This window comes from Pinus tabuliformis, chromosome 4_1, assembly GCF_031772625.1.
Source record: "Pinus tabuliformis cultivar Carrire ecotype Pingquan chromosome 4_1, CPIR1, whole genome shotgun sequence".
Classification (NCBI taxonomy): domain Eukaryota; kingdom Viridiplantae; phylum Streptophyta; class Pinopsida; order Pinales; family Pinaceae; genus Pinus; species Pinus tabuliformis.
Window position 1 is genome coordinate 256,491,862 of NC_142303.1, and position 72,089 is coordinate 256,563,950.

Genomic DNA, 72,089 nt, shown 5'->3' on the forward strand with positions numbered 1-72,089 from the left:
AACTCTTTTATCCTAATTTGAAGGATTTATGTTTGATGAATATGCAATAGTTTTCGAACTTGAACTAGTTTCAGAAGTTTTACCTGGCGTAACCATAATGGTTATCCTCCTTTCATCACCTGAATCTGAACCGAGATCTTGCTGGACTGCTGCAATGGCCTTCTTTTCATCCTTCTCCTTAAGGAACTTTTTGGGCTTAAGTTCTGGATGAAGTTTCCAACACTTAGATTCATCATGACTGATTCTCTGGAAATGAGAACAAGTAGGTCTTTCCTTCTGAACGATCGTTGATTTCTTTCTCTTCGAAATGTTCTTCCCCTTACTATCATTGGAATATTTGATTTCCAACTCTTTGGATGACTACGATGAAAACTTGAATGGTCTGCTACCTGATTCAATATGTATGGCCTAAACACACACTTCATCAAAATCATCAGGATTAAACATCAATAAAGTATGTTTCAAATATGAATGTAAAATGTTGATGTATTTTAACAAAGTTTCACGTGTATCCAATGAAATACCAAGCGCCAAGGCTTTCTTTCTGAATTCCTGAGTAAACTCCTGAACACTTTTCCCTTTACCTTGCCTCAGATGCTACCAATCAATAATAACTTGCTACATGTATCCTAAAGGATAGAATTGTTTCCTAAGAGCTTTTAAAAACTTAGACCATGAAGATGTGAATTTTCCTTTATGCTTTACATCTATCTGAGTTTTACTTTCCCACCAAATTAAATCTATTCCCCCCATTCTAAGTGTAGCTAACTGAATTTTAGTTTTATCGCTAGAAATGTTCTGAATGCGACAATACACTTCTAACTGCTCAGTCCAGTTATCTATCTTTTCAGGATTCATTTCGCCATCATAAATAGGTAACTAAAATTTCACATCAAGTTTCAAAAGAGATGTTTTCTTAGGTTTCTTTTCTATTTCAGATTCTGCACTGGAAGAAGAAGAAGAAGATGATGATGATGGAGATGATGGAGGTGAAGGAGGTTTATCAGCCTTGTCTTTACCTTTGTCCTTCTTCGCTGGCTTTGAAGAAGAAGCTGCATCTCTTGCCTTCTTGTCTTCATACAGTTCTCCCAACATCTATTGCATAGTCAAGAATGCTTGTTGAAATTGTTCATCACTCATCTTAGTACCTGCGTCAGATCCTGTCATGGTCGATTTATGAACGACTCATCGCTTTCCAATCTCTGGATCGATCTGCTCAAGGATTCCTTCTCCTTGTTGTGACTTTGACCTGGTTAACATTCAATGGAAAATTTTACAAATGCAACCTACTCTGATACCAAATTATATGATCTGAAATGATCATTTATTAAAAACTGATGTAGAATTGATTAGCCATTTCAGAATTGAATGTTAGCTGAAAGTGTAGAAATCGAGGAAAACTGCTTGAGAAGAAGACTTTACGATAGTTGATTAAACATAATATAGATGCATAACAGAAGAGAAAATAGTAAAAACACAATGATACCAGACAACAAAGTTTGTTATGGAGTTCATCCTTGATGGACTTCGTCTCTAGGTCCGCTTTCAAGATGGGCGACCACTTTATTAGGATTAAAATAGCAGAGGCTGATTACAGAGAGATTTGATCAGAATGAATATACACACAGGCACTTCTAATCATTGTCAAAAGGAAGCTCTCTAAACCATATTTCCAACACCTATCACGGTTCCCAAATCCAACTTCAAATGCTCCTGTTACACTAAAAACAAAAACTTCCTATGACCTCTAGAATCTGCAAACAAAAGTCAAAACCACTCTCCTCCTGATCAATGAAGGAAATCTACCTTTTAAAGGCCTGCAAGTACATCAAAAGCACCTTGGCTAAGTTCGAGGTGAATTTGGTTGCTTTTGGATGGGTTTGAGCCTTGGTCTAGTTGTTTAATGACACCTAGGCTAGGTTGCATGGTCCCCGAATTAGTTTAATGTTTTAATAAAACTTCAACAAAACCCAAAAAATACCATAGGATAAGCCTGAAACCGTTTGTAGTTAGCTAACCAGGCAGAGGAGGTTCTGCGATTGCATGTGACTAGCCGTGATCTAACCACATGCTACCACCTCCGTGGTCTTCCCCGGCGGTTTTGGCATTCATCGGACTAACTGCCCACATGTGACAACTATCCAGCGGTTCCGAAGTTCTAGCAGTTACCACCTAACCTCTGCGGTTCCAAAGACCCCAACGGTTTAACGAATGCCACATTCACATGTTAGACCTCTGATGTGGTTAGGATTTCATTTGATGTTAATTCGACGGTTCTAGCACAACATGTTCACATGACATGTCCTCCTCCAATGCAGTTAGCCTACCTATGTGGTCAAAGGTCTGTGTATGTTATTTTATAATGTTTGTTTGTAGTTACATTTAGGCCGAGGGTTGTTTAGAGTTAGGTTTCATGACTTAGGCATATGTTTAACACTTTAGCAATGTTTGAATAAGGTACGATAGGTTAGATTAGGACTTAGGCATATGTTTTTAATACCATGATTTGTAATGTATTGACATAGTTTGAGAACTTAGGTAATGGTTCTAGCATAGGTTTTAGGGTTTATTTGTTTTTAACTTAGATTTATGTGTTAGGTATTATAGACTTTTACACAACTTAGAAAAACCCTTTTACAAACACATTTTTTGCAATGTGACAAAAAATCATATGCATATCGTCGACACTAGTTACCTTTGCGACGACAACCGTTTGTCAACATCCAAAAGGCGGAAGACAAACACATTGCCCAATCTTGGCAGAACTATCAATGAACACAAGTTGAAAGCCAGGTACCAAACTTTCTCATTGAACGCCATGACAACCATAAACATTACCTGAACAATCTGATCCATAACCAAACACTGTCAAAACTAAACTGAATGTTGACGACGACACGGGACACTAACGATGACACTGAACTCTGACGATGACCTATGTAACTGATCTGATGAGATCCTCCTGGATCACACATTGAAACACCCTAGCACATGGCACATCTTGGTATGTTGCCTTGCCACTCTAGCACAATGTTGCATGAAGCGGGGACGAAATGGGGATGTTTTTTGGAAACGGGGACGCGGGAGCGTCATTTTCCAAAAATCTAGGAAGCGAAGTGTCTCAGAAGCGTCTACTATATATATATATATATATATATATATTGCATTTATATTAAAAAACCATCCAAAATACCAAATTAGTTGTAGAAGACATGAAAACATGCATATTTTTCCATAAATCAAGATAGATATGACATCCATTGTACATCAATGATTAATTATTCCAGCATCAACCATCTACAATCTAGATTCCTCTTCTCTTGTCTAGTCTTTGCCTCTACTTCAATTTTATAGGGATTTTAGTCAACATTGCCTAATTTTGATCAAACAACTTAATCTAAGCCTTATAATATGGTAGAGAAAGCTTAACATGCGTGATCAATGATTTTGACTTGAGTGAAGGGTTAAGCTAAATAATTTTGTATTGATTCAATTTGTTTATAAAAATGTCAACATTTCAAAAAATTCATGTAAGAAACATCATTAACATTAAAAAAAAACTAAATAGATACAAGAATAGGTTATGCATTGTGGATGGTTCCACGTCTTGACAATACTATTTTTTTCTCTCTAACCAGAATTATGATGTGACCAAAATCACGAAAGGTGTGTGCAGCTAAAAGATAGGATAATGAGGGCAATAGGAGGTAAACTCCATTCCCCTTCACCTTTGTCGAGACCTCTAGATGCACTTATAATCTATAACCCTCCTTTTACTTAACACATAATTTTGTTCTATTTTCACATCCTTTACATACCATCCCTCTAGGGGCATCCTCATAGGAAGAAATTGTGGTTGAAATATTACAACAAAAAAATGGGGCACATAATCTCTTTATAGGGTTTCAAGGGAGTAATATTGGAAAATAACCATCTTATCCCTTGTAGCCATTAAGACATTCTCAACACATAAATGAAATGAAAAATTGATAACTAGACCGAAAGATAGATCTCAAAGTTGAAGGCCAAACCCAAATAGAAAGAATCACACCATTGATTAAGCATTGATATTGAGTTTTGGTAAAATCAAGGACCTATTTTCAAGATCTTGACCTTGTTTTTAGCATTCTCAAATGGAAGGTTTAAAACCCACATTAAAAATGGGAGATTTGCACCTTAGTCTTTGCAACCTTTGTCCAAGACAAATTTATCTAATAGACTAGCTTGGATATGTTAGGTCTTGATTTCTAGAGTACCCAATCAATGTTTTTAAGGCAAACTCCCTAGCTCCAACTAAAATTTAGTCCTATTGAAAAAAAAACTTGAAAAATCCAGCTATTTGGAGACATTTTTCCTTCTTTTTAATTGATTTACAACAAACAAACCTCAGTGCCTTTGCTTTCTTATCTTTCTCTTCCAATTTCCATTTTTTTTTATTAATCATTATCATAAATGCTTTATATAAGTAAACATTGTAATCATTAACTTATATAACTTATAGAGTATATTTACCCTTAACAATAGTGATGGCCCGCATTATCCCACCCAAACCTAAAGAACTTCACTATCGGTTCTTTCCAAATCTTGCCTGGTGTTGTTCCCAAATTCAAGAGATGCGTGATAATTGCTTTTCTAAAAGGGAGGTTGGTTGAAAGGATTGTATGGGCGCACAAAAGAGGAGGAAAACAACATTGAATCACGTTATCTAGGCACTTGGTGCAGGTTCAATTCGTGTCTGCAATGGTATCACATTACAAGATTTCTTGTGGCTCAAATAAACCTGAAGTTGAGTAAAGTAAGTTGAGAGAGCATGCCCGAGGCATTTATGTGCCCCTTGTTCCCCAATTCTGCCATGCATTTGGTTGAACAACGCTTTCTTGGCCGAGTCAAGCAATGAGGAGAGGACCCGGTGGAATGATAGCGGAAGCTTTCATTTTCTTTTCAAGTGAAGATAAAAGCTGGTGCATTCTCCAGTGAATTGGTCTTTAATGGTTGGCTAGTGAGGTACTAACCCATGCAAGTACCCAATGCTCTACTCTAATATGGTTCTAATTTTCTCTTCAAAACACATTTTGCAAACTCTTACAACTCTGGGGTTCTTTGTCGAATTAGTGTAACTCAGGGCGAGCTGGTCAATATTATTATTATTTTTATTTCGGGATGGTGCGAAACGTACATGGTTATTCTGATGCCTTAATTTGAAATCAACCATTACCTTGTGATTTTGCGTGTTGAATTCTAGTGCCTTCATTTGAAATCATCCATTACCTTCCGATTTTGCATGTGCATAATGTCTGATTATGAGTAGGTTTTTCATTTCTTTCATTTTCTTCAAGTTTTATGTTATGTGGGGTCATTGATTTCATGGAACCTCCTCTGGAGCATACTTTCAACAACAGAAAACACAAACCCCTCCACCTCTGCAACAATCTAGGACTCCTAACCTAAGGACCTCTCTTTCCTTCACATCATATGAAGCTTGTGGATCGGCATACCTACGAGGGCCTAGTGAGATCTAGATCTACATCTAGGTCCTTCGTTTCTCCACTTGGGTGTTCATTTATGACCTCCAAAGAGGTACCCAAGCGAAGATCCACCTCCTGATGCAGAATGCACCTTTGTAGAGGGTCGGTTAGTAACTAAATTTCCTCTCTGCCTTGAAAGTCCCAAGTTGCTTCCATAATGTATGGATACTAGTTCCTAGCTTCACGATATCCCACCTTGCACAACAAGCATATGGCCCTCTACTTTGTGCTTCTTAGTGAATACTTGCGATGGATTTATGGCCCATGGCCTGTAAGTTTCTTCGCAATGGATGTATGGCCTCTCAGCCTTGTCTTTCTACCTACACGAGGTATGGCTATGTTTTTGGCGACCCCGAGACTTCGATCTCCAAATAATCAAGCCGATTTTTGGCCTCCCATTGGTGATTTAAGATAATCAGTTAGCTAACTCTATGGTGGATTGAATACACAATGGCACACCTTTGTAGAGGGTCGGTCAGTAATGAAATTGTTGTTGTTTTTCCCATCAACCCTCTAATAATTGTTCATTTTTCTGCTCGCCTGTACTTCAGGTTGTACAATAGCAGGAGGAGGAGGTTGAGCCACATTGGGAGCCACCACCACGTGTGGGGTGGGCTTTGTTTTCTTAGTAGACTTTGTGGGTGGTGGCGCATCCGAACCAAAAAAATACCCAAGAGAATTCTGCACCCCTCCACTCCTCACACCACTCTCCATGACTGACTGAAAACTGTCTCACTGTTTCAGATCCAAGAAACTAAAAATGGCACCTCTGCAATTTCTAGAAGATCTAGAAGAGGAGCTTTAGGCGATCCTTGAAGGCACAGGAGGTCTTCAACACATGGTAGAATTTTCCCTTTTGCAAAAGCTTGTGTAAGGCAGGAGTGATCTTACACCTATGTTAATGTCGAGGGCACACAGTTCAGCTAGAAGTATTTGTTGCTATAAAAAAAGGGATTCAAAGCATCTAGACATCAGTGTCACTCAAATGGTCCTCATTGAGATCTTTTCCTACAAACGATGTAGAAATATAACATTTTAGAGTCAAATTCCTATGGATGATTGTAACTGTGAAATTTGTCACACCAAAAACGGATTTTGTAGCCCAATGTGCGTTATTTGCAGTAAATTTGACTTTGAAGTGTATACTCATCGATGGGTGGGCTGTGATACTTGTTCCCACTAGCCACACACAAATTGTGTAATCTGTGTCAGACACATAAGCATAGGTACCAATCTTTTAACTATTTTTGGGGAAGGAGATAAGAGTTTGCAAATCCTGTAGGTTTTTTACTTGGTTTTATTTCTGGTTTTTTTTAAGTTTCTTTTGGAGAAGAGAGTTAAGCTTAGTGTCATTGACCTGGTGGATATGAAATATATCCAATTGGGACTAAAAATTATGCATTATGAGTTTCTTAAATTCCATGGTATTTAGTATGAATCTTATTTGCTGAATTTACAATTTTAGAAACAGTTGAAAAACATTGAAAGTTGAAAAACATTGAAAATTGAAATGATGTTGAAAGATTACATATATTTGTTTTATAAAGTTTGATAATTTTTTCAGTCTCTGTGTCAGATAATTTTAAGTTTGTCATATTCTATCTAGATGAACATTTAAACAAATTCCAGTACTTCCAACGTGTTAATAAATTCTAATACTGTCAATATGCCTCCTTCTTGCGATATATATAGTCATTTAAAATAGGTGTTGATTCCTTTTAATATGCATATCAGGATGTTATATGTTGACTTATTGACTGTTCTAGATATGGGAGCATGGTACAGGGTCCTCTGAAATGCTTTTCAGGTGTAGGGCCTGTAAGAGGAAATCAGAACTATTAGGGTGGGTGAAGGATGTGTTTCAGCACTATGCCCCTAATTGAGATAGGAAAGCTGTAATGTTCCCAGCTGAAATTTTCCCAATTTGCATTTAAAATTTCTGAGTTTTTACTCAGTTTCAATGAGTCTTTTAGTGAACTATTTTGTCAACACTTAGTGATTAAATTGATGTAGGTGTCCTTTTTAGCTTGCAATCAATTTGCAGTTACATAAACATGAACCAGACTTCATTCCAGTGAATAGAACAGTATGTAAGACTCAGAAAAGTAACACAAAACACTATTATGACTGATATTAAAGCAAATTGAAGGGTACACAACCACCATATTAATTTTCTATAAGGGAAAATACATGATGAGAACACAACAAAGAAACTCGACCTAATTTTCATAATATATCAGTGAAATATTAGTCATACAAGAACATTGATCCAACCTTAATACATTGATAGCATAGCTTCCCAAATGGCCATGTGCTCGGTGCTTCCATAAACAACTCGTCCCCACTTATTAGAAGCTATATAACCCCAAAAACTTGATGCCTAGGCTTCATTGAAACGTTGTCCATGATCTGATAATAATGTCCCTTCTACATGCACCTCTCGAACTCATTCTTTGCAACCCAAAATGCTGCCACAATGCATAGGTTCCACCCAATCTTAAGGAGAAAATCCATGGTCAACAAGGATGGATTTACTCAGCTAAAAAAAAAGGAAGAACTTGGCCCATGAACATGCTAACAACCACAATAAACTCACTGATATTCAGTGTGTCTTCACACCCACACACAAAGACAAAAGAGAGGCCAATGGAGGTTAAACTTGTCCAAAATGTGTGCTACAAGTAGAAATCAAGCACAACCACTTCTCTTCAATATATTCAGTCAATGGAATGAGTAACGTTCAACAAATAGTGCTCAGTTTATATGCCCAAACCCTTCTTCAAAAAAGAGGCAACACACACAGCAGATAGAAGGGAAATGTGTCCCTATTATGTAACTCACATAGCAGGGGTATTAACAAGTATTTTGGTTCACTATTATGCATTAAATGATAGCCCCAAACCAAATAGAACAAAACCTCCACACTGGAATGATATCTCGCCCTTATTCTGAGTGAACTCGACCTCCAGTTCCATAGGCAAAGCCATTAACATTCCAAGTTGTATAAGGGACTGTGTAGCAGGGGCTGCTTTCAAAATCATATCATGCAATATGTTTGCTTGTCTGCCTACTTGTTTTTCATGTCCATTGAGAACCAAATATAAATGGCCATATAGGGACACATATACTGTAAGCACAGTTACCATAGTACTAAAGTACATTCCCACAGTGGTATAGTAGCATGATCTCATTTGGAAAAAGTCAAAGCGATGTCCCAAGTTATAGATATACCACCTAAATGTTTGTTTACCATTTCCACTGCCTATCTTTGCTTCAAGGAGAGAAGTTTGATCAAGTCCTACACCACAACCTCTACCAACTTGGATGTATTCATGATTAATTACATTTCCTGGGTGTAGGGTTGGATTAAGACCAGCAAAAATATCCTCACTCAAATTGGTCACCTTTGATGCTTTGCTTACACCTCCTCTTGTGATATGAGATAAGTGATCCAGATGCCCATGGTGAAATCATACCTTAGGTGGGTTTTCTAGCAGCCACTGCCAAATGATGACATTACTAGCCTCTTTATTTGATATAATTCGAGCCAATGTTGTCTTGTTGCTCATAGAGATGTGCATTCTCAGATGAGGAATTGCATATCTACACCAACAGAGATAGAAGCACTGTAGCTTGTTGCTCTTTCAAGTAATGTACTCTCTTGTGACCCATGAAAATGAATCATACTACCACAGTAATGATTCTTTGTCCCCAGAGAGAAATTAAAGAATACATGAGATAGTTGTGGCTGCATGACTACAAAATCATTGCAGAATCTATGTTTTAAGCAAACCTCGAGTTCTATAGGCAAAGCCATTAACATTCCAAGCTGTATAAGGGATGAGGAATTGCATGTCTACACTAGCAGAGATAGAATCATTGTAGATTTTTCCTCTTCCAAGTAATGTACTCTCTTGTGACCCATGAAAATGAATTATACTACCACAATAATGAGTCTTTGTCCCCAGAGAGAAAGTAAAGAATACAGGAACTAGTTGTGGCTGCATGACTACAAAATCATTGAAAAATCTTTGTTTTAAGCAAACCTCAAGTTCCATAGGCAAAGCCATTAACATTCCAAGTTGTATTCATGATTAATTAAATTTCCTTCACATAGGGTTGCATTAAGACCAGCAAAAATATCCTCACTCAAATTGGTCACCTTTGATGCTTTTCTTACACCTCCTCTTGTGATATGAGATAAGTGATCCAGATGCCCATGGTGAAATTGTACCTTAGGTGTGTTTGCTATCAAACACTGCCAAATGGTGACATTCCTAGCCTCTTGATTTGATATAATTCGAGCCAACATTGTCTTGCTACTCATAGAGATGTGCATTCTCAGATGAGGAATCGCATACCTACACCAGCAGAGATAAAAGAACTGTAGCCTATTTCTCTTTCAAGTAATGTACTCTTGTGACCCATGAAAATGAATAATACTGCCACAGTAATGAGCTTTTGTTGCTAGAGATAAAGTAAATAATACATGATCCAGTTATGGCCGCATGACTACAAAATCATTGTAGAATCTCTGTTTTAAGCAAACCTAGAGTTCCATAGGAAAAGCCATTAAGATTCTAAGTTGTATAAGGGATTGTGTAGCAGGGTCTGCTTTCAGAACCATATCATGTAGTATGTTTGCTTGTCTGCCTACTTGTTTTTCATGTCCATTGAGAACCAAATATAAATGGCCATATAGGGACACATATATTGTAAGCATAGTTACCAAAGTACTAAAGTAAATTCCTATAGTGGTACAGTAGCATGATCTCATTTGGAAAAAGTCAAAGCAATGTCCCAAGCTATAGATATACCAACTAAATGTTTGTTTACTATTTCCACTGGATATATTTTCCTCAAGGAGAGAAGTTTGATCAAGTCCTACACCACAACCTCTACCAACTTGGATGTATTCATGATTAATTACATTTCCTTGGCATAGGGTTGGATTAAGACCAACAAAAATATCCTCACTCAAATTGGTCACCTTGGATGGTTTGCTTACACCTCCTCTTGTGATATGAGATAAGTGATCCAGATGCCCATTGTGAAATCGTACCTTAGGTGGGTTTGCTAGCAGCTACTACCAAATGGTGACATTACTAGCCTCTTGATTTGATATAATTCGAGCCAATGTTGTCTTGCTGCTCATAGAGATGTGCATTCTCAGATGAGGAATTACATATCTACACCAGCAGAGATAGATGCACTTTAGCTTGTTCCTCTTTCAAGTAATGTACTCTTTTGTGACCCATGAAAATGAATCATACTATCACAATAATGAGTCTTTGTCCCCAGAGAGAAAGTAAAGAATACAAGAGCCAGTTGTGGTTGCATGACTACAAAATCATTGCAGAATCTCTATTTTAAGCAAACCTCGAGTTCCATAGGCAAAGCCATTAACATTCCAAGTTGTATAATGGATGAGGAATTGCATATATACACTAGTAGAGATAGAAGCACTGTAGTAGGTTGCTCTTTCAAGTAATGTACTCTCTTGTGACCCATGAAAATGAATCATACTGCCACAGTAATGAGTCTTTGTCCCTAGAGAGAAAGTAAAGAATACAAGAGCCAATTGTGGCTGCATGACTACAAAATCATTGCAGAATATTTGTTTTAAGCAAACCTCTAGTTCCATAGGCAAAGCCATTAACATTCCAAGATGTATTCATGATTAATTACATTTCCTTGGTGTATGGTTGGATTAAGACCAGCAAAAATATCCTCACTCAAATTGCTCACCTTTTATGCTTTGCTTACACCTCCTCTTGTGATATGAGATAAGCGATCTAGATGCCCATGGTGAAATCGTACCTTAGGCGGGTTTTCTAGCAGCCACTACCAAATGGTGACATTACTAGCCTCTTGATTTGATATAATTTGAGCTAATGTTGTCTTGCTACTCATAGAGATGTGCATTCTCAGATGAGGAATTGCATATCTACACCAGTAGAGATAGAAGCACTGTAGCTTGTTGCTCTTTCAAGTAATGTATTGTCTTGTGACCCATGAAAATGAATCATACTACCACAGTAATGAGTCTTTGTCCCTAGAGAAAAAGTAAATAATATAGGAGCCAGTTATGCTTGCATGACTACAAAATCATTGCAGAATCTTTGTTTTAAGCAAACCTCCATTTCCATAGGAAAAACCATTAACATTCCAAGCTGTATAAGGGACTGTGTAGCAGAGGCTTCTTTCAGAACCATATCACGTAGTATGTTTTCTTGTCTGCCTACTTGTTTTTCATGTTCTTTTAGAACCAAATATAAATGACCATATAGGGACACATATACTGTAAGCACAGCTACCAGAGTATTAAAGTAGATTCCCATAGTGGTACAGTAGCGTGATCTCATTTGGAAAAAGTCAAAGTGATGTCCCAAGCTATAGATATACCAAATAAATGTCTGTTTACCATTTGCAATGTCTATCTTTGCCTCAAGGAGAGAAGTTTGATCAAGTCCTACACCATAACCTCTACCATATTGGATGTATTAATGATTAATTACATTTCCTTGGGGTAGGGTTGGATTAAGACCAACAAAAATATCCTCTCTCAAATTTGTCACTTTTGATGCTTTTCTTACACCTCCTCTTGTGATATGAGATAAGCAATCCAAATGCCCATGGTCAAATCGTACCTTAGGTAGGTTTGCTAGCAGCTGTTGTGAAATGGTGACATTACTAGCCTCTTGATTTGATATAATTCAAGCCAATGTTGTCTTGTTGCTCATAGAGGTGTGGATATTTTTGATTCATGTCAATTATTTGCAGATCTTCACTATGAGTAAAAATAATAGTAGTGTTTTGATTTTCTAGCTTCCCTTCACCAAGGATAGCATGTCCCGAAAGTTTGATGCAATTTTTTTGTGGTCCAGCTGATCCACAACCTTAACAAGGACTGAGGAATAAAACCTTGGGGACTTATCTTTCTCTCTATCTTTTTCTTGATCAACGTAAGCAATCTGTGGAGATGGATATGTAAACATAAGGCCCAAGATGTTCTTCACTCGATCATTAGAAAATCTCTTATGTGTACCATATAATTTACATGATACAATATATGTGAATTTAAGGTCTTCCACTGTTTGCAATTGTGCCCATACTGATCTCTGATTATTTTTGTGCTCATCCTGAATAGACCTTTGTACCTTGTAGACCTTTATATGCACAGATATAGGGATGAATCTCTATGAATTCGGGACAAACCTTTTAATTTCGTTGAATTCATTGAATTTTAATCTTTATGGTTGAAGTTCAATGAACCTTGTGACATAGCCTAGACTTTGTGCCATGTTCATAATAGTTGCAAGCATTCTAACTTGCCACCTTGTTAGGAAAATCTGTTGAATAATTAGATAAAACTTACACTTATTTTAGTGAACCCATTTCTTTTGTTGATTGGCTTCCTGTTATCATGGTATGTCAGTTGTACCTTGCCCTACTTGGGAGAGACTACAACCAATGACATTCAAGTTGGATTTGTTTGTCTAGTAAGCTGTGTGTGGAGGGCATCTTTTCCGCAAAAGACACCTGGTACATGCACTTGGCCTTTTGTTATAGCTCCAAATCTCACTCTTGATGTTTGTGATGCTACACTCATGGCCTAGGGCAAGCCCTCCTTCTAGACCTGGTCCAAATACTTAAAAAATAGTGTTTTACTCGCTATACGTGACATTGCCCTGAGCTAAATGCCTGTGTACGCGGGTCTGTGTATACCCAACCCGTGTATATGTCTTAAAACACTTAAAAAAATTAAATCTCTTTAATTTTGGGCGGAGATCATAGGTTTTACATGTTGATTACCTATTAGTGCCCGTGGCCTAACTGTTCCCAATGAATTCCCAACTAAAAAATTACTTTGGGAGAAGTATAAAAAGGCTTCAATGGGAAGGCCTAAGGGAGGAGAGAATAGAGAGAAAAATCACTCTGCTGAGATTATCCCTGATCAGGTCTGAAGATCCTTGTGCTTCCAACACTTCCCCCATTACAGGAAACCCTTGTTTCCTTGAGTTATGATGTATTTCCATTAGTTGAGATATCCTTGAGTGAGTCATGGAAGGAGTTTGTTGAAGGCTTGAGATTGACGAATTCGGAGGATGGTTCCGCTTGGAGCCTGCGAAAGGAAGACTCAAGTGAAATCATTCCTTACTATATTTTAGTTATCTATAATAAAAGAAACACTTGTCTTGTTCCTGATATTAATCTTCTTTATGCTTATGATATCAATGTTATGATTTACATATGAATGGTTGTTTCAATTGTATAGCTAACTACCTTTCAATATGCTATGAAGTTGATTTCCTTATGATGCTTGGTCCATATACTACTATGTTTCCTTGAATTGATTGTTTTGCAGGTTGAAGGATCGAAAGGAACTCCAAGAGGGTTTGGACCCTCGTTGGATCTACCCAAACGAAGGACCCCCAAGTGCACTTCTCTTCACGTAGTTTGTTTATATTAGTGTCATGGCTATATGGAATGCTTGTTTTTCTTTGTAGATAACCCATTCTCTGCCAGGGTATTGACCCAAGACCCTAGGGGACTTTGTCCCTCAACAAAATTGGCGACTCCACTGGGGACAACAATATTGTTGTTCCTAGTTTGGGTTTATTCAAGCCAATCAGGGCTCAGTTGTTTATTTACTTGCTGTGACTGAGTAGTTTGTTCCTGTAGGAACTTGAACTGTAAGTTTGATTAGTTTCTTTAGACCTTTTTTTGTTTTTTCTTGTGATCTGTTATATACGCATCTTGGTCAGGTTACAATCACGTATGTACACAAGTTTCACCATATGAACCCGCGTATACGCAGGTTTCTGTGGACTGAATAGCGTATACACGCAACTGTGTATTGACACAGTTGCGTATACCCTAAAATTTTCAAGATTTTTCAAATATTTTTGTTTCTAAAGATCTGTCTGCTGGTCTGAGTCTTTCCTGAACAATTACTTTTCTGTGTCAGTCTTTATTTTTACAGCAAGTTCATGATTTCAAACTCTCTCTAGTTGTGGAAAGTGTTGGTCTTGTTTTGTTTTGTTGCAAGTGTCATCATTTTTATTTAAGCACACAAGATTTCTTTCTGGGAACCTTGGCTGTCCTGGTCTTCTAGGGTAGAAAGATCGGTCTCAATCTTTGTGGCAAACCTTGTTTTGGTGATCTTTTTGTTTGCGTGTCAAAATTGCATCTTTGTGGCCATTTACTTTTCTTGCTTTTTGAAAGTTGTTGTGTGACAATTGTGAGAGTTGTCTTTCTTTATATCTTGATCGTTGTCATCAAGCTCTTTTTCGCTGTTTTTGATTGTTGAGAGCATCTTGAAACACCTATTTTGTTGAGTTTTCACCCATTTTGAGTTGATAACTTGCAAAGTGTTTTGGTTGCTTATTCTACGGTCTCAAAGTTTTCAATAGTATTTGGAGCACTTTTGAAAATTCATTTTTGTTTTTGCTTTTGAAGAAAACTTCTTGAAAACTTGGTTTTTTCTTTCTTCGGCCTTGTTTTGATTTAGTTTCTTTTTTGCGAGTGAAAGTGCATTTTTGTTTGTCTTGAAATTTGCTTTTAGTGTTTGGACGAAAACGAGCATTAGCAACTTATATTCTATCTAAACATATTAAGTGGCGAATTAGAATTGATAAACAAGTTACTTTCATTCTTTGATTTAGAGTAGTCTTAAGTTTTGCATCAGCATATACTCATTGCATTAGGATAAATTTGTGCATCTTTTAGGGCATCCATAGTTTTGTTAATTTTTGTGAGTGTGAAGCTTGAGTAAAAGAAAAGGAAAGAAAATTTTATTGCTTTCTTAGAAGTTCCTCAGAACCTAGTAGAAATTTCTTTCATCGAAGAACAAAACGAGTGCATTTTCATATAGTTTGGTTTCTATTAATTTCTTTTGCGTCAAAACACCACAAGTTTCATTTCCGCTTATCCCTTGACTTAAGAACTGCCCATTTAAAAACAAGAGCCAATTAAAATACATTAGAACCTTTTTAAAATTGTCAATTTAGACACACCAACAAGTTTTAGGATATTTTAGGGCCTTGGATTAGGCGTGTGAAGAGAAAACTCTCCAAGGCCATTCAAACTGTGAAACATAGGAGTTTGAATAGTGAGTGCAAATCCAATAGTGTTAGGAAGACCACGAAAGCTCCAGATCTGGGAGTTAAGCACGAGGGTTTTTGAAGATAAGGAAGAGAGATACCCCCTCTCCTACTTGTCGAATCTTACCTCAAGACTGTTCCGCTTGGCTTTTGACATGAGTTGGTAACCTTAGTTGCTTCTCCTAGGGATCTACATAGGTGGCTGCGGAGGGGAATCCCATGGCACCTGAGGTCGACGTTGTATCACTCTCAACGGTACTACTGGAGGGAACCCTTGCGAAGCTTGGTGGCTTGCATCAGCGCAGGCTGTTGTTATGAGGTCAGCATAACTTCCTTTGTCACCTTCACTGGTAGGTCTGGGCCGTCATTATCCCAGACTATCTTCGGAAGGCCCCTTACTTCACTTTCTTGTATTTTGGTGTCCGATCCTAATCAATCAGAGAAGAAATGCTTGGAAGTTGTTTGACTGGCTGACTTCTTTCAGAGACTTTATAGTTGAGTGCTCTTTTCTCCTTGTATATAGTTGGCTTTAGGTATTTTTGTCTAGTCACTTTTTGGACTTGATATTTTGAGTGACTGACTTACCACTCTACCGATCTTGAAAGGCTTTTGGTTGTTCTTTCGGAAGTTGTGGAATTGCCTACTTAAGGGCAAAGGTCTTGATTTTGTGTCTATCTTCCTTGAAAAGTAATTTCTACATTCCCGTAAGGGAAGGGTCTACGAATTAGTTAGATATGGCCAATATTCCTGTGGAAACCAAGCAAGGTACCCTCCCAAAATGGGATCCTTGTGCTTTTCCTTTCTTTGGAAACGTTGGTACCACCTTGATGGCCACTTAGAATATTCCTGGATTGAATGTTGGACTACTAGTTTGGCTATGGTCCACTCCGAATATTCCTAATGCTCTTGAAGCTTCTCAGTTGAATGCTTTATTTCAAGGGCAACACATGGGTGCTAATTGTTCATCTTCTTTCAAAGAAAAATATGGGATTCCTCTTTCTCCTCCTTCTTGTAATAAGAAATCTAAAAAGGGAGAAAGAGGAAGTAAAAGAAGAAGAATAATTCTATCCATTCATCATCAACCTCTACAAGTCATGTTGAAGATGAGCCTTCAGCCGCTGCAGGTCATGCTGGGGGCATAAGTCTAGTCACTACAAGTCATACTAGCACTTCATCATCAACCTCTGCTAATCATGTTGGAGATGAGCCTTCAACCCTTTTGAATTTGGTTCAATTCACTAAATTTTAAACTTTATGGTTGAAGTTCAGTGAACCTTATGACATAGCCTAGACTTTGTGCCATGTTCAATCGTTGCAAGCATTCTAACTTGCCACCCTGTTAGGAAAATCTGTTGAATAATTAGATAAAACTTACACTTATTTTAGTGAACCCACTCTTTTTTGTTGATTAGCTTCCTGTTATCATGGTATGTCAGCTGCACCTTGCCCTACTTGGGAGAGACTACAACCAATAACATTCAAGTTGGATTTGTTTGTCTAGTAGGTTGTGTGTGGAGGGTATATTTTCCACAAAAGACACCTGGTACATGCACTTGGCCCTTTGAATTTGGTTGAATTCACTAAATTTTAAACTTTATGGTTGAAGTTCAGTGAACCTTGTGACATAGCCTAGACTTTGTGCCATGTTCATAATCATTGCAAGCATTCTAACTTGCCACTCTGTTAGGAAAATTTGTTGAATAATTAGATAAAACTTACACTTATTTTAGTGAACCCACATTTTTTGTTGATTGGCTTCTTGTTATCATGATATGTCAACTGCACCTTTCCCTACTTGGGAGAGACTACAACCAATGACATTCAAGTTGGATTTGTTTGGCTAGTAGGATGTGTGTGGAGGGTATCTTTTCTGCAAAAGACACCTAGTACATGCACTTGGCCATTTGAATTTGGTTGAATTCACTAAATTTGAAACTTTATGGTTGAAGTTTAGTGAACCTTGTGACATAGCCTAGACTTTGTGCCATGTTCATAATCGTTGCAAGCATTCTAACTTTCCACTCTATTAAGGAAAATATGTTGAATAATTAGATAAAACTTACACTTATTTTAGTGAACCCACATTTTTTGTTGATTGGCTTCCTGTTATCATGATATGTCAACTGCACCTTGCCCTACTTGGGAGAGACTACAACCAATGACATTCATGTTAGATTTGTTTGGCTAGTAGGTTGTGTGTGGAGGGTATCTTTTCTGCAAAAGGCACCTAGTACATGCACTTGGCCTTGACTGCTAATATGTGTGGTGGCACACCCACAAGCATGAGCACAAACATAAGTGTGTGCCATTGCTGAGACTTGAACCATGGTGGGGGTCATATGCAGTGCACCACTTAGACTGATCTAGCATACCACCATATTGACAAAACCCACTTAGGTAACTTCGAACTTAGTGTAGCTGTGTATAAAGGTAAACTGTGTAGCATTATATAATATCCCTTTGATTACAAAAAAATCGCTGACTATGGTAAAGATAGAAGAAACATTGCTCATAAAAGAATACAAATAAATGTAATTTATAAATTTATCTCGAAGTTACTCAGTAAAGGCCACCCTTCATTCATTGGTAAGTAAAAGTTGAAACCATTATAGGTAAATTACCATTTGGTAGTCAAATTCAGTAAATTATTCTCAAATATGTCCCTTACACAGGATTTGAGGCACTGTAAAAGATGGTAGATTGTGAATAAGGGGTCGTGGCCAAGAAAATCCCATAATCACTAAGGTACACATGAGGCTTTTAAGTATCCTTTGGGAGATGAATGCAGCACATGAGGTCTTTCAGGGTTTTTCTAACTGATTAGAGCCCTCTATTTCTTTCATTAACGATAGCTTATATGTTTTTGGAATATTACGAAAATGCTTGAGAGATTTTATTTGCAATTTTTCTTGAAATCGGTAGGGATTACAATTCCCAACTCATGAGAGGGAGCACTTTGGGTTAGAGCCTTGTTTTTTTGTCAACTAAGATCCACCAGTAATGTTAGCATGTTTGTGTTTGGAGTTCAAATTGTGAGAATCATCTTATTTTTTGTGGCATTCAGGCTTGCTATGATGGTATCTCTGGGGATAGAACTGATGTCAAGGAAAAATTTAAGGAAGCCATCAACTTTTAATTTCTAAAAAATAAATATAGGAACAAGGCATAGAATAAATTTGAATATTAATTATTGGTGAGCATGTAAAATAATGACAAATATTAATGCATTGGAGCGTTAATGGATTTGGAGTTGTTTTCCTATGGCATCTTCGATAGTCTATAGTAGTTATAGTTGGATTACCAATTAAACCTATTACACCCAACTTAAAATTGACAAGCCACTAGAAGAGTATTTCATAATCTTGTTGATTATTTCTTCCCATGAAACATAAAATGTGACGTATTCTTTAAATTAACATTTCTTTATTTTTGTGGTAAATTTTGTAGTGACCTAGGGTGATTTTTATTCCTTCCTAGGGCTTTAATTCTAGGGGTTTCAATAGAAATTCGATAGATCTTTACACAACAACAGATATCACTTTACAAACACAAAATATTCTAGTCAATGGTAATATGATCTCTCGATGGCACAATACACATAATTGACTTGTTCAACAACCAATAGCTATTCCACCAATATTTCACAACATTGCCTGTTAATTTTATTTATTTTTTTACTAGTCGAATTGTACTCTTCTACAACTTGCATAACCTGTACTAATCTGCGTAATTCTCTGTGGAAAGAGAAACTGTAGTTCAGGATCACTTTGCAGATGTATTCTTGCTTCACTGAAACCTCAAGAAAGCTTTCACCAAATCTCAGCAATACATAATTTGCCTCAGGGAATGTGGTGGAGTTCCACATAAACTGATAAAGTGCCTTGAATGTGCCTTTGGGGTATGAACAAACTTGTCTCAAAGATCTGTCCAACCATAACTTAGAAAATGACCGAATAACCTTAGAATGGGAACATAAAACCCTCATAATAGGGTTCCAATGGTTAGCTGAAGTGCCTTAGGGGAGATGACGAGTCTACTTCAGGGAGGCTGAGTTGATTCTACTGCAGCAGATTTTGGCCCTACTAATGAGCCCCAAAAATGGGTAACTTATTGGGCTCATTTTGCCTGTTGTTCTCCATTAATCCACCATTCTTCATAGTTTATGTATGCTTTTGAAGTATGTTTATGTTAATTGAATGAATGAGAATAGTCACTTGACCATGAAGGCTAATACGTGTTTGTTGTAGATTTTTGGACAACTTTTGGACCAAGGTCAAGCATTTATGGGCCATTTGACAGCCAAATACAAGGGGACAAGGCTGAGGATTTGTAGGAAGGGTGTCTCTTGCACTAAATGGCCCCTTCCTCGAGTTCTCCACCATCAGCTCGGAGTTCAGCAGCCCACCAAAGTTGATTTCCAAGGGCAACCGAGCAACTTTTGTAAAGTGGTTGAGTACTTGCAGTTTTGAGCAGCCAAGCCCCTTGAATTAAGGATGACTATTGAAGGTCCTCGTAGTGCATAAGTAGGAAGGCTACCAGCCTTCATATTTGAGTTGTTGAACATTTGTATTTCGCACTAGAGTGTTGCTTTGTTTCTCAGCCTATTTTGGAGCTTCTGCTGTAACAAATTTTGGACATGGTTGTTTTTTGAGTAATGGAAACCAGTTTCATGTTGCATCAATTCTGAGCTTCTTTTTAGGAGCCTATAACTCTTGGGGTTGGGCCCAACCTAAGCGCCAGGGCCTCCTCTGTGTACTGTTATATGTTTTTGCTGTCTTCATAAAATAATTTTTGCTAGTAGATTAGAATCTTGCTTGGTTATCTAGGTCATTTTTGATGATTGAAAGAGATTTTCGTGGTTCAGAGTGATTTGATAGGTTGAAAATAGAAAATATCTTCAAAAAAGGCCATCAAGCAACCCTGGATCTCACCTCTCCCTCCTCGGGACCATGAGCTGAGACCCAAGTGTCCTTGTTGCCACAAAAACACTATTTTTTCTTCTTCATGCAATTGCTAGTGTTAGTTTCTCAGTTGCAAAAGTTTATACCAGATGTGATTACATGCTTAGATCCATTATTGCTTGGTTTTCATAAGTTATTTTACATAATTGTCTACCAATGAATTTTTTTTCATCATGGGTGCTGGTTCCTAGGTCAAATTAGGTTAGAATAGCTAGATATTTGGTTTGCATGGTCTTTATTTGGGCAGTTTCAAGAAGTAGTGTGCAGAACACCTATGATACCTCCCTACCTACCCTTCCACCATCAGTGCAACCTGTTCCATCCCCTAACTCAGATTCTTGCCCTTCGTTTGCCACATTTTCTCACTTTGACCTAATTTCCATATTTTTGTACAACATTGCTCTATCAATCCTTGAACAAATCCAACCATCCTCATCACTTCTCAACTTCATTTTCCAGGTTATAAACCTCTTCAAACCCTCATCCAACCTCCATCTCAACTTCTCCACCTTTCTTCCACCTTCAACCCTCCAAAATCTCCTTTCGGAACATCCTATAGAACCCATGTAGAATTCCTGTAGAGGATCATGAGAGTGGTTTTTCAAGATTTGATCATGGCGAAACTCTCTGGAAGGGTGTTAAGGACCCCTTAGTCCCTCTTCTCACCTTCCCAACCTCCTGCAAGTGCCCTCACCATTTCCTTCCATCAATCAACCTCTGCACAGTCAAAACAGTTAAGCACATGCATAATAATTCTACAAGATTACTCAAAAATACAAAAAGACATTCCTTTTCAGATTTCACTACAAGAGTAGCTTAGTCACATGCATTCTACATTTCTAGAATTCAATGGCATCCATTTCCACTGCTTTCATCTCTTTTCTTGCACCAGTAGGGTTAGTCTGTAAAACTAGGGTTTGCTAGGGTTTGCATTCCTTTTCCACTTTCAGCTTCTTTCTGCAAGTAGACTAGCTTCCTTTGAGTTAGCTTTCATCCATCACCATTAAAAGCTTCTTCTAAGAGCTCATAGAAGTTGTCTTAAGCTCCTAGCGGACTTGTGCCAGCTGATCCAGTGACAACCTACGGCAAGAGCTAGTACTTGTGCATATAGCACTGTCGCTTCCAAGTCTGTTATGAACTATCGGGTTGATAAAAGTAAAGAAGGGAGTCCCAGGAGTTGCAACATTATTGCTGCAATACTGGAGCCCACCATCTTTTTGGCACTGTTTCCAGGGAACCGTTAGAGTATTTGTGATTGCTACTTTTCTTCTACTTTCTACTTCAATCTTCTACTAAGTAGTTTATTTCAACAAGAGTAGAGTAGTTGTTTCATTTCCATTCTGCAATTTCATTTCCGCAAAAGTAGATTAGACATTTCCTGCTTTCATTTCATTTCAGCAAGCATAGATTAGATATTTCCCACTTTCATAGATTAGCATTTCAATTCTGCAAGCGTAGCTTAGCATTTCATTTCTGCAATTTCGTTTCAGCAAGATAGATTTTAGTTAGTTGCAGTTCAATCGCTTTTAGTTTTGCAGGTACAAGCAGAAAAAATGCCAAAACTCCACCAAAAATATTCCATTTCATGCCTCGTAGGAACAGAGACAATATAGGGAAATTCTTACCCAACACCCCCACCACATCACTGAGTCACCCTTCTCTCTTCTTCGGTGGCAGTGATCCAGAAGAACCTATAGGTGAACCTCCAGAGATATACAAAGATCCTATAACAGAAGAAGAACAAGAAAACATTCCTCTTGAGACCATGACTGAACACAGAAACGATATAGAAGATGAGGAGAGAATAGAAGGTTCCTTTCCCATACGAGAGACCAACGGGGACATGAAAATGAAAAAAATAAGTCTCTCAGCCTTACCTCACTTCCATGGATTGACCACTGAAGACCCTGATACCTTCCTGTTTGAGTTTGCTATCCTTTGTTGAACTTATGACTATGAAAAAGACGAGAAAAAGTTGAAACTCTTTCCCTCTACCCTCAAGGATGCAGCACTATGCTAGTTCATGGGGTTACCTGGAAACAGTAACACAACTTGGGCTTAGATGCAACAAGTCTTTAACAACAAATACTGGGACTACTGTAGGTCAAAGGAAATGAAGGGAGAGATCTTTCGGATGACCATGGGAAGTGATGAGTCTTTAGAAGACTATGAAGAAAGGTTCCAACTTAGTTATAAAAGGCCAGGTGCACACTGGACCCTGAATCTCTGAAGTTGGTTTTGCTCTGAGGAGTCCCTGAAGACCTTCTAGATACTCTCCATTTGCTAGCTGGAGGAGACATCTACCAACTACCTTATGAGGACATAAAGACTGTGTTTATAAACCACTCTAGGGTAGCTTGGAAAAGAGGAAGGGGGAATCCACTTTCAGCTAGTGCCACCTTCTCCAAGCATGAGTTTGAAAATTAGATGGAAGACCTCAAAAGTGAGATGAGACAGACCATTGCCATGCAACTGGATACCTTCTGAATCCAACAGAAGAAAGAGGAGGATGAGAAGGCTTTAGCCATCTTTTGTCCCAGATGTACAAGGAAGCATCCTAAGAATGAGTGTCCATTGCACTCAGTGGAGGTATGTTTCGTTTGTGAGGAAGAGCACCCCACAAACCAGTGCCCAACCTTACTCGGACTTAAAGCCATGTACCAAGGCGCTGAAGGGGCCACTGAGCCACTCTACTTCCTCAACCAAAGGAGGCTGCATGGATCCAGACCTTACCAGCAGGGGATGCAAGGAACATCCCAAACTTATTACAATCCCAACCAATCTACCCACATGCCTTCTTGGGCCCCCCCTGCTCATCCTTCCTGTTCCACAACTCCTCCTTGGTCTTATCCATCTCAATACCATACTCAACCTACTGCTCATTTGTTTCACTCTCATTCTCAGCCACAACCTCAGTGGAATGCACCTCAATCGGGGTGGAGGCCCCAATACAACTCTCCTCCCGCTATTTTGCCTCCACCGCTTGCTCAACCACAACCATTACCTCCTGCTCCTCTAAGACAACCTCATATGCCTACTCAACCGAACCTGAATCCCAACAACAGATAGGCCGAGCAGGTATACACTAGAGAGATGACATGCCCTACCTATGCTGTGGAGATTCAGGAGATCAACCTACGATCTGGAAAGGTCCTTCTAGATTGCCAACCTCCTCCATTGGAGGATGACGAAGGGAAACAGGAAAGTGAACCCAAAGCCATTCCACCCTTTCCTAAGAGACTAATAGTAGCCATGCAACCAAACCTAGAGGAGACCGAACTTCTAGGAGAACTTAAACAGTTGTGTGTGAAAATCCCACTTCTCCAAGCTATAAAAGATGTACCAATTTACAAAAAATTGATCAAGGAGAAGTGTTTCAGGCACCCAGGCAGGTGCAAGAGAGATGCCCCGACTATCAATGTCATAGGACAACTGTCTGATCTGATGTTGGGGAAAATAATCTGTCCAAAATATTTGGATCTTGGGAGTCTTGTAGTTGATGTCCACATCAATGGCACCATAATCCCCCACACCCTGATCGATCTAGGGGTTGCCATCAATGTGATGACCAGGGACACTATGCTCAAACTCAACCTTCAGAGTTCCTTAAGAAAGATCTCGACAGTACTACAGTTAGTAGACCACTCCACCATGACTCCCGAAGGGATTGTGGAGGATGTCATGGTCTCTGTTGATTCTTGAGAGTACCCTGCGGAATTTTTGGTCGTTCAGCCAAAGGCAAAACTCACTGGATACCCCCTCATTTTGGGAAGGCCTTGGTTAGCTATTGCAGATGCTTACATCAATTGTTGAGCTGGGAGAATGACCATCAAGAATAGGCCTATGTCCAAACAGCTAGTCCTATACCCTCCTGCCCAACCTCTGCTAGAACATGACTTACCTCTCTAGTTGGAGGAGGAAGATGGGGATGAAGTCTACTCTGCAACAGTGTGCACAGTGGAAGCCACCCAGGGAGGTCCTCAAATCGAGGATGACCTAATTGAGAATTTGATTCAAAATCCACCTCCCAGTGTGCTACCATTAGAGAAGTTGGTGGAAGGTACCCAAGCCCGTGCTTTAGTGGACCTCTGTGTGGCTGATCCGACCTCTCCCAGAGTTAAGAATGTGGAATTTGGCCCTGAAAGAACCTTGAATATCAGCTCATCCTTATCTCCCTCTCAGGAGAAGGAGCTATGTAGCTTATTGAACCGCAATTTGGAGGCTTTCACTTGGAGCTATAAGGAGATGAAAGGAGTCCATTTGTCGGTCTATACCCATCACATTTACATTAAAGAGGATTGTAAACCAGTCAGGCAGCCTCAGAGGAGAATGAATCCAGCCCTTAAGGACATTGTTAAAGAAGAATTGCAAAATTTGTTGGATGCAGGATTCATCTACCCCATTTCGGACAATGAATGGGTTTCTCCTCTGGTGCTTGTGCCCAAGAAAAATGGGAAGTGGAGAATCTGTGTAGATTATCGAGAACTTAACAAAGCCACCAAGAAGGACCATTTCCCTTTGCCTTTCATAGATCAAGTGCTAGATGGGCTGGCAGGGAAGAAGTTCTTTTCTTTCCTAGATGGGTTCAATGGGTATAATCAGATCCAAATCAGCCTGGAGGACCAAGATAAGACCACCTTCACTTGTCCATGGGGTACCTTTACCTACCGGGTCCTTCCCTTTGGGCTATGCAACACTCCTGCCACTTTCCGGAGAGCAGTGCTGAGCATATTTGCTGAGCTAGTTCATGATTCAGTAGAAATCTATATGAATGACTTTACGCCTTATGGGTCCAACTTCCAAGAAGCATTGACTAACCCGGGAAAAGTTTTAACCAAGTGTATTGAGATGAACCTGTCCCTCAGTCCTGAAAAATGTGAATTCTTGATGACTGAAGGGACCGTGCTAGGTCATACAATCTCTCAGCAAGGATTACAGGTGGATCCTAACAAAATTGCTATCATCCAAAAGGTTCCACCTCCTCAGAAGGTAAGAGATGTTCAGAGTTTTCTAGGCTTAGCAGGATACTATAGAAGATTCATCAAAGATTTTAGTAAGCTAGCCTCGCCATTGTTTGGTATTTTTGGGAAAGATATTGAGTTTAAATGGACTAACAACTACCAAGAGGCTCTGGATGAGTTGAAAGATAAGCTGGTAACTACCCTAATCCTGAGAGGTCCAAACTGGGCCCTACCTTTCCACATCCACACTGATGCCTCAAACAAAGCCATAGGGGTAGCCTTAGGACAAGTTGAGGAGAAGCTACCATATGCCATATACTTTGTCAGCAAAAACCTGTCCAAGGCAGAATTAAACTATACTGTGACCGAGAAAGAGCTCCTAGCTGTAGTCCATTCCCTAAACAAGTTCAGACACTACATCACTGGTTATCAAACATTTGTACACACTGATCATGTTGCGATAAGGTATTTGATGAATAAACCTGATGTGAATGCTCATATCATTAGATGGTTACTTTTCTTGTAGCAATTTGACTTAACCATTGTTGACAAGCCAGGAAAGGAAAATGTCGTTGCTGATTTTTTGTCTAGATTAGATTTGCCTGCAGGTGAAGAAGGGACGGTGGATGACCAGATGCCAGATGAACACCTGTTTTCTATTTCAGTACTCTCTCCATGGTTTGCTGATATAGCAAACTACTTGGTCTCAACACAGTTCCCTCCACACCTATCCTCGAAAGAGAAGAGCAGAATTATGAGGAAAAGTGCCCCCTTTACTGAGATTGGGGGCAACTTGTTCAAACTCGGCCCAGATCAGATCTTGAGGCATTGTGTTAGGGAGGAGGAAGTTTTTGACATTCTCCTAACCTATCATGATGGACCCTATGGAGGCCACTTTGTAGCAAAAAGGACTGCCTTCAAAATTCTACAGGCAAGCTACTATTGGCCCACTCTTCATCAAGATGTCAGAAGATACATTAGCCAATGTGACCGATGTCAAAGGATGGGGAAACTGACTCTGAGGGATGAAATGCCCCTCCAACCTCAAGTGACTTTCGAGCCATTTGAGAAGTGGGGCATGGATTTTGTGGGTCCTATCAACCCTCCTTCAAAGCAAAAGTCTTACATCATTGTGTGCACAGACTACCTGACAAAGTGGGCAGAAACAAAGGCAATCAAGGCAGCGACAAAAGAAAAAGTGGCTGAGTTTTTAAGGGAAAATATCTTCTACAAGTTTGGCTACCCAAGAGAATTAGTCATAGATTAAGGAAGTTAGTTCACCTCTAACCTGATTGAAGACCTGCTCGCTCATCACAAGATCAAGCACAGAACTTCCACCCCTTATCATCCGCAAGCAAATGGGCAGGTGGAAGTCACTAATAGGGCTTTAGAAGAAATTTTGACTAAGGTGGTGAGCAGCAGCAGAAAGGATTGGGTAGATCACTTGGTTGAGGCCACTTGGGCCTACAACACCACTTGGAAAACCACAACATCTTTCACACCTTATGAGTTGGTCTATGGGAAGAAGGCTCTGCTATCCATAGAGTTCGAGTACAACACATTAAGGTTGGCAGCTCAGCTGGACCTAGATCTCAGCCATGCGCAACAGGAAAGGTTACTGCAGCTGAATGGATTAGATGAAAAGAGAATGCAGGCCCTCCTCCAATCAGAAGTAGTTCAACTCTAGAGAAAGATATGGTATGAACGACACCTTAACGCAAAGCAATTTCAGCCAAGAGATTGGGCGCTGTTATATGACTCAAGATACAAGGATTTCAAAGGGAAGCTGAGGACAAGGTGGTTGGGACCATATACAGTGGAGAAATGCAACGACAATGGTTTAGTCCTTATTAGAACCATTGATGAAGAAGCCATCCCCATGCTCGTCAATGGGCATTGATTGAAAATCTACCAGAAGCCCATTTCCAAGCAGGAGTTGATTGAAACTCTGGATAAATCAGTGCTGGTAGTGGAGCAGGGCCCTGTCTCTACTCCACCCACACCTTGATCATCAAAAAAAAAAAAAAAAGAAAAAAAGAAAAAAAATAGGAAAGAATAAAAAAGATCCTTGGGTGAAAATCTTTAGAGGTGCCTAGGGCAGACAGTGAGGGTGAAAACCTCCTGGAGGTGCCCCAGCTATCTCACCAAAAAAAAAATGGAAATAGGCCTAATTTCTATTGAATAATTGCGGGGTGCAGGGAAGACATTGCAGGTTAGGAGGGTCACGCAAAACAAGGACAGAGGTCAGCAACAGGCTACAAGCATCCCTCACAGACACTTCCTCCATGACCACCCCCCTTTCCTAGGATTTGATCACATTCAGGCTAAGATTTCACCTTCTACAAGAAGTTCTGGATCTTCTATAGGAAGTTCTATATCTTCTACAGGAAGTGTTAGAGCCTAGATTTGCCTCAGGCTGAAAAGACAAGGTTCTAGGTCCACATCAAACCACACTCAGCCTCGTAGCTAGCCCTATGAGGACAGGAGAGGGCTCTCTCTGGCTCAATCTCAGCGAAAAATGATCTATGGGGCTTGAGATGACTGAAATATAAACTAATTTTAGGCTAGGTATGAAGTACAAAGATTTGTTTTGAGTTTTTGGGGGTTTTGTGTTGGAAAAATGGAAAGGCAAATTTGGGTCCAGGAATGAGGCCAAATTTTTGCAGAGTTCAAGTAGGGGCAAGATAGGCAGTAGTTTTGATGCTTTGGATTGAATGAATGGGTGGATCAGACTGGTGAGGAGCCAAGGAGGGTAAGAAGGTCTCAAGAGTCCTCCTCAAACAGATGAAAACATGAAGAATTAAACAAAATATCTAGGCAAAGTATAGCAGTCCAATGAATTCTACCTTAATCACTCATTTGTTTAATTGCAGAAGACAAGAGAAGGGAAAATGATACGCATAAACATCAGTGAACTTACAAATACATAGAGAAACACACCATCAAAACATAGAGCCACATGGATCCCAACAAGTGCTGCAAAACCCTGGTCCTTCCTTTGCCAAAATTGCAGAAATGAAATGTACAATAGAGTGCCCTGCAATCCCAAGTGTCCAACCATGAAAATGACTGAGAAATTACATAATATAGACAAGCCTAACTCCTTCCCATGCGTCTAGGGGTCGAGCTCATCATTCTAGGAGCTATTTCAAACAATTCTAAACAAGGAACTGAAAAATAGGAAATGAAACAACTTGCCCCTATATGAAAGGAAACTGATTCATTCAGTTGTTTTTCAATTTTTAGTGAATGAATCTACCAAAACAAGTAAAAATGTGCCCAAAATTACATCATGGTCATCAAATTACATCATGGTAGATCAATAGTTACATCAAAAAGTAAAACTAGTCAAAACTGGGCGAATTTTTGAGCTAAAGAGTGAAAAATAGGCAAAAATCCTCTATGCGCTGCGCCTGCTTCTCTATGCATCACGCCACTTTGGATCTGATTTTGAGGCACTTCCTGAAGTCTAAATTGAGCCCAAGTGTGCTTTTTGGAAATCCCTACCTGACTACTTTCCAACCCAAGTGGAATTTATGAATTTGGATGTCATTTTCCCCTCCAAAACTTCAATCTCCCAAGACTGCTTCCTGTGTGTCAAAATAGGGGCAGTGAGGTCATTTTTTGAGTGTTTTTAGCCTCTTGAGGACTCAAAACCTGCCCAAATTTCTTGGCCATGCATAAGAAACCATAATTTATCATGAAAAATCTAGAAATGTAAAGTTTTTTGGATTTGGAGCCCTCTAGCAAAAGCGAGCGCCACGTGGCGCGGCGCACAGGGAGACAAACTTTGTTTTTTAGTGCAAAAAATTTCAAAATGCCAAAAATTGCTCCAAATTTCTTGAAATTTTGGCTGGACCTTCTTTATCAAGTGCTATGGTGGGCCAAGGATGCCTCGGCCAATATTCAGAGTCGATCATTCTCTTTTTGCCTCTTTTTCCTTTTTGATGCCTTCCTTAGGTTTGCCTTTAAATTTCTTATTCGTGCCTTGCAAACATGATTTCGTGCCCAATAGTGGTTTTTCATGTGCCTGAGCATGTCCTTGTCCTTGTTTGCTTTCGCCATCAGCTTCTCTAAGTGGGTGTTGATCCTCTCGAGCTAAATCTCTCGATCAGCCTCTATCTCCTGCGAAATGGGTGTCCTCTCATTTAGGCTTCTTTGGGCAGCTTGCTAGTCTTCACGGATGTTTTGCCACCTCTATGAGGCCTCCTGGGTGCATGTACCTCTGTTGGCGAAGCACTGTGGGTCTCTTCCTCATGAAGAATCAAATGCCATCACTACTAGTGAATAAACTGGCGGCCTTAAGGAGAAATAAGTGAGCTGTGATATGTCTGACTTTTGCCACCAAGGGAAAACAGTGATATAGGGGACTATTAAGAGAGAGGTAAATAGTGAGGGATTAGGGGCTATTGGGATAGATTTTGTTAGGGAAATATGGGAGGGTTTGGGGGTTTTATGTATGGGATTAGGAATTTTTGTGTAGGGTTAGGGTTTGGGGTTTTGGATTTGAGAATTTGGGAAAAATAATTTGGGAGAAGGAATTAATGAACTTAGGGGGTAAGGAAACTTAGGGAATGATGAAAACAAGGGAGAAAGGGATGGAGGAGTGACTTTGGTGAAAAAACAATAAATTTGAAACCCTAAACATCAATCTTCATGTGAGGATTTTGACATGGTAGGGTTTGAGTTTTTGTTTAGGCATTCACCACATCAAACCACATAATATACACCTTAAACTTGGACGATGAACAACAAAAGTGGAGCTCAACCTACTTGAAATCAAGAGAATGCATGCGGTTTTGGCAATTGGAGACTATTCTGGAACTTTTTAGGCCACTTAGTTGTATGCACTTCACAGCTCGCCCAACACGCCGCGCCTTCCCAGTGCACCGCGCCAGTGTATTTTTACACTGGAAATTTGAGCCCAATGCGCCGCGCCACCTTCCCTGTGCGTAGCGCTTTCTCCAGGAGACTTTTGGAGGCCTTTTCGGTGTCCAAATTGGGCACAGGATAGCTTTTTGGAAAGGTATTTGAGTCTAATTTCCAACTCAATTGGAATTTTTCAATTTTGAGTTCATTTTCCCTGTCAAAGGTCAAATCTCCCAAGACTGGTCAAAATGTGCCAAATGAGGCTGCCTAAAGGCAGAGTGCTGTTGTAGTCAACTTTTGAATGCCTTCCTCAACTCCAAATTGAGCTCATGATAGTTCAATGGAAATATATTTGTGTCTAGTTATCATTTGGCTCATCAAGAAAGTCATTTGGCCAACCAAGCTAGGAGAAAACTTGATTTACCCAACATCACTTCAGAGGTGCATTCAATTTTCCTGAGGCAACGGTATTTTTGACATTTATTTAAAACCATGACACCTGTGTAAAAAGTGAAGGAGGTTTTTCTTCCTTGGCCTATTGTGGACAAAAAAATCTCTCATTTTTCCCAAATTCATCTTTTATTGCTTAGAAACATCATTGGAGTAAAACTTATCCCGATGTGTGGAACAGGGGATTTGTTGAAATGAAGCGAAATGAAGGTGATAAGGGGCTTCTAAATTATTGAGAAAACTTTTGGAAGTGGGGAGGGATGTTAGGAAGTAGGGAAAAGTGGAATTTCAAATATTGATTGAGGGGAAGGGGTCCAAAAGGGTTAAACACAGGCCCAACCTTGAAAATTGTCAAGTTGTAGCAAGAAACTAGGGTTTGTGCGAAAATGAGGAATTTGGGGGATCTCAGTGACGGGAAGTGTTTAATAAGGTACATTAAGGATAGGGGAAGGTGTATGAACATCAGGATACAAGTCTTGTTGATGATTTGACCATCCAGGAGAAATTTCCTTCAAAACCCTAGGAGAGGGAAATGAACCTTACCTAGGCGCAACTGAAGCATGAACAAGGTGTAAAATGACCCAGTGGAACTTGACATGATAATGAAAACCCTCTGAATGATGGTGCACTCAGCTGAACGATGACATGGACCGACATTTGGACAACTTTGGAAGGAGTAAAAGCACACCCTAGACCTAATACCTAGTGACCAAATTTTGCTTGAAGACTTACTGAAATGACAAAATTTGACCTTGACACCTTAAAATCACTTTGTAAGAGCATATTTGATCACTAGAGGAAGGCTGCAAAGACTGATACTAACAGGAAGATCCTATAGAACCTCTAGACAGGAAAAAATTGATCGTGGAAGGGAATCCGAAGGTTGGAATCTGCCTGCTAGGCCTGCAACCACCCCAGTTTACGTGCATCACCATACATCACCCTGTTTCATCTCTTTACACCTCCATTGCGCCCATTCTGTTATTTATTCCTGCATAGTCACACAAAAAAAACCCCTATTTTCCTTATACTGCCAGCAAGAACTTTGAGTGACAAATCTAGCAGTGGTGTTTCACTCTCCCTACCTGTCAATCTCCATCTGGACTCCTCATCAGCCGAATCCCTCGTTGGCAGTATAGCCCTGCTCGTTTAGCTTGCATCCCAGGAGGAGAAGCAGCTATAGGACATCCTACAAGAATCCTATAGCAGCTGATCCCTTTGGAAGACATACTTTGGAGATGAGGACAACCGAAAAATAGCAAAGGAGACATGCAAAGAGCTCTTCTTGAACGCGAAAACATCATCAGCAACCGAAGCCAAGCAAGACCTGAGCATGCAGCGACAGCAACCAATGGAATGGACGTCGAAACATGTGCATGTAGCGTCAACGAATGAAAGAATGGGTTCCAAAACCTATGCAAGAAGTAGCAGCAAAGGAAGGAATGGTTCTAAGACCCGAAGTCTGCACAATGCAGTTGTGACCACACAGGTAAGTGCCTAAACTCATTCGTCAATTGCGTAAACTATATTTTAAAAGCTGCATGCCTATGGAAATGGTTCAGATAGAATGGGATCGGTGGCCAGTCAACTGGCCACCCTCAGCTAGTTACATAGCCTTGTGGGATCCGAACAAGCTCAGTTACATTCAAAATTGCCGATGAGATGTGCAGCCAACACGTGTGGAGTGTCCATTCAGGGAGAAATCGTCGGGACTGGCAGTGGTGGCGGTAGTTAACGGCAGAGGGAAGGTGATGGCAGCCAGAAACACGCAGAGAAATTATGGCCATGACGTTGGATCAACGGTTTGGTCCGGCCACCTCATCCCCTCACCACAAATTACGCCGTAGTTAAAAGATGCTTGGCTGAAACTCACACCACCCTTTGTTCATTTGCACTTGCAATGTCCTCGACTGAAGTACGCGTCCTCTGCTTCCAAAAACTGTTAACCAATTGTCCACCATCGGTTTTTCTACCTGTTCTCGAGAATATCTCACGTATCGGGCTCGCTCAGAGGCACAGAGACATTCTACAGGAACCGGGGAGTCTTCTACAAGAAGGGTTCTACAAGAAAGCCTGCACAGTTTTCCGGAGCAGAGAAGCCTGGGATTTCTCTTCATCAAATTTGGAGCTCCAACCGAGGTAGGCTCAAACAAATCTTCTATGCATGGTATGATTTGAAAAGGTGGTGAATTGAACAGTATCAGATTGGGGAACTAGAGAAAAATCTACCTGGGGATTGGAAATAAAATGTTTGCCTGTGTGTTGCACTGGGTTTCTTAGTTGTTTCTGCATCCAAATTCTCCTCCATGTTCCTATTTTTAAAATTATCCTGTAGGGAAGATATGCAACTGTGGGGGCCAGCCTGTGTATGAAAATTTTGAATTTTTATATCTGTATATGTGCTGAGAAGAAACATTGAGCTCTGTACTCTGTCTGTAGAAACGAAATTATTCCCTTCATAAATATGTAGCCGAGTTCTGGGCAACAACAGTCTTGAAAACTAGGGAATAGCTGCTAATTAATATTGATACTTGAGAAATCCCTTCTTGAGTTCAGGGGGAAAACCATAAACAACATTCCTTTTTCTGATCAAAGCAAAAAGAAAAAAGAGCACTCTCACCATGCCAGGGGGATTCATAAGGAAAGAACCCTCAGACACCAGAAAACTGCACGCGCATCCTGAGGTGGTGGACCTTTTCACCCGAGCCAATTAGATGTCATTTTTTGACAAAATTCGGGGTCATGATGAGGAGATAATAGAGGAATTTTTGATGTCCCTGAGACCTCAATCAAAGACATAGGCCACAGTAAGTTTTAGGGGTTTGACCCTAGAACTTACCCCTGAGCTCATCAGTCGTGTTACTGGTCTGCCATTAGGGCTCCCTTGGAGCAAAGAAGAGAGGTCATTGGGCCAAGTTGCCAAGAAAACATTCTTCCTACCTGAGGAACATCCTGTAGAAGACAAAAACGGGGTTAGGAGAACCAGCTTGCCTCCTCTCTGGAGTGAGGTCAGTTTCAAAATTATGAAGTACATTACATGTGAGGGGAGGTTTAGCATTGTCTATGGATATCATTTCAGGTTGTTGTGTGAACTAAGGCATGGTATTGATTCGCCTCCAACCAAGAAGCTAAGCATTCCCTATTTTCTTCTTCAGTCACTAATTGAATGTGGTACAAAATCAAATGAAGGGATCCCAGATCAGCTGGCTCATCGTGGGCTCATCAAGCTATTAGTGGAAGATGCCCTGCACACCTACACTGTCCCCATATCTTGGGAAATCTTCCGAAACATGTCTCGGGATGACGATATTAGAATTCTGGCCGAAGACATCACCTCATCTAGCAGTGAGGAGGGAGAACACACTGAAGAAGGTAAGAAAACCAATGGTGAAGGAACACAGGACATTCAAGCACAATAAGGACAGAAAGAAAAAGGGGGAGAGGGCCAGATTGTTGAGCCTAAAATAGAGGAAGAAACAACAGCACAAACACCAAGGGAAAAGAGAATGCAGAGGAGAGAAGAGAAGGTAGAAAAACCCCAAATGAAGGCTATCACAGCCAAAGCAGACACACAGAAACAAAAGGGAAAGACAGATCCTGAAATGGCCGCAATACAGACAGAAACAGTTGACACAGGGACTTCTACAGGAAGCATGGAAAAAGAACAACAAAGGGGGAAATCACCTGAAATATTGGCAAGGGAGGCAGCAGCTGTGCTTGCCGCCTTAAGAACACCTCCAAAACAAAAAGGGAAGAGAAAGAGGCAAACCTCCATGTACTTTAAAGCAAGAAGGAGCACACGGATCAAAGTAGGCAGACCCCAGCCGCAGTCAAAGGAGCCAATTGTCATTGAGGACACAACACCTAAACCAAAAGAAGGGTCTCCTTCAAAGATATCCATCACCTATGAACGAGGAAGCCCAAAAACCTCCACCTGGAGAGAGAGAATGAAGACAATGGACTCAAAGACAGCTCTACAGGAAGCTGAGAAATCTCTACAGGAAACTCGGGCTAAGCTAAAAGAGACCGAGAAATTGGAGGAAAAGGTAGCCAAACAATCACAGGAAGAAGAAAAGACAGAGGAAATATTGGAACCAAGCCCTCAGCCCAGCTTGGGCTCATACTATAACCTGTTAGAAGCTGGGAAAATAATTCCCCAGAAATTTGCGGTGCCACTCTTCTTTGCACTGGAAGAAGAAAGAATTAGGACTCACACTTGGATGAGGATTGCCAAGTCCAAGGGTGTGGCAGACATAGGCCACCTGGAAGAACAACTCAAGGAGTCAAGGGGAGAATTGGCCATGGTGAAGCATGTGGAAAGCAGTCAAAGGGCCAAACTACAGGAAGAGAACGAGTTGTTGAAACAGTAGCTACAGCTACAGGGAATTCATAAGGAAGACAGGCCCTCCATTCTAGGAGAACAATAGCAACAAGAAAAGCCTCCAGCAGACAAAGAAACCTTTGATGAACAACAGAGAGTGGATGGGCTACAGGCCGAGGTTGAGGCGCTAACAAAACAGCTACAGGAGAAGGAGTCACAGGCAGCAGAGGAAATACAGTCTCTAAAGTAACAGGTACAAGAAAAGGAAGCCCAACTAGCCTGCATGGCCAGCTGGGTGGTAGAGACCTTACAGTGTAGGCAACCTGCCAAGTCATATGCCTTATATCTTAAAGATCAATGGTTGCAGTTCCAGATTAACACCTTGGCCCAAAGAGGCACCATTCCATTTCAAAATTACCATCAATTCATGACTTTGTGTGACAATAGCTCAATAGAAGATAAGGCCAAGTTATCCGAATTCTATTTACACAACTTGGCCCTTCCAACTATGACTCTTTGGGACCCTAATGCTACATTGGGAGATGTGCAACTTATGGCCATGGCCTCTTGGTTAAATCATGAGGAAAAGAGGGCAACAAATATTCGGGATATTATGAATAGGGAGCTAAGTGAACCACTCATGATCAGGGCAGAACCAAAGGATACATCAGCTTTAATATATGCCCATCAGCACCTGGCCAACAACCCTCAGGTTTTACCAGATTACATTGAACGACAAGCTCAAGCCATTGCTCACTTTGAGGACATGGAAAGACTGTTGGGGGATAATTGCATTCATGCTTGCACAAGGAGGTGGAACACACTGCCCCACAATTTGAAAATAAGAGAATACCACTCCCCAACCAGGATGAGGGAGGCCTTGGCAAGGGTACCCCTCTATAAACAGTCAATGCAAAATCTACAGGCCAACTGGATCGGCCTAAAGTTCAGTCCTCCCTTGCTTTTAGGATTGCTGGAAGGAGTCAAAGAAGAAGAAGAACACAGGCAATGGGAGGAAGTAGAAAGAAAAGAAGGATTTCATGTCCGAGAAGAAGACATCACCTCGGAAGCCTAGGATGTGAGGGAGGCAGTCAAAGCAATAAAAAATGATGAGCTGGATTAGTTGCTCAGAGGATGAGCAACCCATTTAGCAGTGTTGGAAATAATACTGAGAGGGGGGGGTGAATCAGTATTATTAGATCAGTAAAAACTTTCCAATTTCATACTCAGAAACATATACGCTACTTCAATTAAGTGAACCCGCGTGTACACGCTACTGTGTCTAATGAAACTCGCGTATATCCAGAGATCTTATAATTCAGTTTAGCTTAATCTTCAGTAAATGCATCAGAACATTATTAAGCATATTAACAGTAAACAGGGGCAGAATAACAGAACAGAACATCACACAAGAGCCACACACATGAACACCATGATATAAGGTGGAAACCCAATGTGGGTGAAAACCACCTGCTGCAATTCGTCTCTTTCTTCTTTAATAAGAAACTTCTTTTACAATGTACTGGTGCAGTCCTTTACCAGTACGCAGGCTACAACCTGCAGAGGGCTACAACCCTCTCTCGTTTTCCAACTACTTCTGGAAGGGAGCTACAACCCCCTCAGCTCTTGTACTAGCCGATCCATTTACTAGTGCGTAGGTGCTGACCCTACAACCTTCTTTCCTTCAAGGACCACGTTTCATCAATTTTCAGACTGGATCCAAGAGTACAAAACAAACATTACTGCAATACAATCATCAACTTATACTTGCATCATAATTCATTAAACAACCCAATACTGAATCACTGAAACCCTGTCATCAAGAACACAGAACCCAAACCAGAGCCCAGAACTCTGCAACAACCACCAGAATCAGCAGCAACATGAAATATCAAATCTTATTATGCATACGCTACTTCACTGTACCAAAACCGCGTGTATACGCGCTTTCACCAAAGGCAACCCGCGTGCAGATCTAGAAATAATTACTTATACCTTCGCTGTCAGATCCGACCCTTGCCAAGCGTCCCGAACAGATAACCAGCAATACCAGATCTTCTCACTTTGTCAGACACCCAATGCTTGCTCCTTTGCCTAATGATCTTCTCCTTATATAGCCTTAGGTACTTCACAATACCACGGTCCAAAACCATAGTAACACAATACCATCAACCTCAAAACGAGGGATCGACACGCCCGTCGAGACACCATGGTCCGAAACCATAGGCACAACTTCCAAGGACTAACCGCCACGGACCAAAGGTACTTTTCCACATACACGCTCTTTTACTGAAGCCAACCTGCGTGTACACGCGACTTGATATATAGAGAACCTGCGTATACGCGAATTGGTATATAGTGAACCTGCTTGTATACGTGACTTGGGCTTAACGAACCTGCGTGTATGAACTTTCTTGGCATGCTGTACTAAGATCTATCCTCTGATTAAGTTGCCATCACCTGTACCAACCTCTGAGTGAGTTGCCATCAAGGACAACACTTGAATCATAATGCCAACAATCTCCCCCTTTGGACTTGATGGCAACTACCACACCAAGTCACTCTCCCCCTTTGACATCAAGGGAAAAGGGCGGACCAAGATATTTTCTTCTTTGGTATACCTTCTGCTGTCCATACTGCTGTCCATACTCTCCCTGAGTACATGCTGAAGTTTCTGATTTGGCTCCCCCTTTATTTATGCCAAAGTGTACCAATCTATCCACGCTCCCCCTGAGCAGATGCAGGTTCTAAGACTAGCCATTCAGATCTGTACCATAAGCATCAGCCTGCAATACTATTCCTTTGATCAAACAACAAGATGTATCATTTAGTTTCATCAGCCACTTCTAACCATAATGCCAACAATGAATTATTTGAAGTATATGCTCCCCCTGAGTGTGAGCCAACCATGACTGAACCATTTCCTGAGTCTGTTCTGCTCCCCCTGAGCCTGAGCCAACCATGACTGAACCTGGGTCTGTTCTGCTACCCTTTCTTCATATACGCGACTTTGCAGCCTGTAACTCGCGTATATACACGACTTGTCTTCATTATATCAGCGTATGCAAGATGGAATACTGAATTTCATCACTTTCAGATTCCCTTGTGTCTGTTATGTCAGCTGTCTGAATTATGCCACACCTTTCTGTCTCTGTCTTCTTCAGTTCCTGGAACTGTGATGATGTATGGTCCTCTTGTTTTGAATTTTGAAATCTGCTCCTGCATTCCCTTGCTTTATGCCCATAGTTGTTGCATGTATAACACCTTACATTTTTCATGTTCCTTCTATCACAATCAATTGCTTTGTGTCCATATGCATTGCAGGCAAAGCAATATCCTCTGAAATACCTGGGATGCGATCATCTTTCTTGAACCATTCTACTTCTACATCTGGCTGCAACATGTCCAAGATTATGACATACGTAACATTCAACATTATTCAGTGGAGGAAATAATCGTCTATCACGTCCATAGTTAGGAGTAAAGGATCTTCCTTGAGGAATTTCTTTCCTTGGTTGTTCCTTGTTGAGCATTTCAGATTTCTCATTAGAGTTTCTTGCCTCACCTTGTGAACTAGATTCACCTTCAACATATTCATGAAAACCAAGACCAGTCTTGATAGCAGGAGACCTTTGACTATTAAGAATATCATCCAAGACTTTAGTACTATCTTGAAATCGTAAAAGCTTATCCTTTTCTTCTATTTTACCTTTCAAGATATTTACCTCAACTTGATGTTGTTCTTCCTTGTTCAGATATTGATTCCTTAGGTCTTCTTCAGCTTTTCTTCCTTCTTCCACTTGTCGCTTTAGTTTGGTCACTTCATGTTCTTGATCTTCAAGATCTTCTCTGTTCTGTTCTCTTAATTTTTTAAGATCTTCTTTTAGAGAGAGGATCTTTGATTCAAGTCTCTGAATAGTTGTACTCTGATCCTTTACTATATCCTGCAATTGCTCCCTTACCCTGATTTCTGTCTCCAATTGTTCTTTTAATTTGGAAACTTCTTCAGTTTCTGCATTCTTCTCTTCATGTGCCATGAGACTTTTAATATCTTCGCTATTATTGGATGAAGCATTCTTCTTCTTATGTGCCATGAGACTTCTAATATCTTCACTATCATTGAATGAACTTTTAATATGGGTATAATAGCTTCTACCATCTTCTTCAGATATCTTTCCTTTGTTATGAGGACATCTAGCAGCATAGTGACCAACTCTACCACATAGAAAACATTTGAAAGGTAGCTTACCTTTGAACCGTCCAGTTCCCCGTTCAAGATTCTTGACAAAATTTACCTCATCTTCTTCCTCTGACACTTCGAATGCGGCCTCTAGTGGTACCTCTTGTCGCATTTCAAAAGCAGTTAAGATCCCGTGAAGCTGTGACATGGTGATTTTCTGCACATTCTCCTTTTCTTCTATGGCAGATACTTTAGAATCAAATTTAGTAGACAGAGATCTCAAAACCTTTTCAACTAAGACAACTTCCTCAAATTCTTCACCTAGATCCCTCATACAATTCACAATCTCATCCATACGCAGGAAATAATTAGCTATGCTTTCATTACTATGCATCTTAAGAGTTTCATATCGGATTCTGAGAGTTTGAAGCTTTGCTCTTTTTACCTGATCATCTCCTTCGTAGCTTGTAACGATTTTGTCCCATATTTCCTTAGCTGATTTGAAATGCATGATCTTCATAAATTCTGATTGAGTCAAACTACTCAATAGGACAGTAACAGCTTTGGCATTGAGCTCATATTGCTTTTTCTCTGCTGGATCTGTAGGAGTTGCTGATGGGAATTTGTATCCTCCTTCTACGATTCCCCAAACTTCTGCTCCAAGTGATTGTAGATATGCAGTGGTTCTTATCTTCCAGTGAGTAAAATTGTTCCCGTCAAAGACTGGTGGCCTGATGTGTGCCTCTCTTTCTGGATTAGCCATTCTGATGGATCTTTTCCTTCAAGCGATCAAGCTTCCTCTGAAGGGCCTGCTCTGATACCAATTGTTGGAAATAATACTGAGAGGGGGGGTGAATCAGTATTATCAGATCAGTAAAAACTTTCCAATTTCATACTCAGAATAATATATGCTACTTCAATTAAGTGAACCCGCGTGTACACGCTACTGTGTCTAATGAAACTCGCGTATATCCAGAGATCTTATAATTCAGTTTAGCTTAATCTTCAGTAAATGCATCAGAACATTATTAAGCATATTAACAGTAAACAGGTGCAGAATAACAGAACAGAACATCACACAAGAGCCACACACATGAACACCATGATATAAGGTGGAAACCCAATGTGGGTGAAAACCACCTGCTGCAATTCGTCTCTTTCTTCTTTAATAAGAAACTTCTTTTACAATGTACTGGTGTAGTCCTTTACCAGTACGCAGGCTACAACCTGCAGAGAGCTACAACCCTCTCTCGTTTTCCAACTACTTCTGGAAGGGAGCTACAACCCCCTTAGCTCTTGTACTAGCCGATCCATTTACTAGTACGTAGGTGCTGACCCTACAACCTTCTTTCCTTCAGGGACCACGTTTCATCAATTTTCAGACTGGATCCAAGAGTACAAAACAAACATTACTGCAATACAATCATCAACTTATACTTGCATCATAATTCATTAAACAACCCAATACTGAATCACTGAAACCTTGTCATCAAGAACACAGAACCCAAACCAGAGCCCAGAACTCTGCAACAACCACCAGAATCAGCAGCAACCTGAAATATCAAATCTTATTATGCATACGCTACTTCACTGTACCAAAACCGCGTGTATACGCACTTTCACCAAAGGCAACCCGTGTGCAGATCTAGAAATAATTACTTATACCTTCGCTGTCAGATCCGACCCTTGCCAAGCGTCCCGAACAGATAACCAGCAATACCAGATCTTCTCACTTCGTCAGACACCCAATGCTTGCTCCTTTGCCTAATGATCTTCTCCTTATATAGCCTTAGGTACTTCACAATACCACGGTCCAAAACCATAGTAACACAATACCATCAACCTCAAAACGAGGGATCGACACGCCCGTCGAGACACCATGGTCCGAAACCATAGGCACAACTTCCAAGGACTAACCGCCACGGACCAAAGGTACTTTTCCACATACACGCTCTTTTACTGAAGCCAACCTGCGTGTACACGTGACTTGATATATAGAGAACCTTCGTATACGCGAATTGGTATATAGTGAACCTGCTTGTATACGCGACTTGGGCTTAACGAACCTGCGTGTATGAACTTTCTTGGCATGCTGTACTAAGATCTATCCTCTGATTAAGTTGCCATCACCTGTACCAACCTCTGAGCACCTGTACCAACCTCTGAGTGAGTTGCCATCAAGGACAACACTTGAATCATAATGCCAACAAGCAGGGGGGTGATGATGAGCCCCAAAAATGGGTAACTTATTGGGCTCATTTTTCCTATTGTTCCCCATTAATCCACCATTCTTCATATTTTATGTATGCTTTTGAAGTATGCTTATGTTAATTGAATGAATGAGAATAGTCACTTGACCATGAAGGTTAATACGTGTTTGGTGCAGATTTTTGGACAACTTTTGGACCAAGGTCAAGCATTTATGGGTGATTTGACAGCCAAATACGAGGGGAAAAGGCTAAGTTATCCACCATCAGCTCGGAGTTCAGCAACCCACCAAAGTTGATTTCCAAGGGCAGCCGAGCAGCTTTTGTAAAGTGGCTGAGTACTTGCAGTTTTGAGCAGCCAAGCCCCTTGAATTAAGGAGGACTGCTAGAGGTCCTCGTAGTGCATAAGTAGGAAGGCTTCTAGCCTTCGTATTTGAGCTGTTGAAAATTTGTATTTCGCACTATAGTGCTACTTTGTTTCTCAGCCCATTTTGGAGCTTTTGCTGTAACACATTTTGGACATGGTTGTTTTTTGAGTAATGGAAACCAGTTTCATGTTGCATCAGTTCTGAGCTTCTTTTTAGGAGCCTGTAGCTCTTGGGGTTGGGCCCAACCCAAGCGCCAGGGCCTCCTCTGTGTACTGTTATATTTTTTTGCTGTCTTCATAAAATAATTTTTGCTAGTAGATTAGAATCTTGCTTGGTTATCTAGGTCATTTTTGATGATTGAAAGAGCTTTTCATGGTTTAGAGTGATTTTATAGGTTGACAACAGAAAAGATCTTCGAAAAAGGCCATCAAGCAACCCTGGATCTCACCTCTCCCTCCTCGGGACCATGAGCTGAGACCCAAGTGTCCTTGCTGCCACAAAAACACTATTTTTGCTTCTTCATGCAATTGCTAGTGTTAGTTTCTCAGTTGCAAAAGTTGATACCAGATGTAATTACATGCTTAGATCCATTCTTGTTTGGTTTTCATAAGTTATTTTACATAATTTTCTACCAATGAATTTCTGTTCATCATGGGTGCTGGTTCCTAGGTCAAATTAGGTTAGAATAGCTAGATATTTGGTTTGCATGGTCTTTGTTTGGTCAGTTTCAAGAAGTAGTGTGCAGAACACTTGTGATACCTCCCTGCCTACCCTTCCACCATCAGTGCAACCTGTTCCATCCCCTAACTCAGATTCTTGCCCTTCGTTTGCCACATTTTCTCACTTTGACCTAATTTCCATATTTTTGTGCAACATTGCTCTATCCATCCTTGAACAAATCCAACCATCCTCATCACTTCTCAGCTTCATTTTCTAGGTTCTAAACCTCTTCACACCCTCATCCAACCTCCATCTCCACTTCTCCACCTTTCTTCCACCTTCAACCCTCCAAAATCTCCTTTCGGAACATCTTGTAGAACATCCTGTAGAACCCCTGCAGACTTCCTGTAGAAGATCACGAGAGTGGTTTTTCGAGATCCGATCACAGTGAAACTCTCTGGAAGGGTGTTAGGGACCCCTTAGGCCCTCTTCTCACCTTCCCAACCTCCTGCAAGCACCCTCACCATTTCCTTCCATCAATCAACCTCTGCACAGTCAAAACAGTTAAGCACATGCATAATAATTCTACAAGATTACTCAAAAATACAAAAAGACATTCCTTTTCAGATTTCACTACAAGAGTAGCTTATTCACATGCATTCTACATTTCTATAAGTCAATGGCATCCATTTCCACTACTTTCATCTCTTTTCTTGCACCAGTAGGGTTAGTCTATAGAACTAGGGTTTGCTAGGGTTTGCATTCCTTTTCCACTTTCAGCTTCTTTCTGCAAGTAGACTAGCTTCCTTTGAGTTAGCTTTCGTCCATCACCGTTAAAAGCTTCTTCTAAGAGCTCATAGAAGTTGGCTTAAGCTCCTAGAGGACTTGTGCCAGCTGATCCAGTGACAGCCTGCGGCAAGAGCTAGTACTTGTGCATATAGCACCGTCGCTTCCAAGTCTGTTACGAACTACCGGGTTGATAAAAGTAAAGAAGGGAGTCCCACGAGTTGCAGCATTATTGCTGCAATACTAGAGCCCTGTGTCTAGGTTGCGACTCATGCAGCCTGCGGATGTCTGTGGGTGGCCTTAGGATGTTGAACTCTACTTTAGGGAGACCGAAATGTCTTAGTACTACTCCCTAGAAGTGCTAGGATACCCTCTGCAATTCTGCTACCCAAAATCTATCTATCACAAAGGGGAAAGCACCCAAAAAATAGTCCTAAACAATCCAACAAATTTGAGTTCTGGTACTTGGTTGGCCACCAAATTTAATGTCTCTAGATAGATAGATTCCCTACTTTTTCCAGAACATAATAGAACAAAAGATAAGAGTAGGTTTACTAACTAGGGTGGAATCTTTCATGGGGTCTACCAAGTGTCCTTAACTAAAGTTCTACCAAGTGGTTCCATGAGATTAGTGAAAAGGAATAGGGAGAGAGGGAAACCTTGCCAAGGTCCTCTAGAGACCTTGAAGAAATCAGAGGGACCCTCATTGATGAGAAGAACAAAGGAGACAAAAGAAAAGAAATGTTACTTCCATTTGACCTATTGGGCTGAGAAACTAGTTTAGGTAGAATTTCATGAAGAATGTCCCATCTAATCTTATTGTAGGCTTTAGCTAGATCAAGCTTGAGAACATCACATCCTCCTCACATTTAGAGAGTGGGTGAATTCTTAGACTATCACAAGGAAATTGAAAATTTGGTGTCCTAACAAATCTCCTTCTTCATCTGAAATCATACTGGTAATTGAGTCTTAAATCTCAAAGAGATAATCTTGGTTATAATCTTAAATGTAGAATTGCATAAGAATATTGGCCTGAGGCTATTAAAACTCAAAGCTGATTCCTATGGGATGTTTTTTATTATAAAATTTGTGTTTAAATCTTTGAGAATAACCCTTGATTTCTTTGATTCTTCAACTGCTTCTAGGGAGTCTATTTTAATGAAATCTCATGCCATCTGGAAAGGGTTAGTAGGGAACCCATCGATACCATGCTCTTGAATGTGATTAAGCAAGTTCTCAATGGCCTTCTTGGAGACCATTCCTGGGAATTTGAGAATTATATCATTTCTGCTTCAAAACTCTTTCCATGCTCTGAAAGGAGTTTTTTGAAGTAATTTACTACTTCCATATAGAGATTATTGTGGCCTTCCATTTCATTATGCCTACAGTGCTTGCTGTATTTTTAGAGATGTGTTTAATTGATCTTTGACCAACACAGGATTATGAACGAATATAAAGTTAGGGTCCGCTACTTGATGCCAATGCACTTTATATTTATGACACAAGAAAATTTCCTCTTTTTTTAAAGCTCTCCTCCAACTTGGCTATTGGATGAACTTCCTTATTTTTAAAATCTAGAGATAGATCACTATATCAAGAGATGATTGAAGGGTTTGCATTCCTAAATCCAAGGATTCCTTCTCTTTCAAAAATCTATTGATAAGATCACTATTTCAAGAGATGATTGAAGGGTTTGCATTCACAGCTTCAACAATTTCTTCTCTTTTAAGAGTATTATGAGAGATCTCCTTGTTCCAAACTATTAGTTTGGATTTTTGAGATGTTGGAGTTTCTTTTGCATGATAAATATTTTGGATCCCACCACTTGATAATCTTGCCACAACTTCTAAATTTTAATAAGGAAATCAGAGTGAGAGGGCCACATAAGCTCTAATTTCAAGGGGTCATTGTGTGATTTGTCATCATTTTCTATGATTAGAGAGATCACCCAAAGATCTAAAAGGGCTTGACTTGCTAATGATTTGAGAGGGTTCCTCTATGGATGAGAGAATCTAAGTCAAAATCACCCTCTATCCAGTCTTTGTTAAGAAGAAATATGTGTAATATTTTGATAACAAAACCTTTCCCATTTATCTTTTTATTCCAAGTGAAATATCCAATTCTATGGCTAATGTCAATGTGGAAATCCTTTTGGATAAAATCTTACAAAATTGAAGTTGTATTTCCATACAGGGTGCAGCCAACCTTTCTTCTCATGCACCCATAGAATTATGTTCAACTCCCCACCAACAATCCATTGTAAGTTATTGAAGACTTTCTCTCTCTAGATAACAGATTCTAGCAATTAGGCTTGAGGATTGTTAAAATAGGACCATAAACTAATAAACATTAGTGAGTTAGAAATTTTTGTCCCATATTTTGGAGGGAACCTTAAGGTTATCCGGAATCTATCTTTATTAACATCCACTATTTCCAAGGTCATCCATGTAGCTATCCCTCCACTTCTACCCTTTGGCCTTTATAGAGATTTCTTCAACATTCTTTTATATTCTCCTTTTGGTGTCTTCCATCCTGCTTTCATCAAGCTTGGATTCTTGAATGAATATGATGTCTATTTTTTCTAGGATGATCTTTCTATTAAGTGACCTTTGTTTAACCTTTGGACCCATGCCTCTTACATTCCATGATAGCATTTTCATGAGGATGCAGAGGACTAGCCATTGGCTTTTAATTTATTATATATGACACAGTCATAGATGATCATTGATCAATAAAAATTTTGTTTCGTGAAAGAAACTTTTGGAATCATCTTCAGTTCTCTCTATAAATGGAAGTGTAGGAAGATGCACAAGGAGAAACAATGTAGCACTATATTTTATGAGTTTTCCCTAGGTACATCTGCAGAATGCACACCTACAATTCTACTATTCACCTATTAGACCAGTGTAAATTATAGGCTAACTTGGAAGGGTTGGACATGACTGTTCCAACCATACTCTTATTGGTCTGCAATACACGTATTCATAACACATACCTACAATACTATTGTTCACCTATTCGGCTAGTGCATATTGTAGGAAAATTGTTAAATGTTGGACTTCATTGTCTCAAGTTCACACACCAGCACTAAAGATGCAACGTATTGTGTGCATCCTTAGATATGTTTGAGATTGCAAGCTAACTATTTAAATAAATGCATGTATAAAACTTCTATATTAGCAAAATAACCATCAATATTTTTTTCTAGCATTTTGGGTTGAATTCACAATAGTATGCTAAAAAGTGTCATTTCAATGTCTGGAAATTAGGATATATAAATGTGAGATATATACTCTACATCTTTGGGTTATCTCCTTTTCAAATCTGATCTTTTTTAGGCTACATGTTAATTGTTTGAACTTTGAACTTTGAAGAAATTCTTGAATGGACTTCGTAAGGCAGTGGTACCATAAATTGTGTTATTTCAAAGATTTGACTTCCATATTTTCACAAAATAAAATGTCCTCAAAAAATAATTATGTGTATAGATACTTATGTTTAGGATTATATATGTGTTGGAGCAGTTCCTTTATGTTTTACTATAATCCTGATGATGACAAGCTTTAGCTGACTTTTTTCATCAATTGTTCATAGAATATGCAAAAGATTTCATTGTCAAAATGTGGCAAAAATTTCATTTCTCCTGATTTTTTTTTATTGTTCATGACGAGATAATCATGTTGCAGGAATGAGGTATCTTACAGTCTGTTTCAATTTGTGGATATTTTTTTCGTCACATTTTTACAAGGATGTAGATTTCATTTTCATGTTGATGGTTTTTGCATGTATCTTATCTAGCCCCAAATGCTGGTAATGGAGTGGATCGCGAGAAGTAGTCGTGGACACAGACTATTAGAGGTTAATGTCACAATAGCACTTCCACCTGGGATCAGAAAATTTTTAATGGTAAGTGACATAAAGAAGAGTTATTTAACGACAGGGTTGAAAGGGAAACCTCATGTCTTAGTTCTAAGTCATTTATTTGCATTTCTTAGCTGTAAGTCATTTGTTTTTGAGTTTACCAGATCAATTATTTAACTAATCCAATATGCATGGCTTGTATTTCTCACCCGATGTTGGTTACTTTACATGGTTGATATAACATTAAATTCTAGGCCACTTTTATTTTAAGTCAGATATTTTATTGATTAAAAGGATGTTCATATTTTGATTGGTTTACTTCGAGCTTGATTTTAAAAGGTTTTGTAAATTCCACGTGGATGTTATTTTTTCAGGGTGATCTCTTTGCACCAGTAAGGTCAGATGATTCCTAGAACATAGGTATACAACAAGCACATCTTTGGCCTTTGTTGTGTATCTATTATTCTTTATATCATTGATGTATGGTTATTGATGATGTAAAAAGAAGGATGGGAAGGTCCTACCAATTCTCTTGACAAAACAAAATAAAATAGAGTTGTAGAATTGTGTTTTAAAGGGTGAGCCAGAAATCAGTACTTGAAAGGTAGAACTTGAGAATGGAAACCTATCTGATCTGGATCTAGAGACACAATAGATCATGGAAAAAAAATGATGGTATTGATGAGCCTTCTCAACAAATAAGCTCTAACTGTTAGAACATTGCCCAAATTTTAGTTATCTGCAATGACAATAGTGACTCTAGCTTTATTTGTATGAATAGCGACTTTGGCCATTGTCCTATTAATTTCCTATGAATAATTTTTATTTTCAAACTCCAACTAGTTTGTTGTTAAATTAATTAAAGCTTTCATGATAAACTTACAGTTTTCAAAGCTCTTTTCTAAATCTATTTTCTTGAGAAAATTTGTCTTTTTACTTTAGGTACTGTAGATTTCTACTGTGTGACATATACTATGATATAATTGCCTAGATAAATAGAAATAAGTTTTGCACACCATAGTCTTTTTTAAATCTAAAGAAACAATATTTCCAAATACAAAGTTTATTAATTAAGAACATCTTTTAGACTTCTTTGCTAAGTTATGTTTATATTTCGGTAGGGGATTTTGTGTACAATGATATTGTGTTGTCTCTTTGGTCTTTGTCTGGTAAAAATGGTTAATAAGGAATGTGTTCTTGAGAAGCAGACACATCTTATTCTACTATCGACAGGAAACTCCATGGTTTTCAGGCACGGAAACAAAAATGCAGATTTCAACGGGATATCCAAAGTCCGTGTTGGATGGATTTAATACTAGTGATGATTTTGATTCCTTGTCAGATATGTCGTTCATGGTTTCTGGAATTCCGTGTTACATTTACACATAAGTTTAGATATCATTCAGATATCTAAACACCAAACAACAACAACATTGATATTTTTCTTTCACTCAACCTATAACATATTGCATTTGTCTTCATCAATGTTATTCTTCCATATGCTATCCACTTATGACATTTCCTATGCAATATTTGGTGCATTTGCTAGTTATAGGTCATTTATAGATTATAAATGTTTTCAGAGACTCACTTCTAATTGAGTATTGAACTGAACATATTGATTCTCTTATACATAATTATTTTTCTCTCCACCCACTTTTCATAATTGCCATAACCATTAGGTAGGGACTTGCAGCTTCGATGTTGCTTTGCTTATTTGGTAAAATATTGCTGAGACTTTAATTTATTGAAAGTTGTAGAATTTACAATTTATGAAGTTTCAAGGTTTAATTTTTAAAAGTCTAATTCTTTAAATGGTGCTAGCTCAATGGAAGAGTACCTGCTTTACAAGCAGGAGGTTGGTGGTTCGATTCCATCGTGCCTTGAGATCCATATGGAATGGCGACAACCAATTTCTGGTGACGAAGGCTCTTTTGGCCATCACCAATGAGCTTTGGTGACTTTTTTCGACCCTCACCAAAATATAAAATGGTAACCGTCAACAAACGCCCCCATATATACACATCAATAGTGACGACCCTCAAAGGTTCGTAACCATAAATCATTGTTTTTGATATGAAATGATGACAATCATTGTCCGTCATTATAGTCATTATTCGTGACGGACCTTGAATGTCACTACAACACCTATACTTCTGGCAATGCAACTTTTGGCGATGGTCAATGAATGTCACCATATATATGCACCAATACTGATGGACATGAAAGATCCATCACAATAAATCATTGTTATTCATATGAAATGGTGATGGTCACTATCCGTCATTATAATCAATATTCATGATGGACCTTGAATGTCACCATAACATCCATACTTTTGGTGATGCCACCTTTGCTGACGTTTGGTTTTTGGTGACAGAGACTATGGTCCGTCACCATTGCTCATATGATATGGTGATAGTCGCTTTCCATCATTATAAATCATTATTGGTGATAGACTTTGAATTTCACTACAACACTTATACTTTTGGCGACGCCACCTTTGGTGATGTTCAGTTTTTGGTGAGAGAGGCTATAGTCCATCACCATTTCTCATATGAAATGGTGACGGTCACTATCCATCATTATAAATCATTATTGGTGATGGACTTTGAAAGTCACTACAACACCTATACTTTTGGCAATGCCACTTTTGGTGACATTCAGTTTTTGGTGACGAAGGCTCTTTTGACCGTCAGCAATGAGCTTATGGTGACATTTTTCGCTTCTCACCAATGTCATCTTTTCTTGTAGTGGAACCTTGTCATCATCTTGGTAAGAAACACTTTCAAGCTCATAATACTCTTCTTTAGCATAGTCCTTGAGGTCTTCATCAAGATATCATCCTGATGATCCATAGGGGAATCAAAGTCAACTTTTTCATCTTCAACATCATTGGCATACTCAATGATATCTTCCTCTTGAAGGGCTAGATTCAACTTTTTTCATGCTTCTTCAATGGTTTGAAAACTTAGTCCTTTATGAAAAAATAAATATAAAACCAATATATAGAAAGAGGAGATTCTTCTAGGCTCACAAGATCTAAGCTAATCTGTATCCAGAGAAATAGATAGGATAAATACTTTCATCTTGTAATGAATATGTGTTATGTTATGTCTTAAAGTATAGCTTATGAAACTTACTATATGATTAGCCACTGAAAGTGGATCCCCAATGAGTATTGGCATATCTCTTATGTGTTCAAAGTTTGGATGTTGTGGGATCCATGGTATATCTAAGGTGGGAAACTACTTGATCAACATGTAGTTGGTTTCTATATATTAGTGACTTGGGCATCACCTGGGTGAATGAAAATTTCCTTAACGAATTCTTGCTTCACCCTTCAAGCATTGAACTTTGAAGTTCAATGATGAAAAAGGGATTTGTTCTTCTAATGGAGGTGGCAATAATCATATATGTTGTCATTAGCGAAGAAGGTAAATATTTCATAAAGGTAGACTTTGTTGCTAACAATGACACCAAAAATGTTACCCACACAATCTAAAATGCCCTAAGAAGGGAAACCCTTTAGGACAAAGAGCTATACCAAGTGATAACAATGTGACAATGACCAACTGTCACCACAGTGAAAGTCCCCTACTCTTTACAGACACTCGCTAATGGGAGGAGTCCTAATAAGAAAGGAAATCACTTAGGATACATATATCAATGATTAGGTGTGATTTGATTTCATAAGGCTCATTCTAGGAGGGACACAACAATGGCTCATTGCTTCAAGGAAGCTAACACACTCTCCAAGAAAATCCTTAAGATGAAGATATCAATACTTAGGGTTTTAGATATGATGATGATAATAGCTATTCATAAGATCAAGACTCTAGATGATAATATAGAACCTCTCAAGGAATCTATTTTTGATGCTTTAACACTTCTAGGGGATTTGCGTTCCCTATGGGGGTCCTAAGAAAGACTTGCACTACACGTAGGGTTTTATGAATAGTTGTGGGAAGAAATGCTTCCAAAGTACTCACAACGTCGAGGTAAGGAAGAGAAAGGGTCTCTTATGATTTGTTCCAATGAATACTAAGCTCATACAACCCTCAAAGAAATACCCAAACTAAGAAGATACAAGCTAGGGTTTCCATTCTAGGGCAAACCTAGGGCTCAAGATTTTGTGCATGAGGTACGATGACAATTCCACCAAAATTTGAGATCCTCTAGACAAGACCTTAAGGAAAAGTCTTTCTTTCACATAATCCAAAAACTCACTCTCTAAAATATTTCTCTTGATGCCCTAGTCTAGTCATCCAAAAGAGAGGGAATTGAGATTTAAGGAGAAAATATGAAGAAATAGGAGTTTGATCACCAATCTCCCTAGACTAGTGCCTATTCCTTTGCACTGTGGAGTCTTGAGATGCTCAAGATAAGATAAAACATCTTCCAAGGAGGCTCAAAATCGATTCCCTAGGCACCAACTTCAAACATTTACCCTCTTCAAGATATAATGGAGTTTTGTGACGAATCAAAGACATTCATCCACTATGAACATTCATTACATGTCTTGCATTGGATAACATATGCAATATTGTACTATAAAATATTTCCAAACTTAATTTTCAATAATTAAGGCACAAATTCTCATATTCTAAAGCAGCAATTCCATACATTACACAATTTTCAGAGAAAAAATTCATCAACATTTAGCACTTACAAAGAGATCCCAAACCATTCCCTGCCTAGAGAATTTCCTTCCTTCTTTGTTCCGTATGACTCCTCATTCTATGTATATGCTTGCTTAAGTTAATGCCTATCCCTTCCAAAGGGCCTCCTGAAATGAGGCCAATTTGATTCTTTATGATGATTAGCCCACATAAACATATCAAAATTAATATCTCCACAATGACAAGAGATCTCTTGGTGATTGAAGCAGCCCCTTGCTCCTCTAAGGGTGCTCTATCATCTCCAAGTGCCAATTCATCAAATATATCCTTGGTTTTGGGCCCACTCCTTTGGGTGAAAAACCCCCAACTTGGGTACTTAGCCCTCAAAGCCCTTTTGTGGTGCCAATTCCTCCACAACCTTGTACCCTAGAGTTTGTAGCACCTCCTAAGCTATCAATCTCAACAACAATGAATAGATTGATAAGGATATTGAAGGTGCACATGGCATGAAATGATTCTCTAACACATAATGGAGTCCCACGTCTCTCAATGCGTTCCATGGGAGTGTCAATATGATGCTTTGGTGGGCTTTGGATCCAATTAAGTTCCCATCCCATGATGAAACCACCTGCCAACTACATATAAGATCCAATTCACTTCCTCATAATTAGGTACAATAGTTCATTAGTGTATCTAATTGAACCAATCTTGTTAATGATGGGCACATTTATACTTTATAATGGGCTTCCCTTCCAAATTTGGGGCTTTAAGCTCGTAATAGTGTTACTTCCCTAGGAAGGAGTGGTTAATAAACAACCCTATTAGGTGTTCCCAACCCTTAAGGGGAAGGGCGGGTCCAAGGTACATCCTTCAATTGATATGGGTCATGTGAATAATGATGAGATGGATAGAGACATCAGGGTCTCAAAGCCAAATCCCATGGGTTTAAGGATGACAATGATGAGGGATGTCCACATATTTGGGTGTATAGATGTAGGAGGGAGAAATCATGGATACATGAGATAACAAAAACTTTTTTTCCACCCTTCTTCATTAGCCTTTTTCTTTTTCTTGATTTTTCTTTGTATTACTACTCAGGGCTCTAGGGAAATGAGAGAATGTTGTGTATGATGTAAGCAGTGATGAACCCCCTTAATGTGTAGTAGTTTATTTCCCACTAGGGGTTGAAACATTCATGGGTTCCTTAATGATGTGGTGGAACTCATGGGCCCTACGAACCAGGTTGATGGCCATAATGATAAGAGGTAGATCTTATGTTTGGATTCTTTCCATGTCTCGAACATCTTTGGCATTTTATAATATTATTTTCTTTTGTTTCTTGCTTGTGTCCATGATATGCTTTTAATGCTCTTTTAGCTGCATCAACCTCCACAAGAACATCTTCAGTCCTGAACCAAACATGTGGAAGAGGGGAGGGGTGCACTAGTGCCTTGTGGACCCAGAGATAAGAAAAAATGATGAAATAAGGCCTGTAATATGTGGAGGGGAGTGAATAATATGGAGCGAAAAAACAAGATTGTGCTACCAAAATCGGAATGTCCCAAGTAGTGTCATTCCTAAAGCCATGGGCCAATAGGGGAGATCCCATAGGAATAGGATTGAGGATAACCCCCCATTTAAGGTGAGAGAACAAAACCACAACCAGAACCCTTCTTTCTTCCAATTAACCCAATAATCCATTCCCAATATCCCCAGAGAAAAACAAGAATAAGCACTTGATTGCACAATGAAAAACATACATTTAGGTTTGCATTTCACATCTTAAAACATATGCTCCCATCAGATGGGAAAGGGGACATATGAATAATGTAGGGAGCATAGATCAAATGACACAATGTATTAGCTACACTGGTGGCTATCAGAGGTTGTTGGCTATCGGATAAAGAGATATGTAGGAGAAAATTATCCTATGGGGTCACCCACTTTTGGTAGGTAACAAAGCCATTCAACTTTTTTAAGGTAAACTTGACTCATGGGAAAGAGTCAAAGTTGATTTGGTCATTAGTGTGATTTTTGGGTCAATGGTTTTTTGGTGTAAATCTAAAAGGTGTATCTTTATTGGGTATAAAGATGGTTTAAAAGTTTACAAGATTTGGAACTTGAAAACAAGGAAGGTCATGTATAGTCGACATGTGGTATTTAGAGAAGTGCAGGATGTTATCAAGCAGGAAGTCCTATCAAAGGGAAAGGAACTAGATAAGATAGAGTTTGAACTGAAGGAGGAAGAATCAAACTCTACAATAGAACAAGAATTAGAAGAGGAAGAACCACACACTCCAGTTTTGAGGAGATTGATTCGAGAAAGAAGGTGGCCAGATATATATAGTCCATATGATTTTAGTTCATTTTATTATTATTATTATCTATTATTGGTGATGATCCTACAATTGTCAGGGAAAAAATGGATTAAGAGGATGAAAAACTTTGGAAGAAGGCCATGATAGAAGAAATGGTAGCCATGGATAAAAATGAGGTTTGGAATCTGATGGAGTTGTCAGCTGGAAGGAAACCCATTAGCAGAAAATGGGTTTTTAAGAAGAAGATGAATATAGAAGGAAAAGTGGAGAAATACAAAGCTCGGTTAGTAGCAAAAGGTTATTTCTAGGTACCAAGAAATGATTTTGGTGATATTTTTTCTCCTGTTTCCAAGTTAGCTTCTATTAGATTACTTTTATCTATTGTTGTTGCTTTTGATTTTGAGGTAGAATAGATGGATGTGAATACAACATTCCTACATAGGGATATACAAGAAAATATCTACATGGAGCAGTCAGAACACTTAGCATTGAAGGCTAAGAAAGATCTTGTGTGCATGTTAAACAAGTCTCTATATGAGTTAAAGCAATCACCAAGGATGTGGTATCAAGAATTTGATACATATATGCAGGGACTTAGCTTCACAAGGAGAAAAGAAGATCATTATGTGTATTTTAAATTAATTTGTGATCATGTTGTTTCTTTGGTCTTGTATGTGGATGATATGCAGCTAATTAGAAATGACAAATAAATTATCTAGGATGTGAAGACCCAATTGTCCTCTAAATTCAACATGAAGGATCTTGGTGCTACAAACTTCATTTTGGGGATCAAAATTAAACAAGATTGGGAAAAGAGGAAGCTCTAATTAAACCAGAAGAAGTATGTCAAGGAAATATTATTGAGGTTTAATATGAAAGATAACAAACTAGTGAAGGTTCCTACTTCATCTAGGTGTAAAGTTACCTGCATAACAGTGTCCCAAGACACGAAAATAGGAAAAGGACATGTCCCGTGTGCCATATGTGAGTGCAGTGGGTAGTTTGATGTATACAATGGTATGCACCAGACTGGATGTTACACATGCAATGGGAGTATTGAGCAAGTTTATGTCAAAACGAAGGGAGGTGCACTGTAGAATAGTAAAGCGGGTTTTTAAGTATCTATGTGGCACTAGTGATTATAGTTTATGTTACAAGGAAGGCTAGGATTAGATAGAGTGTTGGAGATATGTGGCTTTGTTGATGTGAATTGGGCTAGAGATATGGATCATAGAAGATCTTCAAGTGGTTATGTGTTTAAACTATTTGGAGGAGTAGTCAGTTGGATGAGCAAGAGACCATATATAGTGGCACTTTCAACTACAAAGGTTGAATACATTGAAACCAATCATGAAAATAAGGAATTAGTTTGGTTGTAGAGATTATGTTCAGGTATGGGGTTGGTACAATGAGCTATAAGGATAGATTGTGACAACCAAAATGTATTTTTCTTGGAAAATAACCCTACTTATCATTCGAAGACAAAGAATATTGATCTTTAGTACCACTTTGTGAGGAATATGGTGGAAGAAAAAAAGGTGTTGTTGGTAAAGGTGGACACTTTGAAGAATATTTCATGTGTTAACAAATTCAAAGTATTCTTGTTGTAGAGAAACAATGGGTGTTGTAGTCTTCGACCAATGGTTGTATACTCTTTGCATGACTAGCCTTGTGTGTGGATCGTTGGTGGACCCAAAGATGGTTGGGCCTAAGGATGGTGGGTGATCCCAAGGATCACGTTGGGACCAAGGATGGTGGGTGATCCCAAGGATCACGTTGGGACCAAGGATGGTGGGTGTACCTACCCATGGTTTTACACATGGTTTTGGGCATGATGGTTTTTCCCATGGTATTTTGTGGATATGCTCAAGGGAACTTTAGTTATGTTCTAATCCAAGGTTAATGGATTGGGGTTAATAAATGCTTCAACATGTATATAATGTATTGTAACATTGAAAGTAATATAATAAAAATCAATCTAGTTTTCCCAATTTTGTGTTATGGGAGAAAAATATCTGCAATTTTTTTTTTTCTTACCATTGTATATTTTCTATTTTTTAAATAATTTGTTGCATGTAATTCTATACATGGTAAAAACCTTCACCTTTTCTAGTCAAATTCATCTTTGACCTAGCCAAGTTCTTCTAGCAACCAAGTCCTTCTGGCTTCAAAGGTGAATTACATCTATCTCCTTCAGTCGACATGGGCAAGTTCTTTTAGCTTCTAAGGAGAAAATTTTTCCAATCATATAAATTCGTTGGGACATTCATCTTTGGTTGACCTAGCCAATTCCTTCTAGATTCAAAGGTGAATGTATCCATCTCACTAGTTCAAAATCCTTTATGGCCTTCAGATATGGTTTCTAATTTTTCAGAAGGCATTAGCTCTCCCTCTCAATGAGGGAGGAATTTGGCATCATGATAAGCATGTATCTGAAGTATACAAACTTCAATCTAGATAGAGGCTTGCTGAAAATATTAGTAATATACTCATATATGGATATATATTGGGGCTCCACTACTCCTCTCTACACCATGTTGATGAGGCGTATCATTGGGTAAAATATATGGACCTTAATACACCTCCAAGCTCACTACAATCAACTCTTCTAATAATTCTTTACATGTTTTTATTATATTTTCTTAATGAGATGAGTAAAAGTAAGATGTTATGTCTAGTGGTCTAATGTGAATTGATTGCAGGTTTTTGGGAGAAAATTATGGCTAATTAAGGTGCAAGAACTCAAATGAGACAAGAAAGAGAGATTATAGGAGATGGATCTTCCTCATTAAATCCTCACTCATTCGAATATCCCTCAATCAAATCACCCCAGCTCAGAGTTGCAGGTAGCCAAGTCATGAGGATCATTGGCAGCTGAGCTAGTGATAGTTAAGAACCAATTAATCTTGAGATTGGGAGCCAAACCTCCCTAGATTTAAGGAAGTTGTTGGAAACATTAGTTGTATAAATAAAGAGTCTTAGAGCCTCATTGGGATTCATATTTTTTATGCAACATAGCTAAGCACTTTCGAGTTGAAGGATTGTGACAAAACACTGTTATGTATTTTTTTGATATGTTAATGAAAATGAGCATTCCCTTCATCCAGAAATGAGTTGACTAAGAGGGCTGAAGCTCTTGGGTTTAGGCCCAAACCTAGCAGATGAGGTTTCTCTTACTGTACTTGTATGTTTAAGTTATTTCATAGATTACTTGTTGAATTGATTTTGGCATTGTTACATTGCAAGTATTGGTGAATTTGATTAGTTTGCTTCCATTTGTGCATAGCTTTAACAGTAGCTTTAGAGAGATAAAGAAATATCAAAAAAGGCTAATAACAGGTGGATCTTACCTCTTTCCTCCCTTCAGGGACCATGGTTTGAGGAAAAACTCCCATTCAGCCCAAAAGACAGAATTTTGGTTTCTTATTAAATTTAGGGTTTTTCTGCTAATTAGATCAGCATCTTTCAGTTTTAGAAGATAGGTTGCAGTTGTCATTTCCGATATATTAAGCTTTGTATTAGATTTCATGGTTCTTTCATAATAGGCTTCAAGCATTTCCATGCATGAACTAGGCAAATAAATGATGAAATTATGTTTTCCTATGTTGTTGTAAACGTTTCTTGTTTTGAAATAATTTAGGGATAAATGCCAACATTGATGTGTATATTGTAGGAGTTTCAATAGTGTAGGAAGACCTCATATCATCAGCCTCAGCCAAACCATACCCACCCATGATCACCAAGGGCCACTAAGTTTACAATTTGAGTTATCAGTTCACAAGGACAATTTGCCATGCTTTTTGAGCAAATCCAACTATCATACAACTTCGGTTTGAATTCTGAGTGAGTCCCAACCACTTCCTTGCCTTATTCCTTCCATCACTCACTTTCCCTAAGCTCCATACCACTATCCAAATCACTCTTTATGCTTTTGGCCTGTTCCTGTAGGAAAATAGGGGATCCTATAGGTGAATTACGACATCCTGCAGGATGACTTGTTGTGGCCTGTTTTGAGCCTGGTTTGTGAGAAATGCATCACGAAATCTAGGAGAAGACCCCTGCTTGCCTCCCAAACCATTTGACTCATCACAACCATCTCTCTCCAAAACTAACCCACCTACCATACAATCAAGAAGGATTAGCATTCATGTTTTCACAAAAAGACAAAAAGAAAAAGATTGTTATGCTTATTCATGTGCACAATAGTTAAGTGTTTGATTAGATCAGATTTCATGCTTAGGATAGTTATGATTTCACATGTGTTAAATTAGAATGTATCTTAACAAATAGCTAGATGAGTTGAGTGTTTTAGGCATCTATTTCAGTCTTTCATTACTACAATAGGTAGAATTTCAATCCTCTCAATTAGGGTAAAATTCTCCTTTCTCAATTGGTCATCAAACTTCTTCTAAATCAATAGAAGGTTGGTTTGAGAAACCCTAGTGGTCTATCGACCAACTCAATAGTGACAAAGAGTGGACCCATTGCATCTATTTGTGTATACAGCACTATCACCTCCAAGTTTGTACGAACCCCGGGTTGATGAAGTAAATTTGGTAGCCCGAGGAGTTGCAGCATTTTTGCTGAATACTTGTGCTCATCACTTTTTGGCACCGTTGTTGGGGAGGTGTCTGAGTAGATGTGATTTCTGCTATCTTTACTCCATTTCTTATCTCTTTCATTCTGCTATTAGTTTCATTTTTGCAAGGTAGTTGTAAGTTGGTTTGCTTTCCTTTCCATTTTGCGAGTGCTTTCATTTAGCAGTTAGTTTTAATTCAATTTGTCTTTTCCATTATGTAATTAGTCTTAAAGCTTGAAAAACAAAACAAACACTTCTTTCATGCCTCGTAGGAATAGGGATAACTTAGGAAAATTTCTACCAAATACCCCCACCACTTCAAACAACCAACCTTCCCTCTTCTTCGGTGGTTGTGAATTAGAGGACCCCTTAGGTGAACAACCAGATATTTTTGAAGAGCCTATAGGGGAAGAAGAAGAACCCATTCCAACTAACATAATGGTTGAAAATAGAAATGAAAGGGGAGATAGAGAAAGAATTGAGGGTGTTTTTCCCATCAGAGAAACCAATGGGGATGCCAAGATGAAAAACATAAGCCCCTCTGCTCTTCCTCACTTCCATGGCTTGACCTCAGAAGATCCAGATACTTTCTTGTTTGAATTTGTTGTCATATGCAGAACTTATGATTACACCACTAATGATCAGAAGTTGAAATTATTCCCATCCACTCTCAAGGATGCAGCTTTGCGTTGGTTCATGGGTTTACCTGGGGATAGTATCACCACCTGGGCTCAGATGTAGCAAGCTTTCAAAAAAAATTATAAGGAATACTACAGGTCCAAAGACACCAAAGAGGAATTTTTTAGAATGAACTTGGGGCATGATGAATCCTTAGAGGATTATGAGGAAAGATTCCAGCTTAGCTATAAAAGGGTCTAGTACATACTTGATCCTGAGTCACTTAAGCTAGTCCTACTCAGGGGGATCAGGGAAGATCTCTTGGATACCCTAAACCTGCTATCAGGAGGGGAGATTTACCATCTACCCTATGAAGATATCAAGACTGTTTTTAAGAACCATTATAGGGTAGCTAGAAAAAAGGGTAGGGTTAGTCAAATAATGGTAATCTCATCCTCTTTCAACACATCTATAAAAAGTGAAATTGGAAACATGTTGGAATATTTTAAGAGTGTAATGTTGCAAACCCTAGCCCTACAGATGGACACTATAAAAATCAAGAGGAAGTAGGAGGAAGCAGAGATAGAATTAGCCATCTTCTGCCCTAGATGCATAAGGAGGTACCCTAGGAATGAATGTCCATTAAACCTTATAGAAATATGCTCAGCCTGTGAAGAAAACCACTCCACAGACAAGTGCCCTTCTCTACCTGGACTAAAATCTGTGTATCGGGGAACTGAAGGGGTGATTGAATAGCTCTGCTACATAAATCAAAAGAGGACTCATGGACCTCGACCATACTAGCAGGGCATGTAAGGGTCATCCTATGCATATTACAACCCTAACCAAAACACATCCATTCCCTGTTGGGGCCCCCCTTCTCATCCCTCCTGGTCTACACCTTCTCCCTGGTCTTTTTCACCTTAGTACCATTCCCAGCTGACCAACCAGCCATTTCAGCCATATACTCCTCCACAGCCTTAGTGGAGTGCACCACCCCAAGGGTGGAGGCACCCATACAACAATGCTCCAACTTTATTGCCTTTAGCTCCTCCTCAAGCACATCTTTTATACCCTACTCCACCTAAACAACCTCAGATGCTTGCCCAACCAAACCTGAACAATAGATAGGCAAAATAGGTCTACAGTGGAGAGACATTCTACCCTGCTTATGTTATGGAAATTTAGGCAATCAACCTTAGGTTTGGGAGAGTGCTCCCAGATAACCAACCTCCATCTACACCTGGGAGAGTGAGGAGGAAAGAGAGGAAAGTATGTCTAGAGTGAATCCACCACCCTTTCCTGAAAGATTAACTCATCCAGTCCAGCATACCCCAGAAGAGAATGCATTTCTGGGTGAATTGAAAAATCTATGTGTCAAAATCCCACTTCTCCAAGCTATTAAGGATGTACCTATTTACAAAAAATTGATTAAAGAGAAGTGTTTCAAACATCTAGGCAGGCGAAAAAGAGACACCCCTACCATTAATGTCATTTTACAGCTGTCCGACTTAATGCTGGGGCAGGTAATTTGCCCAAAGTATTTAGACCCTGGAAGCCCTATAGTAGATGTAAACATCAATGGCACCATTCTCCCACATACCTTGATTGATCTTGGGATTGCCATTAATATAATGACTAAGGACACCATGCTTAAGCTGAATCTCTAGGGTTCATTAAGAAAGACCACGACAGTCTTACAGCTTGTAGATCGATCCATAGTAGCCCTTGAGGGGATTGTTGAGGATGTGATGGTCTCCATTGACTCCTGGGAGTATCCTACAGACTTCTTAGTTCTCCAGCATAAGACCAAATTTAATGGTTATCCTCTCATACTTGGGAGGCCTTGGTTAGCCACTACCAATGCCTACATTAGTTGTAAGGTTGGAAACATGACTATCAAAAGTGAGCATCTATCTAAGTAGTTGGTCTTGTACCCTCCTCCTCAGCCATCTTTATAAAATGACTTACCTTTATGGCTAGAAGAGGCGGAAGAAGATGAAGTCTACTCTGCCCAAATTTATACCCTAGAAACTGCCATGGGAGGAGGACAGCCTGATGAAAATGATTTGATTGAACACATCCTACAAAATCCAACTCCTAACACCATGTATCTAGAGGAAGTAGTGAAGGAAACCAAGAACAACCATCGGATTGATATATGCATAGCTGACTCAAACCCCACTCATGTCAAGACAATAGAATTCGGCCTTGAAAGAACACTGAAAATCAACCCCTCTCTTTCTGTACACCAAGAGTAAGAGTTATGTAATATGCTAAGATATAATTTGGATGCCTTTTCTTGGAATTACAAAGAAATGAAGGGAGTGCACCCCTCGATGTGTTATAACCGTATTTACATCAAAGAAGGTTGAAAACCAGTCTGACAACCCCAAAGGAGAATGAATCCATCTCTCAAGGATATACTCAAAGAAGAGTTGCAAAAGCTATTGGATGTAGGATTCATCTACCCTATCTCAGACAGTGAGTGGGTGTCTCCTTTGGTGATGGTTCCAAAGAAAAATGGAAAGTGAAGGATTTGTGTTGATTACAGAGAGTTAAACAAAGCAACAAAGAAGGACCATTTCCATCTACCTTTCATTCACCAAGTGTTATATGGCCTAGAAGGAAAAAAGTTTTTCTCTTTCTTAGATGGGTTTAGCGGGTACAATCAAATCCAGATTAGCCCAGAGGAACATGATAAAACCACCTTCACCTGTCCTTGGGGTACTTTCACTTATAGGGTCCTTCCTTTTGGTCTATGCAATGCCCCTGCCACTTTCCAGAGGGTAGTCCCGAGTATCTTTGTAGAGGTAGTCCATGATGCAGTAGAAATTTATATGGATGACTTTAACCCTATGGGTGTGATTTCCAAGAGGCTCTCAATAACCCGGGTAAGAGGATGAATAAATGCATTGAAATGAACTTATCCCTTAGTCCCAAAAAATTTGAGTTCTTGATGACTGTATGGATTGTTCTAGGTCACTCAATATCCTAGGAAGGACTGCAGGTAGACCCAAATAAGATAGCCATCATCAAAAGGGTCCCAACTCCACAAAACTAGAGGGATGTCAGAAGTTTTTTAGGTTTAGCCGAATACTATAGGAGATTTATAAAAGATTTCAACAAGTTAGTTTCTCCTTTATTTGGGTTATTGGCCAAAGACTCTGAATTTTTATGGTCAGAAAGCTGTCAAGAAGCCTTGGACACCCTAAAGGACAAGTTGATTACTTCACCTATTCCCGAAGGCCCAAATTGGGCTCTTGCTTTTCATATACATGTTGATGCCTCTCACAAAGCCATAGGAGCAGCTCTAGGCTAGATATATGACAAGCTAGCTTATGCCATTTACTTCATCAGTAAGAATCTTTCGAAAGCTGAGCTGAACTGCACAGTGACTGAAAAAGAGATCCTAGATGTTGTGCATTCATTGAATAAATTTTGGCATTACATTACCAGTTACCAAACATTTGTACATACCGACCATGATGCAATTAAATAATTGATGAATAAACCTGATGTAAATGCCCAAATTATTAGATGGTTACTTTTATTGCAACAATTTGATTTAACTATTATTGATAAGCCTGGAAAGGAGAATGTTGTTGCATATTTTTTATCCAGATTGACTTTGCCTATAGGGGAGGAAGGAATGGTTGATGATCAGTTACCAGATGAACATTTATTCACCATTTCAGTTCTCTCTCCATGGTTTGCTGACATAGAAAACTACTTGGTGTCTACACAGTTTCCACCAAACTTGTCCTCCAAGGAAAAGAGAAGGATCATAAGAAAGAGCACCCCATTCACTTGGATTGGGGGAAATCTCTTCAAGCTAGGTCCGTATCAAATTCTAAGAAGATGTTTCAGGGAGGAGGAAGTCTTTGACATCCTTCTGTCCTATCATGATCGGCCTTGTGGAGGTCACTTTGCAGCCAAAAGAACAGCATTCAAGGTACTACAAGTTGGTTATTACTGGCCCATTATTCACCAAGATGTGAGGAGGTATACTAGCCAGTGTGATCGGTGCCAAAGGATTGGGAAACCTACCCCAAGGGATGAGATGCTTCTGCAACCTCAAGTGACTTTCGAGCCATTTGACAAGTGGGGCATGGATTTCATTAGGCCTATTGACCCTCCATCCAAACAAAAGCAGTACATCATTGTGTGAATTGACTACTTAACCAAGTGGGCTAAAGCCAAAGCCATCAAAGTATCAAAAGAAGATAAAGTGGTTGAATTCTTAAGGGAAAATGTGTTTTATAAGTTTGGGTAGCCTATAGAATTGGTTATTGATCAAGGCAGTCAATTTACATCTCACATGATTGAAAATCTGTTAAGCTAACACAAGATCAAGCACATAACATCCACTCCTTACCACCCACAGGCTAATGGGAAAGTGGAGGTAACCAAAAGAGCATTGGAAGGCATTCTGACCAAGGTGATTAGTAGCAACAGAAAGGATTGGGCAGACATATTAGTTAAGGCCACCTATGCTTACAACACCACCTGGAAGACCACCATTAGATTCACTCCTTATGAGCTGGTCTATGGGAAGAAAGCCCTATTGTCCATTGAATTTGAATACAACACCTTAAGGATGGAAACACAACTAGATCTGGATATCACCAGGGCATAACAAGAAATATTTCTCTAGTTGAATGGGTTAGATGAATTTAGGATGCAGGCCCTCCTGCACACAGAGGTAACTCAAGTTCAAAGGAAAATTTGGCATGACAAGAATATAAAAGACAAACATTTTCAAGAAGGTGATTGGGCTTTATTGTATGATTCTGGTACAAGGATTTTAAAGGCAAGTTAAGGAATAGATGGTTAGGACCTTATGTAATAGAAAAGTGTCATGATATTGGTGTTGTGTAGATAAGAACCATTGATGTAGAGGATATCCCTTTGCTTATCAATGGGTATAGATTAAAGATCTACAAGAAGCCCTTGTCAAAGAAAGAATTCATCAACAACATCAACAAGATAGTGATGGTGGTAGAGAAAGTCTTAGCTTCCACCCTACCAAGTCCTTGAAAAAAAAAAAAAAAATCTCCATGAGGCACCTGAGTCCCACTGTTGGGTCAAAAACCTCTTGAGGCAGCCCAAGGGTGTTAAAAAAAAACCTCAAGTGAAAACCTCCATGAGGCACCTGAGTCCCACTGTTGGGTCGAAAATCTCTTGAGGCAGCCCAAGGGTGTTAAAAAAAAACCTCAAGTGAAAACCTCCATGAGGCACCTGAGTCCCACTGTTGGGTCGAAAACCTCTTGAGGCGGCCCAAGGGTGTTAAAAAAAGGGAGAGAAAAATAAAAATATCTTTGGGTGAAAACATCTTTTGAGGCACCTAGGGCAGGCAACTAGGATGAAAACCTTCTTGGAGGTAGATTAGTTGTTTTACAAAGAGAAAGAAAAGAGAAAAGATACAAAAGATGAAAATTCTGTTTTGTAGGTCTACAAGAGGAGGATAAGTACAACATGAGAAGGAAAACAGGACCTAAAAGAGCCATGTTTTAATCCACCCATCTCATATCCTCCATTATTCACCTAGACTTCCATTTATAAACCCTTCTAGCTCATCTCACCCAAACTTTGTGTTTTCTATAGGATTCCCTCTAATCCTACTGGAGTTTCTTGTAGGAATGATTGTTGACCTTGAAAACCACAAGAAGGGAAATCCGAGATCAAAGTGATGATGCAATCATGTGTCTGGATGAATTTTTTTTTACCTCACCACACCATAGCCATTCCTTTCGTCACCATGTTGCCCTTGCATCCATCAAAGAAATCAATTCAAAAAAAATTATGGATTACAAAAGAAAAAAAAAGGAAGAGAAGAAAAAAACATAAGAGAGAGAAAAAAGGGAAAGAGGAACCATATCCAAGGGCAACATCCCTTACCTACCATTCCATACAACCCTTCTCCACTCATTTCAACATCCCTTATGCTTCAGAGTTGAGGAAAAATATGAAAGTTTAAGGGAGAGGCAGCTACAAGACATCCTGTAGACATCCTGTAGGAAATCTTGTAGCAACCTATCCCACAAAGGAAACCATAGAGATTGAAACCATATTCAGAATGGGGACTACAAGGATGATGAAGCTCCTCTAGAGCTCAACAGTAACAAGAAGATCACTAGCAACAAGGTCCAACACCTGCACCTGCACATCAAAAGGAACAAAGCATCGAAAAAGGAAAATACACAATGAAAATATGTAGATTGAAAAGCACAAAAAAGAGGTGTCATTCTCTTACATGCATCATCAATGAGGCACCTTACTGACATGTATGCCATCTTACTCATGCTCTCTCATTAGTATGATATGATCAAAACTGTAGGAATAATGCAAGATTTTATTTTATAAGTAAAGGTGGCCAGTTAACTTGGCCACCTTCGGCCGGTCGACGAGAAGAAAAGAGTTAGACCACTCCACACGTGGCAAAAGTCAAATCAAAAGAAAAGGTAATAATTCCAAAAATGATTAAGTTACGGAGGATAGGAGTGGGAGATAATTACAAGGTAAGGTGAAATGATGGACTGATAGTGGGATCGACGGTCCAAAAGGAGGTGCTCATACTTAGCCATCTAGCACACCACCCCACACAATCATCCCTAAATGGAAATAAAACATTGATTCCCATACGAAGAAAGCAAAAGAAACTTCGAGGATTCATCGAGCGAAGAGGTTGCTCTCATCCTTCATGAAATAACACCTACAGGATATAGTCGGCATCAAACCTACATGAAGCCTACAAGATACAGAGGAATCCACCTATAGAGCTATCAGTGGGCACTAAGGGAGGTCAAATCAAGGCTTATCCTCACCAGAACGTAGCAAAGTGAGGTAGGAGCCATACCTTCCATATTTTCCATTTGAAAAAAAAAGGAAATCCTCAATTTGGTTAGGAATTTTTAGTGCATCTCAGGATAGAAGAATTGTATTGCATGTCACTAAAATTTAAAATTTAAAACTTCCTCACCTACCAAAATTCTTGAACTATATCCACACAAGCCTTTACAATTACTAGGGAAATATGAAAGGAGGTTTCAACAAGAGAGAACCCACAAACACAGTAAGGATCCATCAACATCCTCTTGTGGTGGAAATTTTCACAAGGCATCAATGGATGGGGTTCTTTGAGAGGATGAGAGGATATGATGATGATGTGGCCAGAGAATTTTCCCTCTCATTCATACCCCTCACTAGGACCAATGCCACTGTTGTGTTAAAGAGTTTATCAGTAGAAATTACCCCTAAGGTTATAAGAAGAATCACTACACTCCCCCTAGGGTTACCATGGAAAAAATAAGATAAAGGTAACAACACCCTTTGCAAAGAAAAACTTCTTTTTGGAAGGAGAAGAACCAATAGTGGACAAAAATGGGGTTAGAAGGGAGAGAATTCCACACCCTTGGAATGAAGTCAGTTACCATCTCATCAAATATATTTCATGTGAAGGGAGATATAGTGTAGTGTATGGATACCAGTTCAGACTCCTCCAAGAATTGATATTTGGGGAGAACATACCTCCTCATAATAGATTGAGTATACCCTATTTTATTCTACAATCCATGATAGACATGGGAATCAAAGTGCAAGAGGGGAAACATCAACAACTAGCCCATCATGGGTTGATCAAACTCATCCTTGAAGATTCTTTACAAAACTTAAGATTCCCTATTGCATGCACAACATTTATAGACATGCAAGTAGAAGGAGAAATTCAAGCTATTGAATATGTCAGAAACCCTACTGCTAGTGAGGGAGAAGAAGGAACAGAAGAGCGAAATGAAGAAGAAACATTGGAGGAAACAAAAGAAGAAACAAATGAGCAGAGTGAAGAAATATATGGACCTTAATACACCTCCAAGCTTACTAAAATCAACTCTTCTCATAATTCTTTACATGTTTTTATTATATTTTGCTTAATGAGATGAGTAAAAGTAAGATGTTATGTCTAGTGGTCTAATGTGCATTTATTACAAGTTTTTGGGAGAAAATTATGGCTAATTAAGGTGCAGAAAATCGAATGAGACAAGAAGGAGAGATTATAGGAGATGGATCAACCTAATTAAATCCTCACTCATTCAAAGATCCCTCAATCAAATCACACCAGCTCGGAGTTGCAAGCAGCAGAGTCATGAGGATCATTGGCAGCCGATCTAGTGATAGTTAAGAACCAAATAATCTTGAGATTGGGAGCCAAACCTCCATAGTTTTATTAAGGAAGTTGTTGGACACTTCAGTTGTATAAATAAAGAGGCTTAGAGCCTAATTAGGATTCATATTTTTTATGCAACATAGCTAAGCAATTTCGAGTTGAAGGATTGTGACAAAACACTGTTATGCATTTTTTTGATATGTTAATGAAAATGAGCATTCCCTTGATCCAAAGCTGAGTTGACTCAAAGGGTTGAAGCTCTTGGGTTAGGACCCAACCCTAGTAGTAGAGGTTCCTCTTAATGTACTTGTATGCTTAGGTTATTTCATAGATTACTTGTTTAATTGATTTTGGCATTGTTACATTGCAAGTATTTTTGAATTTGTTTAGTTTTCTTCCATTTGTGCATAGCTTTAAAAATAGCTTTAGAGAGATAAGGAAATATAAAAAAAGGTTGATAACAGGTGGATCTTACTTCTTTCCTCGCTTTAGGGACCATGGTTTGAGGAAAAACTCCCATTCATCGCAAAAAGAGAGAATTCTGGTTTCTTATGAAATTTAGGGTTTTTCTGCTAATTAGGTCAGCATCTTTCAGTTTTAGAAGATAGGTTACAGTTGTCACTTCTGATATCTTAAGATTTTTATTAGATTTCATGGTGCTTTCATAATAGCCTTCAAGCATTTCCATGCATGAACTAGGCAAATAAATGATGAAATTTTGTTTTCCTATATTGTTGTAACCTTTCTTGTTTTGAAATGATTTAGGGATAAATGCCAACAATGATGTGTATATTGCAAGAGTTTCAATAGTGTTGGAAGACCTCATATCATCAGCCTCAACCAAACCATACCCACCCATGATCGCCAAAGGCCACTAAGTTTACAATCCGAGTTATCGGTTCAAAGGGACAACTTGCCATGTTTGTTGAGCAAATCCAACCATCATACAACTTTGGTTTGAGTTCTGAGTGAGTCCCAACCACTTCCTTGCCTTATTCCTTCCATCACTAACCTTCCCTAAGATCCATACCACTATCCAAATCACTCCTTATGCTTTTGGCCTGTTCTTGTAGGAAAACAGGGGATCTTGTAGGTGAATGAGGACATCGTGTAGACATCCTGTAGGATAACCTGTAATGCCCTGTTTTGAGCCCGATTTGTGAGAAATGCATCACAAAAGCTCTTGCCTCCCAAGCCATCTGACTCATCACAACCATCTCTCTCCACACCTAACCCACCTTACATACAATCAATAAGGATTAGCATTCATGTTTTCACAAAAAGACAAAAAGAAAAAGGTTGTTATGCTTATTCATGTGCACAACAGTTAAGTGTTTGATTAGATCAGATTTCATGCTTAGGATAGTTAGGATTTCACATGTGTTAAATTAGAATTCTTCTGAAGCAAGGTACCTTAACAAATAGCTAGATGAGTTGTGTGTTTTAGGCATCTATTTCAATCTTTCATTACTGCAGTAGGTAGCATTTCAATCATCTCAATTAGGGTAAAATTCTCCTTTCTCAATTGGTAATCAAACTTGTTCTAAATCAATAGAAGGCTAGTTTGAGAAACCCTAGTGGTCTATCACCCAGCTCAACAGTGACAAAGAGTGGACCTACTGCATCTATTTTTGTATACAAAAATATCACCTCCAAGTTTGTACGAACCTCGGGTTGATGAAGTAAATTTGGTAGTCCTAGGAGTTGCAACATTCTTGCTGCAATACTGGTGCTCATCACATGTCTCGAATGAAGTGATATTTTATCTCAATATGTTTTGATTTGTCAAGAAAATATTGATTCTCTGAAAGTTTGGCACGACTTTGATTACCAAAAAATATCATGATTGGTTCAAACTCCCTATTGAAAAGCCCTATAAGTAGTTTCCAAAGCCAAACTAATTCTTAAATTGTGGCACTAGCTGCAATGTATTCTACCTTTGTTGTACTAAGTGCTAGTGAAGTTTTCATCTATTAGCATTATGGCTAGTTTGTTGGCCTTGATTTCAATTTGGATCATGATCTTATCACACTCTTGGTGATTAATAGCAGAATTGCAGAGGTTGGACTAAACAATTTCATGATGCTCTATTCGTTCTTGGTGTTACGAAGTGTTGCGGAGGAGTTGTAGGAAGTTGAACATATTTTGTAGATGCCTGGTGAAGTGATGAAGCAGTATGGTAGAGTTTTGGGCATATGATCTCATATTTTCTTCAAGTTTAGGTATTGCTACAGGGAAAAGAGCTTTGCATTGTGAAAATATGTTTCATTGTCATTGGGAAGAAGTGTTCTCCATGTGATGTTTGTCTCTGGGAAGTTGTGTCATCCTTGCGACAATGCCTATAGGTGAAGAAATTAAAAAACTATGGGAAAAGCCAATAAATTTCACAAGAAATTCATGTGCGAGAGGATGTCAAATGTCTCTTTGATACTATGAACATTACCATCGACAAAATCCTTGAAATTCCCCATGGTAATATTAAGGAATAAAATCTATAAAATGAAAGGAGTACGATCGGTCGAGTGTGCATCTAGATGAGATCATTGGATCTGGCACTAGAGGTCCATGCAATTGCTTTTATTTTCTTTGGCTTTATTTTATCCTGAAATAGGTGCAATGAAGGGCCAATGGATCAACTAGTTCCTTGTTAAAATATTAATTCCTCTATTGAACAATTGCAAGGCTAACTACATACATTGAGGAAGGTGGTCCAAAATTTTGAGTCCTTGCTTTAAGATCTGTCTAATTTTGAATAATTAAAACTTAGACGGGCACCATAATTTGCTATTCATACCAGTAAAGATTTATTTGTTAGTGAAAAAAGTTTAAAGGTTGTGTTATATTCATCTCTTGGGTTACATCGATGAACCAAACTTATTGATTGTCAATAGTTTTTATTTTTTGAAGGTTCATGTTTGTTTGGCGCACAATATTTTGGTGTCTAGAGGTTCCTTTTATGTGCTATCCAATTTTGTTCAATGCACCACATTTTAATCACTAGAGGTTTATTCTGTCTTATGTGCACCATATTCTTGCTAGAAACTTATGCACACCTGTTGTGACCACCAACAACCCCCCTCCTTCTTTAGTATTAGCAATAACACTAAAGAAGTGGGGACCCTTAGTAAAAAATCCAAAAAAAATTATAAAATTTTTTGTGTTATACTCCTCAAAAGATACATCGCATGGAGAAGAGTGAAACATTTCTTTATGAGCAATAAAAAACTGCAAAGAAGCGACGCGAAATTCATCGCATCACATACATTAAGAAGCACCCATAAATGAAAATCTTAAGAAATCTCCGATGGCCGATATGCGATATCGCATATCGCAACTTTGGTGGGCTCCAGTATTGTAGCAATAATGCTACAACTCTTGGAACTCCCTTCTTTAATTTTATCAACCCGGTAGTTCGTAACAAACTTGGAAGCGACGGTGCTGTATGCACAAGTACTAGCTCTTGCCGCATCTGTCACTTGGTCAGCTGGCACAAGTCCGCTATGGGCTTAAGCCAACTTCTATGAGCTCTTAGAAGAAGCTTTTTAACTGATGGATGAAAGCTAACTCAAAGGAAGCTAATCTACTTGCGGAAAGAAACTGAAAGCCAAAAAGAAACGCAAACCCTAGCAAACCCTAATTCTACCAGCTAGTCCTACTGATGCAAAGATGAGAATGCAAACTACTGAAAGAGATGCCATTACTTCTATGAAGGTAAAATACATGTGTCTAGACTACCTCTACCTGAAGAAAACATCTTTTTGTATTTTTGAATAAGTTATTAGAATTATCATGCATGTGCTTTTAACTGGCTTTTTACTGTGCAAAGGTGGATCAAGGAGGGGAAATGCTTGGAAGAGGTCGGGAAGGTTCAAAGATGGTCTAAGGGGTCCCTAACACTCTTCCAGAGAGTTTCACAGAGTTTGGCTATCAAGAAACCTCATTTGTGAGCTTCTACAGGAAGTTTGCAGGGGTTCTACATGATGTTTAGGATTTCTACAGGATGTTCTGTAATTTTTCTACAGGATGTTCAGAAATGGGGTTTTGAAGCACGGATGGAGGAAAAAAGGTGGAGGAATGAGTATGGAGGTGAAATAGGGGTGTAGGGGAGTTCAAGACTTGGAGGATGGAGTTGAGGAGTGGCGTAGATGGTGAGATTTGTTCAAGGAGGGATGAAACGATGTTGCACAAGAATATGAGAATCATGGCAAAGTAAGCGAATGAGGCAGATGTAAGGTAAGGGTTCTAAGTGAAGGGTGAAGCAGATAGGTTGGATGGAGTATGGGTAGGTAGGGAAGGATAACAGGTACTCTGCAAGTGGTTTTTCAAACTAAACAAACAAACACTTATAAACCTATGACCTAGTTACTTCACTCTAATCTGACCTAACAGCAAAAGGAAATGAAGAGAAGTTTATTTGCAAGGAAACCATGTGAAACAACTATGCAACTAAGCAATCATAAACCTAAACATGCATCCAAAACTGATATCAAGTTCTGCAAATGAGATTCGAACACTAATAATTGCATGGTGAAG

General features: G+C 39.1%; 1 long non-coding RNA gene across 1 annotated transcript; it reads left to right on the forward strand.

Annotated features, from left to right (window-relative positions):
• Nucleotides 1-4,553: 4,553 nt before the first annotated feature.
• LOC149175248 (uncharacterized) lies at nt 4,554-48,041 on the forward strand. Its single transcript, XR_016258539.1, has 3 exons — nt 4,554-5,004; nt 47,193-47,300; nt 47,630-48,041. It is a non-coding gene; the product is annotated as an uncharacterized LOC149175248 (long non-coding RNA).
• The last annotated feature ends 24,048 nt before the right edge of the window (nt 48,042-72,089 follow it).